At 33.7% G+C, this 71,831-nt stretch overlaps 5 protein-coding genes and 1 pseudogene across 11 annotated transcripts; 1 reads left to right on the top strand and 5 right to left on the bottom strand.

Moving 5' to 3' along the window:
* Nucleotides 1-4,030: 4,030 nt before the first annotated feature.
* Nucleotides 4,031-6,389, bottom strand: LOC114736847 (probable indole-3-acetic acid-amido synthetase GH3.1). The gene is made up of 3 exons (XM_028924732.1): nt 5,989-6,389; nt 5,793-5,894; nt 4,031-5,657 (listed from the first exon to the last, which is right to left on the bottom strand). Exons 1-3 carry the CDS (start codon nt 6,306-6,308, stop codon nt 4,301-4,303), a joined length of 1,779 nt encoding a protein of 592 aa, XP_028780565.1. The 5' UTR covers nt 6,309-6,389; the 3' UTR covers nt 4,031-4,300.
* A 14,659-nt stretch (nt 6,390-21,048) lies between these two features.
* On the top strand, nt 21,049-25,059 carry LOC114736840 (TIP41-like protein). 3 transcript variants are annotated; one of them, XM_028924722.1, is made up of 9 exons: nt 21,051-21,322; nt 21,728-21,913; nt 22,207-22,297; nt 22,611-22,718; nt 23,358-23,417; nt 23,520-23,561; nt 23,728-23,853; nt 24,265-24,372; nt 24,519-25,059. In XM_028924722.1, exons 1-8 carry the CDS (start codon nt 21,180-21,182, stop codon nt 24,367-24,369), a joined length of 861 nt encoding a protein of 286 aa, XP_028780555.1. In that variant the 5' UTR covers nt 21,051-21,179; the 3' UTR covers nt 24,370-24,372; nt 24,519-25,059. The 3 variants fall into 3 exon arrangements, with proteins under 3 accessions (XP_028780556.1, XP_028780555.1, XP_028780554.1); XM_028924721.1 differs by having other exon boundaries at nt 24,265-24,377; XM_028924723.1 differs by lacking the exon at nt 23,520-23,561 and having other exon boundaries at nt 21,049-21,322; nt 24,265-24,377.
* Nucleotides 25,060-25,946: 887 nt separating this feature from the next.
* Nucleotides 25,947-26,862, bottom strand: LOC114736843 (zinc finger protein 7-like; annotated as a pseudogene).
* Nucleotides 26,863-30,933: 4,071 nt separating this feature from the next.
* On the bottom strand, nt 30,934-33,824 carry LOC114736844 (uncharacterized). Of its 5 annotated transcripts, none has more exons than XM_028924725.1 (4): nt 33,612-33,824; nt 33,024-33,184; nt 31,807-31,824; nt 30,934-31,273 (listed from the first exon to the last, which is right to left on the bottom strand). In XM_028924725.1, exons 1-2 carry the CDS (start codon nt 33,764-33,766, stop codon nt 33,034-33,036), a joined length of 306 nt encoding a protein of 101 aa, XP_028780558.1. In that variant the 5' UTR covers nt 33,767-33,824; the 3' UTR covers nt 30,934-31,273; nt 31,807-31,824; nt 33,024-33,033. The 5 variants fall into 5 exon arrangements, with proteins under 5 accessions (XP_028780558.1, XP_028780562.1, XP_028780561.1 ...); XM_028924729.1 differs by having other exon boundaries at nt 30,934-31,294; nt 33,066-33,184; XM_028924728.1 differs by having other exon boundaries at nt 33,066-33,184.
* A 4,525-nt stretch (nt 33,825-38,349) lies between these two features.
* LOC114736842 (alpha-L-fucosidase 2-like) lies at nt 38,350-45,783 on the bottom strand. The gene is made up of 10 exons (XM_028924724.1): nt 45,535-45,783; nt 44,681-44,826; nt 42,806-43,692; nt 42,150-42,282; nt 41,704-41,862; nt 40,807-41,031; nt 40,620-40,721; nt 40,372-40,507; nt 39,265-39,460; nt 38,350-38,968 (listed from the first exon to the last, which is right to left on the bottom strand). Exons 1-10 carry the CDS (start codon nt 45,749-45,751, stop codon nt 38,650-38,652), a joined length of 2,520 nt encoding a protein of 839 aa, XP_028780557.1. The 5' UTR covers nt 45,752-45,783; the 3' UTR covers nt 38,350-38,649.
* A 6,387-nt stretch (nt 45,784-52,170) lies between these two features.
* LOC114736846 (uncharacterized) lies at nt 52,171-67,149 on the bottom strand. Its single transcript, XM_028924731.1, has 2 exons — nt 66,758-67,149; nt 52,171-52,406 (listed from the first exon to the last, which is right to left on the bottom strand). The coding sequence occupies exons 1-2, from the start codon at nt 66,904-66,906 to the stop codon at nt 52,253-52,255; spliced, it is 303 nt and encodes a 100-aa protein (XP_028780564.1). The 5' UTR covers nt 66,907-67,149; the 3' UTR covers nt 52,171-52,252.
* Between the last annotated feature and the right edge of the window lie 4,682 nt (nt 67,150-71,831).

Below are 71,831 nucleotides of genomic sequence, written 5' to 3'. Positions count from 1 at the left end.
AACTCCGCTTTATTTTTTTAAGCGAAAACTCCACTTCTTAATATAGGAGACAGATAATTAATTTTTAGAAATTAAGAAAAGTAATAAAATGAATCATAAATTTAATGTACAAGATAAATTAAATTCTTATATTTATGTTCAAACATTAAAGTAAACCTTCTAATTAGCTTTCATATTTAAGATCAAAAGAACGGTGTTTACATATTTATATTATATTAATTAATGAACCCAATTATGTGTGCTTAATGCTTTTTTCTTTTTGTTACTAGATTGCCACACGCAACAGAGTTGTTAGACATTCATATTGTCCTCAAATTGGGTTGATTAAGTTCCAAGCTTTCCACTTAATGGGGGGCATGAAAATGAATTTCAATATAAAATATTGTAATTAATTAAGAATATGTAATCTAACAATTTCATCGTTTCTTTTTGTACATATCATCTAGGTTTTAATTAGAGGCAATTTTATTTTAGATATTATCAGGCGCTAAATGTAGGCATATCTTTTAGTGAAGATTTGAATCTTGGTTCATCATATTTATTAAAAGTTGCTATTAATATGTTATACTTCTTTTCAAACTTTCTAATTTGCCCTTGATTTATTTTAGTAATTAATATTATTTAGACTTCTAAAGTTAATGAAGACAATAATATGATTAAGAAATAATAATTAATTATGTTCTGAAATTTTGAAATGACAGGTATATATAAAAGCAAAAAAAATTCTTTAAAAAATGATAGTTAAGAAGAATCGGATGGGTTGATATCTAAGCATGCAACCTCATTTTAAACAAAAATAGTTTGTGATTGATTTATAAAGACAAGTGATTATATATCCATCAACTTGGTTGGCATAAAGCATTTACTTTAATTTTAAGATTCATGTGTCTAAGAGGGCATTTAGTTGGTATATAATGAAAAAGGTTTTTTTAGTGTAAAAAGAAAAAAAAAATGTCTCTATTATCCTGTAATATTTAATAGTAATGATATCTTATCATTTCGGTATTAAAAATGTAAAAATAATATTTTGAATAATTAATGAAATTGTGTGGTTAGAATATAGAAGGGGGGGAAAAGGAGAGATGGCTAATTAAGGAACCGAGAAAGTTTCCTATTTTATACTACCTTTAGTTCTTAATATAAAACCTCGTTTAATTTTTATTTTGGTTTTAAATATAAAACTCCAATCTACTTTGTCTATTATATTTATTTATTTTTTTGAAGTAGTCCTTGTAATAATAGTAGTTTTAACTAATAAATTTGATTAATAAAGATATTTTAAGAAGGACAATACTTATTTACTCCTCCGATCCTTAATATAGGACCCAATTATTAAGTTGGTTTTGGTCCTAAATATAAGACCAATTTCTTATATTTATCAATTTTCTCTAAATTGCCCCTATGGATACTCCCTTAACCATAATCAAGTAGAAGAGGAAGAAGGGGTATTAACAAAGATGATTATGATATTTTAGGAAAACAATGTCACATTTATTATAATTAACTAACTTACCTAACTTTTTTAATCTAATCAAATTAGTTAAATGGGTCTTATATTAAGGACCGGATGAATATTATAAATAACTAACTTAATTTATTTTTTTAATCTACTCAAATTAGCCAACTATATCTTATATTTAAAACTAGAGTTAGTATATATATTAGACCACACTACTTTGTTTCAACTATGTAAATTGTAGTGTTTCTTATTTCATAAATATATTACTTCGTCATAGGTGATGACATATAGAGTACTTTTTTTGCTTTTGTGGTAATACGACATATGGAGTACTTTGTTTCAACTACGTAAATTATAGTGTCCATCTTAAGTGCTTTGATTTCTTCCACTTGTAGCAATATTCCCATAACATAAAGTTGACGCGCGCATTAATTATTTATCATCTTACCGGCTTTTTTTTTTTGGGACCATGATTACCGGCTTAATTATTGAATTCAAAATTTTCAACCCAAATTGGGGGGCATCAAAATTAATTTAAGTAGGGGGGGGTTAGAATCAAGTCTGAGCTAATTGAGTCAATGAAATAACAAGAGATAAGATCAGCCCAATTTTATATTTTATTTATTTACTGAGATGATAAATAAAAGCAATATAAACATAAAAATAAAAAATAAACGACAAGTTTCTTATCGTCAAATAACTCATTACCTGAAAGCCACATTATATTGGGTTAGACTAATTTGGATTAAGTGGAATAAAATCATAAGAGTGGCTAGGTTGCTATTGCTAATTCAACTAACACCATTTCATTAATTGAGCTACGCGTTTATTAATAATAATAACTGACCATTATAAGAGAATATAGGAAATATATTTAACTATTTTGATATTTTTAGTATATATTAGCTTTTAATTTAAAAAAATTGAAAAGGTCAAACATGATAGTTTTTTTTTTTTTTTGGTAGAGCGGTCAAACATGATAGTTGATACTTGATACTCCCTTCAATCCTTATTATAAGATCATCTCTCATTATCTTTTATAAAGACAATTTATTTAATTTTTTTTCCGAACTAACTAAACAACTACCTCTAACGTTTAACTAGCTAAACAACATCATTTTTAATTATTGAATTATTAATTAATTATAACTGAGTTTCCCAAATCCATGTGAAGCTGTTAATAAGTAGAAGGTATAGCACATGAGCAGGGATATTTTAGAATGCCAGCTCAGTCTTCTTCTTCTTTTTTTTAATGCGAATAGATAATTATTTCATTTCAAATAAAAAAACAGGAAGGGGTTTCCATTTCTATTCCCATATCAATCAAACAATACATCGATCAAGGTAATAAAGCTTGGGTTGAGGAATGGAAGTTGGATATATATAGCAATTTATTGGAATATAAGCAACTCTATATCTCTTGAAAAGGAGCGACTTCTGAATTACTCCAACCTATTGAATATAATTAGCAAGGTTGGCAAAGTGCGTGTGCGTGTGTAAAACTTTCTGCTGAATAGCAGCTTCAGAAACAAAAATTGGCAAATCATAGTTACCACTTACCACTCCAATCCTATATGTAAATTATTTTCAGCGTATTTCATGAAAATCATAAAAAAATCAAAAGCCATTAACTCTATCTGAAAATTTAGTAAGTTCCCAACTTCGCCCCTAATTAATTAAGCGTGCAAACTTTAAGAATTAAATAACATGCACCAATATTTAATGAGGGGTAAAAGAAAAAACTAATTAATGATAAAATTAGCAACATACTCCTCTGGTCCTATTTATAATGCAGAGAGAAAAGATATTTTTTGATCCTATTTATAACGTACTGAGAGAAATTTTTTGTATGACTATACAGTTTTTTACCCTCCATTTATTATTCTAATGACTTTATTTACAAGTACATGAGATATAGTGTATATCAAATATGGCTAAAATTGAAAAGTTGTTAAATTTTATATTAGAGTTAATGAAGTTTAAAGTTTTTTTTGTTCTATGAAACATGTTGGAAACGACTTACTACCTCCGGTCCTAATTATAAGACCCAGTTGACTTATTTGAGGAGATTAAGGAAGTACGTTATGTTAGTTATTTGTAATAAATAAGTGTTGTCATACCTAAAATATCCTTGCTAATTAAGTGTATTGGCAAGAACTATTATTATTAGAAGGACTATCTTGGAAAAAAATGCATAAATATAAGAGACAAAATGGATTGGGGTCTTATAATTAGGACCAAACAAAAGTCAAACGGGGTCTATATTAAGGACCAGAGGTAGTATAATAGAATGAGAAAAGTACTTTATTGTTAGTAACACTTTGTTCCAATTATAACCACCCATAGAAAAAAATTTTGTTCCTAAATATAAATTACTTGCATGGCAATTAATGTGTTTTTTGCTCAATTTACTCATGTTAACTTAATTAATAAATACAAAGAGAAATGATGAAGTAAATATGTGAGCATACTTTATAAAAGGAATCAGAGTAGTATTGATGGTTTGTTGTAAGCGTTGTAGTAATTAATAATAATAATAATGCATTGGATTCACTGAACTTGTTTGCCACGGGAAACTACTATTGAGTTCCATTACATTCCTTCATAATCATTACAGGGAGGGAACATTTCATACACTGAACAATTCCACTCTCTACTACACATAATTAGAAAAAGTCACAAGTTAATTGAACCCAACTTACATAACCCCATCATCTTGTACCTTTCCACAGGCCCTATTTTAAAATGGGGGAAAAAAATCTACCCTTGACTTTTATGATAAAAAAAAATTAAAATCGAATAAAACTGGGTCAGTGTTGTTCCTCATGCACTTCCCAAAAATCACCTTCTCCTTTCTGGAGTCCAACGTGGCAGGGAGGGGCTAAAATGCGCCGACACCACCCTCGAATCTAAGAGCTCCATGATTGGAGTGAAGTTCACACACCGTGGCACCTTATACTGGTTGATAGACGCTCCTCTTGAGATCGCGTAATCCATCAGTTCCTCAAACGTACCGTTTCGTACTACCCGAATTTCCAAAGGCCCGATTGAATTATCCGCCACCCGACCCTGTCTGTAAACCGAGTTCAGTGATTCCTCCATTTCCAAACAGCACCGGTTCAGAACCTCCTCGCTCGGCGGGTTCGACGGGTCCTTCATCAGGAGCTCCCAGTATATCACGTAGTGACCCGGTATCGTCTTCGTGTCGGCGTAGCTTGTGTATTCAACCACGCTGGTGTTGAACTCCGCCAGCAGCCTGGATGCGTTCTCGACGGCGTTCTGTAACTCCGCCTCATCGGTCTTGTCGGAGTCAATGCTGAGCAGCACGTTTTTCCTCCTTACGAAGTGGAATTGCGGGGCGGAGTTGTGGAACCCGGTGACCCGGAGAATGTCCCCCACCCGGTACCTGTATAGTCCGGCATAGGTTGTGATTACGAGTTCGTATTCTTTGCCAACTTCGACGTCCACAAGGTCAAGGAGTTTCGCAGGAGATTCTCCGGTTCCGTGCTCCATGAATTCGAAGTAGGCCATGTTTGGCATTATGGTGTAAGAGACCTCAGATGGCTTGCACATCGGGTTGAGATTGAGTCCGAAATAACACTCCGACGAAGCGTACATGGTGCAAGCAAGTGGTAAGCCGCCGCCGTAGTAATTGAGAGTGGGGATATACTGAGCCATCGCGCCAGTTACGATCACGTCTAGGTATTTCGTGTTTGGCCAAATCCTTGTGATGATCCCCTCCCAATTTTCCTTGCAACATTCCTGGGAAACAAAGCAGGCCAATTCCTGGTCGGGTTTGAGCACCGTGGCCATGTACTCTCTTATGGCCGGATCGGTGATTTTTGGGTTCAAAGTTCCCGTTCGGATGTCGTGGGAGAGTTGAGACCAATGAAGTTGCAGGAACCGAATTGCACGGAGGAGACCGGAGGCGAAGACGGCTCCAAGACGGAGGACTTGGTTGCGCTCTATGAGGCCACAGAGCATCTGGGTGTACATGCTCTGGAACGAATCGGGGCAAAGGATGGCTTCATTGGGGCTGGTGTAGACATTGTAGGGGTCGAAGGGTCGGGTCTTGAAATGGTCACTCTTGTAGTAGCTGGTGAGAACGGGTCGGGCGACGAGCCCACCGGGAGTCCTTGTTTCGGACTTGACGAACAAGAAGTATAATCCCTTGCCTTTGTCCAAACCCGGTACATAACTGTTCCATTGAGAAAAAACGCGTTTGGGTTAGTTAATGCCAATTTTAGTGCGAAAAGATAGAAGCACATGTGCTGTTGAATATATAATTTTCTTTTAGGATATTCAACTCTGAGTTCTTCGAGAAGCAACTCACAGGTTCATAACTGGCATGAGAAGGCTGTATAGAAGCTGCCGACGATCCTGCTCTTCCTTAATTGTAGGCATGAGTTTTCTTTCACCAGCCGAAGTTCCAGAGCTGAAATTTCCCAATAATTATAATTAAAAAAAAATCAGAATCACGGTTTTTCAAATTATGAAATTAGCGAATTCACGATTCGAATGGGACGAACCTTGTTAAGAACTCGGAGATTGGGTGAGCAGATAGGATAGCAGAGCGATCGCCATTGGCAATTCGCTGGATTTCAGGCTGGACGTCCTCGTAGGTGATGACGGGCAGCTTGGACTTGAAGGCGGTGCGATCGGTGGCGCCGCCGAGTTTGAAGCGTTTCAGGTACTCAGTGTTGGCGTTCCGAGTCAATATCTCGGCCAACACCTTCTCCTGGACGGCATCGGCGTTTCGAGTGGTTTCCTCGATGAATTGCAGCGCCTTAGCATCCTTCTCGCAAGCAGGTGGACCCAGCGGGGATGAGAGTGCAGAATCCACAGCCATGTTGTTTTTACAAGTAAGTATTGGAAATGGATGAAGTGAAGATTCAGAGAGAGAAACAGAGAAGAAGGAAAGGATTAGAGAGAGAGAGAGAGAGACGATGAAGATGAAAGGCAGGGGAGGAGAAAAGAGGCCGGGGGTAGCGAGGACGGAGGAGTGGGGTTAGAATTTATACAGAGGAGAGGAAGGGGGGAGTGCCACGTCAGTGGGGTGGGACCCAGGAGTGGGGGCCAAAACCTTGAGGAATGGGGTGGGGCAAGTCTGGGGAGGTTATAATAAATTTGCATTTATTTGGGGGGTGGAAATGAAAGAAAAGGGGAGAAAGGGGAGTGTAGGGGAAGGAGGGGACAGAGTGGGGGCCACAGCACGAAGAGGAAGGCAGAAAAGAGGGAGGCATGTGGGGTTAGGGGAGAAAGCCATGTCAGCAAGAGCACGTTTATTAATTTAGGTATTAGAGGGTAACAGTAATACGCGTAGCCCAACCACACGGCCCGTTTCTGGTAAAATTGTTGGACTTGGATAGTGATGTCTTGCAGCCGTACCGGCCATTTCCCTCCTCATGTAATACTTCGGTCTTATATAGATGTTTGCCGTTCTAAATATAAAATTTTTTTTATAATATAAATTATATTATAAAAGAGATTTTATACTTAGAATCAGAAGAGTATAAAATTTTGTTTGTAATGCAAATTGTATTATAAATTAAACTAGATTTTATATTTAATATTGCAGGTAATATATAAATTTTATGTGCACGGAGTGTGAAAATAATTTTTCATAATATAAATTAAAAGCCTTATAAAATATTAGTGTATTTATCCCATATTTTAGTGATATTATATTACCGTCATGTATTTTTATGTTTGATAAAAAAAATTTACAAAATTTTAAAAGCGTGAGTTTGAAAATTTTTGTGTGTGCTTGTCATATTTCATTTTGGGTATTTAATCTATTTCTTTCTTAGTTAATGCCATGGATTAGTTAGAATATGTATATACTACCTCCAGTTCTAATTATAAGATCTCGTTTATAGTTTACAAACGAGATCTTATAATTAGGAAAAAGGTAATATATAATTACAAAGTGATGTACTTTTATTTAAGGAGGAAAATGTTAGTGCATTCTTCATCACCACAAAAATCAAGCTTTGCTCCTGGAGAGTGTTAGTGCGTTACTCCTCCGTTTTCTAGTGTTGATATACCAATATTCGATAATGTGTAACTGCCCACACTCATTAAACTAATTTCAAATCTTCCTTTTAAATATGTAATGTAAAATAAAAAATAAATAGAAATAAATCATATATTTTGTTTCATTATGACTTTTTTAGGATTTTTATTTGAAATTTAGAAAATAGATGGGATCTTATAATAACTGTGAAGAGAAAAATTAGGGAATTATCCATATGAAATGTGTTTATTTGGCTTGTTAAAAAATAAAGGTAAAATAAATTACATGGAAATTATATGCATAAGGAAGCTATGATGCTATGATCGCCCGATAATAGTTGCCAGAAATATTGGGGGAGATATCAGGTTTATCGGGAAGTTATAAGGAGACTAAATACTTCTCCGGTTATAAATATAAACCTACTTTGTAATATAAACTACATTACAAATTACAAATTGAGTTTTATATTTAGTTCCCGAGTAATATTTATTTTAACTAAGAGTGTTGAGTGTTGCTACGTGTCAGATTGGAAGGGTTACCGCATGGCTATACTCAACTTTAACCTAATAATGTTGCACATTAAATAAATGTATTAAAAATGAGTATTCATGTGGTCGTTATTTTGTTTATGTGTGTATATATACACACCTTTCTGGTTTTTAATATAAAATTTACTTTGTAATGCAATTTATATAAATACTATATATATATTAAGGACCAGAGGAGTTTTGTGTGTGTGTGTATATATATATATATATATATAATTTATGAGTACGTTCAAAATACTGTATGGGAGGAGTATATATATAATTTGTGACTGTAAGGGATATTTCAACTTTGCTCTTTTCAAATAATTAAGCTTTCATAAATTTAATTCATCTCTAGACATTTTGATCGATGGCTAAAGAGGTGTAATTGCACATCTTAAACAATTAGATTTGATAAAATTTGAATTTTGACCAAACAACAACTTTATACTAAACTTCCTTAATATATTTTCTGTTATAAACTGAATAATTAGAAAATTTGAACTCGGCAGTTTCCTTGCTGGCTAGCCCTTCATGATCTCATATTTCTTACCTAAGCATGTGATTCAAGAATTGATTTTTGGGCATATGCATATGTTCATGGAAAAAGTTGTGGCGTGACATGGATGCCTATCTTAATTTAATTAAAAAAATATTAAATTATAAACTTTATCTTATATTAGTTTTATTGTAGCAGCCGTTATAAAAAATTCCTATCATTTTCCCGTTTCTCTTGTCCTCTTTCTTGTTATCTTCTTTAGTTTTGTTGCGACTTGTGTGTTATAACAAAAGGTACATATACACCTTCTCCCCACGCTGCGGATCACGATAAAAGTGGATTTTGTTTGTATTCCAACAGATATGTATACGTGTGGGAATATATATTTTCATGTTTTCTTAATTTTGTACTGTTTAATAAATTAACAATTAATTTGTAATAAATAATTAATACTACTTTTTAAAAGAATAGGTGTCTCACAAATGCAGTCTGCATATAAGTGTTAAAGGGGGAAAAAAAAAAAAGGTCACTGTTGGTTAAGATTTAGCAGTTATGTGATGGATTAATAATATTGCGTGAGAAAACTAAGAAAAATCAAAAGTAAGGTTCTTTAATTTGTTCATAACAATTATTATATATGAGTATTGATTATTATAGTCGGTTTGTTCCACGTTGGAAAAGAAAAATCTTAGCTTTGTGACTTTCAAAAGACACATAGACCTGGTTGATGAGTGCTTTATCGATATACATTTGTGTATTTTATTTTATGACTTGATTTTATTATCGTATATAACATTAAGGAATGAATTGTAGAATAATTCGTTTGTTTGTATTTTATTTTATGACTTGATTTTATTATCGTATATAACATTAAGGAATGAATTGTAGAATAATTCGTTTGTTCATTCTAGAAAATATTGATGTATCCCTTGTTACTTAATAAAAAAATGTAACATCATCTGTACGAGTAGCAGAAAGCAAAATTAGGAAAAAAGAAAAGACCAAGGAGTAACGGCTACACAGTACATACAACATCTAAACTATAAAATAATTTACAAAAAACAAGGATATCCTATACAATTATAAACAAATATATCTATCAATTACGTTTATTAATTAGCTGATGATTAATTGCATTATACTCCTCCAGTTCTAAATATAAGACATGTTTTGTAGTGTGTAAATTATATTACAAAATGGATCTTCTTATATTTAGGATCAGAGGAGTAATTTGTAATGACATTGTCAAGAGGCAAGAGCTCTCATCACTCAACCTAATTTATTAAAAGGTTTCATTCTTTCAAAGTTTGATTTAGTTAATACTACCTCCTGTCCTTAATATAAGAGTTGGTTTTACTTTTAATTTGATCAGATTGGGTCCTAGAATTTTGAAATGACAAAAAAGGTCAGTGACCCAATGTGTCATTTGTAAAATTAAGAAGAATTGACAACTTTGCCCTCATTTGTATTCATTCACTACAATGATTTAATGAATCACTATAAGGGTTTAGGCGTTACCTAGATTCGTATAGCGAATAACTATTCACTTTTCATAATCAGGTGTCTTGTTATTAACTACAACTAATTTTGTAATTACTAAAACAGTGTAAGCATTACCTAGATTCATGTAGAGAATAACTACTCACTTTTCCATAGTCAAGTACCTTATTATTAATTACAACTAATCATGTAATAATTAGAACAGTGTAAGCGTTACCTAGATTTGTTTAGAGACTAACTACTCACTTTTGCTTAGTCAGGGGCAAAACTGTCAATTTGTCTTAATTTCACAAATGACAGATTGAGTCAATGACCATTTCTGTTATTTTCGAAATTTCAGGATCAAATCTAGAATTTCCTATATTCCAAGAGCTTTTTCTAGAATTTTCCCAAAATATAATTTAATTTATTTATTTTTAATGTTCGTGTGCTAGTGTTCTTGTTTCTTCAGAAAAAAAAAAGAAGAAGAAATCTTAAGCTATGATTGATGAATTATTTTTTATTTGTTCTGATCATACAAAGACACATATATAGTCTCTTGGTTGGTTGGTTTTAAAAAAAAAAATCAGAAACGATTTCAAAAACTATAAAGAGTTTGAAAAATAAATTATATCATTAATTAGTTATGAATAATGTGACTTGTTATAATTTATTTATATATTAAATTCTGATTATTTTTTTTAAAAAATAACTGTTTCCATCGATATTTTCCTAAATAAAAAGATTTATAAAGACCCTGTGAAATTAATAATTATTTGCATTTTGTTTATAAATTTTTTAATAATTATTCAAATGGCAACATCTTAATTAGAAGTTAAAACATCGTTTATCTGATCCCTTTTAATATATATATATATATATATATATATATGTATATATTTATATTATAACAACTGACAAAACAGTGATGTCAGTTATTTAAAAAAGAAAACAAATAGAATATACAAAGTGTCATATGGCGAGGCCGGTGAATTTGTTTAATAGGGTACACTGACATAATTAATTACCAAATTAATTAAACAAGGACATTATTGAATAACTCTGTGATTAATTAAGTAATTAGGAAGAGAAGAAGACGGCTAATTAGTAAGCATCACAATCATGGAAGGTAAGCTCTAATTAATTAAGTTTTGGAATCTAAGTTATAATAACATGCCTCAACCGACATTTCGTTATCCCTGTTACTTGTTAGTCTTCCTCATATTCAAAATCAAAATCCCCCTATTTATTTTCCTTTCTAATTATGATATTTTAATTTGCCAAAAAAAAAAATTATAGTCCACCTTCTCTTCTCTTATTATATTGTTCTCATGTTTTGCATATATTGTTATATTTATTTCCAAATTTTGGTTCAGTCAAGACATGACTAATTCATCATTGCTAAACACGCCTCTTTTTAAATAGTCATGCACAAATGAAGAATTGGACAATTAAATTAATTCGCACTTGAGATATCTAAAAGACTAAAACACCCCAAAGTTTTTTTTTGGGGATATTTTTCAAGTACTTTAAAGTGGTATTTATAACTAATATAGGCGTGGAGACAATTTTTTATGAATGCAGTACTTTTGTTCTTATGAAAATTGTATCCGTTAGAAATTTTAAACAATAATTCATGTATTTAAATAATAAATTTGTTCAATATTTGGAAGAATATATATCATAAATATTTATTATTGAATCTATAATTCCAATCTAACTCACGGTCCAAATGTAACTTAATTAAATGTACATGTTATTTCATATTAATTATTAATTTAAATAGAATCCCTTTAGACTTTTCTTTTATTTGGATGCAATTTTTAAACCCTTTAATAGGATAAAAGAATTTAATATGCGCCTACGCCTTCAAACAATTACAGCCTAATTAAGTTTGCAAACCTGTCAGACCTCAAAGCTATGGACTAACTTCATATCAAAGACATTGATTGGAACATAATCAAAGAATTCGATTTAGATTAAGAAAAACTGCTTTCTTTCTTCTTTTTTTTGTTTTTAAATCTTTCTTTTTGTTATTGCCAGACACAAATTGTTTTCAATTTAACTATAAATAAAAACATAAGTTGACGAACAATTAAAGAAAACATCCATCCAACTAACTAAATAATATTTAAACCTTAAACTTGAGTTATGAAAATTAAATGGCGGTGCAGCCCCATATGAAACTTTTATTCTTCTTGCCGAGGCTGCGGTGTGTTTGTCCCATCTTGGTTTTCTCGTCAACTTCATCCAAAATTTTCTAGCCTCCTTTTGCTTTTTCTTAATTTTATTCCATCAATAATAATGAAGATAGATGAAGACTCATGAATCTTGATTTGAATATAACAATTGTCTTTGGTCAAAAAAAGGAGCAAAAAAAAATAATATATAGCAACCGTCGATTCTATAGTTCTTTTTTTGCTTCTTCTAGGGTTTGGTTTTAATGGACATTCTTAACTTTTGGAAACGCCGACTTGAGCTGTCGACAACTTTATATATAGTCTACCATATGAGCTCAAAAGCCACGGTTTTATTTTATATTTTAAATTATATAACTTCTTCGAAGCTTTTTTTTTTTGGTGAAGAACTTCTTCGAAGCTTTTAGAATACGAGAACAATATATATAAATATATATTTGGTACGCTCTGTTCAATTATCATCCATCTTGGGTTCTTCAACTGGTAGAAAAAAACGAGGAAAAATTTTAAAACACGTCTTTGATGATGATGAGTGTACTTAGGAATTTGTTTGACTAAATAAGCGGTCGATGACGTATATTATATTATATATTGAACTTCCATAACAGATAATTGTATATAGAGAAGGAAAATGAGGAAGCATGTTCTTGAAGTACAGAATTAATATTAGTTTTTCTAATGCAATTTGGACGACAAACTGCCAAACTACAGCATTAAACATGTAACGAGTCTCTAGGGTTTATATTATTATTGCTAATGTTAATTAATTAAGGTAAGCTGTGGGCTAGTTTTTGTTAATTTTGGGAACAATCGTCTTGAAGCTTGATAACCTTGTGCTTAGCCCTAAATGTCTTCCGGGAAAAGTAACAATTCCCGGATTAGCAACAACATTATCGGTAATTAAAACATAGATCCTTTCATTACTACTCTTTTTGATCTCAACTACTATCCCTCCCATCCATAATATAAGTCACTTTAATTAATTTAGTAAAACTAAAAAATGGTAAATATAGTTAACTCAGTAAATCTGTCTCAAATTGAAACTTCAGTTTTATCCATATTAAATGAGGTAGTGCTCTCCTTGATCTCAATTATATGAGTGAACAAAAACTGTATCACAGTTCTTAAAAAATAGTCACTACTTCTTAATTATTTTTAAATCAATCTTCTTTCCTCATATGCCCATACTGATAATGAATTTAGTACAACAATTCCAATTAATCACCTCTTACTAACTTTGAACCAAGGCACCATAGAAAATATCTATTAATTGCAACTAAAATTGAGGAATTTTTTTTAGTTATAATTAGAGCAAAAAAATTGGATATTTGCCCCCCCAATAATAGAGACAGGAAACAGTATATATTAATATATATTAGGAATATTATCAGGCTAATTAATGTACGGGTTCGATTAATACTGCCTTTGCCTTGATATATATTCACAATTGGAAGAAAGTAATTGTTATTTTGATTTTCAAGAAATATTGTTATATCAAGATTTTAATCTTTAAAATTTTTCAAAACATATCAGTGAGTCAAAAAAGTACCAATACCGCTTGTTTAGATTTCAATACATACATCATGAGAATTAATGAATATGAGAATACAAATATGTGCGTGTGTTATGGGTTCAACTTGGTATCACAGTACAGTTTATAAGGATAGATATAATTACATACAATATAATCATTAACTAAATTATCATGCCAATAAAATTTATATTCCTCTATGTTCTTAATATAAGATTTAGTCTGTTGTTCAAATCGAATTATGAATTGAATCTTATATTAAGGTCATGAAATTTGAGTGAATACTATTGTTATTTGTATTCTTCCCATAAATTTTTTGGTTTAAAAAATGAGGTCATGAAATAGCCATTGCTTATTTCCGCCATATTTTAACTTGATGAAACTTTTGAGGGGCAAAACACCATATTAGGAGATCTGAATCTTAAAAAAAGCTCTTCAGGCCAAAAAGAATCTTAAATAAAGCTCCACTTAACGAGGGACATTTTAATTAAAGAAGGAAAAGACATAAATATATTTAAGTTCATTTATAATATAATCTTAACATCGTACGTACTAATTTGTAGTACCCTGCAATAAAATCTCTATCTCTCTCTTATCGTCCAAGCAACAGAATCATGAAAACTAATTGTTGTGGGAAGCAATTAGAATCTAATAGCTGGCCGTATATGTCCGTAGTACTTCTCTCCTATCTTCCTTAATCACTTTCCCTCCATCCTCACTTGTCACTTGCACTTCTTTAATCGTGTTTCTATGTCGCATCTGACTTAAATCATATAAAATTAATCTACGTATATGTATAGATTAATTAATAAAAATATATAGGTTAATGCAACCAAAATGTGTATGCGTATTTGTCCAAATTTAACACTGAACTCGTGATCGCAAGGTGCGTTTACAGTATACATATATTTAGATGAAATTAATGAATCTCAATTCTCACCCTCTCTTTAGTCTTATATATTGTGCGTATATTCTAGAAAGAAGTCACGGCCCTTAATAAAATATTTTTACATTTTGTGTTGTACATAGTATTTACCGATCGAGCAATTAAAAAAAAAATGCTCTATATATATATATTTCAATGTAAGATGAAAAATATTTAATGACGATGTCTGCAGGAAGAAAGTAGAAAGTGATGATTCAATTGTAGGATAAGCAAACTTTTGGAAGGGAGCGAAGGAATTATTTTTTTTCTCTTTTTATATTAAAGGGGAGAAGTGAGGATATGGCAGGGAACAGAAAAGGTGGAGGAAACATGGAGAAGAAAGGAGAAGGAAAGCGGAAAACCCTGGAATTATGTTTCCTCACGTGCTGCTTAATTAATTACTTTTAGTCAATGGTCAACTCACTCAATCATAGGCACGTGAATTCATTCAACAACACTCTTCTCTTCTGAACTCCCCAGTTAATTAAAACTGATCTCCTCTAGTCCAAAAGGTAAGTAATTTATAATATATTTGATGCTTATTTTTTAATTTTATTTTTGTTTAATTTTTATTAAAAAGAAAGAATGAAGATATACAAGAATGATTTATAAATGTAAAAAGAAAGAAAGAAATTTAATAAGGATAAAATTAAAAATTATTAATTTTACGTGAAAATATGTTGGGAGTGACATATATTAAGAACTAGAATAATAACATTCCCAGTCAACTTTCTCACACACCTCTTTTACTTAATCTCTTCTCCACACTGTATGCTTTCATATATAATACTCCTTTGGTCCCTAATATATATGGAAATTAGTTGAAATTAAATGTTAGTTTTGATCCTAAGATGTCAATATTTTTATATCCCCTATTTATTTATTTTTAAAATCAAACTGGGTTGCCTAACATACAAATTGGGAAAATTAGGGAGAAGGACCTAAAAAAATTAGTATTTATTAAGAGGGATCTTAAAAATTGTAATTTATTGAAAGACCAAAATTAAAATAAAATTTTACAATTACCAAATTATCCCTTATCAAATCCTTACATTATTTCCAACACTCTCCTATCTCAATTTGACGGTTTATCAATTGAACTTGATTTCTCTCTATCTCTGCGTATCTTTTTTTGATGTACCCAAAGTTTCTATCAATAGCAATTGTCTTCTTGTAAATCCAGAACAAAGAAGACAAATTAAAAGGAATCAACTAGCAGACTTTTATTGGATGGTACGTATATTCTGAATATTATTTTCTCTCCTTTAGTTTGTTTGTACCAAATGTTTTCTTATTTTCTCATGGCATCTATATAAAGACTTTTTGGATGATATAAAAGTATATATTTGTAAATTCATTCAATCCCAACTATACATACATATGAACACAATCACACTACCTATACAAAGCAGCTTAGTTGATATAAATATAGTTCTTTCTGTTAACCAAAATATGAAAATCAGATAAATACTACCGCTTCGTAACCTAAGCTTTACTAATAATTTTTCCAACCACATCGAAATAAGGGGCAAAATCACAGTCACGCAAGCTGGAAATTTTTCCAGCCATATCAGAATGAAAGGTTAGTAGATGCAGATATGAATGACTGAAAATAGGACTTTATATTTTTGTTAATTGCTGTATTTAGTTTTAATTTTAATGGGGGGCAATTTGGTAATTATAAATTTATATTTCAGTTGATAACTAACAGTCAAATTTTGAGATGGGCGTTGGAGATAATGTAGGGATTTGGCCAGGGATAATTTGTAATTGTAAATTCATATTTTAATTTTTGGTCCTTCAAACTAATTACAATTTTTAAGATCCTTCTTAATTACTAATTTTTTTAGGTCGTTCTTCTCAATTTTCCCTACAAAATATGTATAATATAATGTTACGCATGAATATTTTAAGGAGATCAGGTTATATTTATTGTAAACAATTAATTTATCTAATGTGTTAATCTAGCTAAATGAATTGAGTAGTTTTTATATTAAAGATAATTGAAGTGTATGGATATTGTTCCCTTATTGACCAGTGTGTTTTTTTAATACTACCTCTAAACTCCGATTCTTGATATAATATTCAGTTTATAGTGTTGCAGCATTAGGAAGACAAACGGAGAGGGAGGGTTTCATGGATATTTCGTATAGGATAAGTGGGAAGGGAATGGAGAACTGGAGTGAGTTGGGAAAACACGGAAACCAAGAAAAGGGAGGGAAAATGGGGGAAGAAGAAGAAGATGGAAGCAGTCAAACGACAGCAACAGTGGGAAGGTCGTTTTGTTTCGGATTTTGCGTGTGCCAACGAAGGTGGGCGAGACGGCGGGTCAATCGGCCACGTTTTGGGGTAAACGGCACAACCCCCAACTCACTCCCCAGCCGTACGTATAATCCCCCCAGCCACACACACAACACTTATTCCTAAGCTCTGCCTTTGCGCACCTCCCCAGAAGCTTCCCTCCCACACCACTCTCTCTCTCTCTCTCTTAATCTTGACCACTCTCTCTCCCCCACATTTCATTTTAACTCCCAAGTGGAGTTCCTAATTAATCATATCATTCACGACCATGTGAATAATATGAAAAACTGTTGCCTAATGGCTTCATTAGCAAACTAAAGTCAATTGATTAATAATTGTACTTGAAATCCTGTGGGTTATGGTGCAAAATATAATGCAATGTGTGAATTGGCTGAAGCAGTAATCATATTAACATACATGAGGTCGGCAGTCCAATAGATTAGCCTGGCGGGACATGTGAGACTCAAATTTTACAGTATTAAAAAGGTGGATGCACAACTACAATCTCATTTGAATAATAGGCTTCATGCTTGTTTGGAACGAAAGGTAGTTACTCAGATGATATGAGATATGAGAGAAGTTATATTTCGACTTACCTACAGGATTTAAAAATCTGAGGGGATTTTATAACTGAAGCAATGCTTAAATTAGCTGAAACAATAATCATATCTGATATAAAATCCCCTCAGATGATATAAAATCCTTTAAAAATAGCTTTAATATCATAATTTACAGAAAATGATATGAATATATGAAAAGAATGATATCTCGATTTACGTAAATATGTTTATAATCACTTGACATAAGCATCTCTAAACAAGCTCATCCATCCTTCTTTAATCAGATGGTCTTTTTTAAAATGTTGGAACAGAAGATCTGTACATACGTGTATGTGATATGCTGAGCTATTCTTTTGAGAAATTTACTGCTTTTGTCTGTACCAAACTCCAAGGAGGTGGAAAATAAAAAAGAGTACGAAGGCACAATTATCTTTTAACACAAATTTTGAAGTTTTTATACTCTTGAAGATATTTCCCATATATCACATTCTACATATTCCCATGGGCCCTTTGGAACTTTTCTTCTGACTTCCTCATTAAACAAAACCATAGTTTAGCTTGAAAAAAAGTGCGCGCGTGTGTGTGTGTGGTTTTTTTTTTTTTGTGCCCGGTAAGCCTTTAAACTAAAGTTGTTATTTTTGTTTGGACAAAATCTTGCGTAACGTTATTATAAGTTTATAACATCTTTTTTTGCCGAAATTATAACATTGAATATCGATGTCTCATCTCTCATGCATGGTTTCTCGCTCGGGAATGACATAATTTGTTTTTTGGGCAAAAGGAATGACACAATGAAACTTGAAAGCCACTAAAGAGAGAAAAGGAAAATGGGCCTCACTGGGGAAAGCCCAAAATATTGAGGGCCTCAAGGCCCGTAAGGTTCTGAAGCATCAGACAGTAGGACGCTTCGATCAATCCATCCTCTTCGTCTACCCATTGGGCCGCTGAGACAACTACTCATGCCCACATTAATTTTTGTAGGTTAAATGTTAAAAATTACAGTAAGGGCGAATCTTAAGTGAGGTTTGTTTTCATAAGAAGACATTTTTATTATTTAATTTCAATATCTTAACATCAGATATAAAATTTATAACAAATCACACAATTTATAGTTCATAAGGAATAAACAAAATTGTTTGTCCTCCAATTTTATGTGATGATTGGCAAAAAAAAAAAAAAACTGTCATGAGCCATAACATTATAATTTAAATTATGTTAAATTTACATTTTTCCCTTGACCAAAAATAAGGGTAATGTAATATCTAGCGTCATGAATTTATTTTTTTTAAGTATTTTTAGCACAAATCTTATAGTACACCAACATTTTGATGTTATTTTTCTAATATATATAGCACCTGATGCATTATGAATAAGATTAGAGTGTTAAGAATATAAAAAAGAATAAGATAAAATATTAGATTCTCTAAAAATATTGGATGTACTTGGTTGGTGCTAGATTCTACCTTTTTGTTTGGTATAAGGGAAATGGAGTGGAGGGAAGGGGAGGGAAAGGAAAAATTTAATGAGTTCTATTTAAAAAATTAGAGAAGTGGAGTTTTAAAATTTTAATTAAAAGAAGAAGTAATATAAAGAGAAAATTACACACAAATCCTAAGGAATATAATCTATTCATCTAAGATCCCTCAAAATTTCAGAATTAATAGCAGGTCTCAAGAGACTTTAGAGTATTATATTGTAATTGTAAAATAACATCACTATCTCTCAGGTTCCCAATTCATTATTTTCTTTGCCAATGCGATTGCAAACATCAACGGTGAGTATTAACAACATAAGGGAAAGCAGTTGACAATCTAGGTAGTGTCCACTAATAATTGACTTTATAGGATAACACAACCTTCACATAACACCAAATTATAACCAAATAGTATAATACAACAACTTTAACACTGAAGTGGGAAGCTTTTTGAAGGTATTAAGAACTTTAATTAAACCTAATAGAATTATAGCAGAATTTTAATACGGAGATTTATTGACAATCTCAACGATGAGTATTAACAATCTAAGGGGAGCTGTTGACAACCTAGACAGTATTTGTTGACAACTGATTTTATAGGATAATATAACCCCTATATAAGATCAAATTATAACTAAATAATATAACACAACAACTTTAACACTGAAATCATTTGTATGAAAACTTCATAGCAATACTGTACTTATATAGTGTTTGTCAAAGGGCCACCATATTGGCAAAAATTTATCTTTCTCCAATAACCAAATCCTTCAATTTTGTTGAATTCATTTTGAAAATGAATGTTGGCATCATTTGTGAACCACATGGCAATGATGGTGGGTCTTCACCCAACACATTGAGCGGAAACATGGACAATACATCTAAACTTTTAAATAAGTCTTGCATCCTGCATAATAAGACAAGTCATAGAGTTGTGAATGGCAACCTTCAACCGCTGAAATGACAACCTAAGCAGAACAATTGATAATAGACAATATTACTTTAAATTAAAATAACTAAATTTCACTTACACATGTTGTTCTTCTATTAGACCATCCCTTGTTGGCTGTGAATTTTCATCTATGATGTCTAAAAATATACACTCATCAAGATTGCTGTAATTTACTATAAAGTTAGTTATCAACAAATACTGTCTAGGTTGTTAACAGCTTCCCTTAGTTGTTAATACTTGCTGTTGAGGTTGTCAATGGATCTTTGCATTAAAATTTTGTTGTGATCCTATTGAGTTTAGTTAAAGTTATTAATGCCTTAAAAAAACTTTCCATTTTAGTGTTAAAGTTGTTGTATTATACTATTTGGTTATAATTTGGTGTTATGTAGAGGTTGTGTTATCTTATAAAGTCAATTACCAGTGGACACTGCCTAGTTGTCAACAATTTCCCTTTGAGTTGTTAATACTCACCGTTGATGTTGTTAATGAAGGTGCCGTTGAAGACCCAATGCTTTCTGCGCAATGACGCGGTTAGGGGCGGGGAGAGATTTTAGGCCAATTGAGTGACAATGCCACAGCATGATTAGGGTGAGGGAGATAGCAAGACGGCAATGCACAGTTTGGGATAGGAAGAGACGTCAAGAGGCCCATTGTGACAAGGGGAGATAGCAGATGGCGAACCTATTGCAAGAGGGGAAGACGATGCAACAAGGAAGCGATTGCACCATAGGAAGTGACTATGAAGGGAGAGACGACACCAGGGAGTAACTGCGACGAGTACGAGAGACGCAACTGGTGGGAGAGGGAGCAGTTCGAACACAGGTTGAGGAGAGAGAGATTGTGTTTCAGCTTTGAATTGGATACTGCCTGGGTTGTTAACAGCTTCCCGCTGGGTTGTTTTAATAAAGCTTGAGTTAAAAAATTAAAAAATTTAGGTTAAGAGCTTTTAATTAATTTTTATTACTCTTTTGTATTAGGAAAAATTACACAGAAGTCTCAAGAAGTAGAATTTATTCATCTAAGATTCTACGAAATATCAGAATTAGCAACTGGTTCCAGATTTTCCCTCATACGAAACGGTCCCTTGTTACGAAAACAAATTAAAATTGCTCCTTTTACAAAGAGCCTGTGGGAGGTCTTCCGAGTCGTTTCACACGCGATCCCGTTCCGGCCCCAAATTTCGAATCAGTTGACCACAGAATCTCCATTCACTAGAGCGGCGCAGGGCGAAGTAATTCCGTGGTAAAACGAGGCCACGATGGAAGTGAAGGTCGAGGAGAATGACCTGAAAACCGCCGGTGCTGAGCTCCTAACTGGGGATGGTCGACGTGGTATTCGCATCCGCGGTTGGGAGATTGAGACTTTGAAACACTCTATACTCAAGTCCTCCACTGCTCAAGAGTACGCACTTTTGTTACTGTTAACCCTAGCTGACGTGCTTTCCAATTTTAGGAACTATTCCTTTTGCACCTGTGACTGAGTCATTGCATTCTGTTTTGTGCTTGCTTTGTGCTTTTCTTGTTTCTGGAGGCGTATTTCTTTTTTAATTTAGTATTTTAACTAGAAATTGCTGCTTTCTCTGAGAGACGTAGAGAGACCCGGGAGTGGGAGCTCAAGGGTAAAGATTTTTACTATGTATACTGATGTTTTGTCAGTATTAGAATAGAACCAATCATGTTCTTTATCTCGAACTTACTATAAATTTCCTGGAATTTCAAGTTTCAATACTCCCATATGTCAAAACACTTCACTTGCCTGATCTTTGATCCTATAGTTTTTAATGAATTAATTTGATGCATTGTACAGATGGGAACAGAAACTTCAGACATCTCACTTGCCAGAAATGGTTTTTGGGGAAAATTCCTTGATTCTAAAACACGTAAAGAGTGGCACTAAACTTTATTTTAATGCATTTGATGCTCTATGTGGCTGGAAACAGGAAGCCCTGCCCCCAGTGGAAGTGCCAGCAGCTGCGAAGTGGAAGTTTAGAAGGTAACGAGATAAGTTATTTTGACAAAATTACCAACTTTTTTTTTTTTGCTTTTCAAGTTTTCGAATATGTCCACTGCTAATTCCTTATATCGTTGAATTCTACAATCTTGTTACATTGGTTTCTTTCTTTCTCTGAGAGAATAAAAAGCTTATTAATTTTTTGATGCATTCACCACGTGAGGAACATAATATTGAGAAGTTTCTTTCAATTAAGTTGTTATCAATTTATCTCTGTTTACCAGCAAATAGTTCTTGCTCTTTGTCTCACACTCTTTGGGAAAAAAAAATTGCAGCAAACCCTCTCAGCAAGTAATACTAGATTATGACTATACATTTACAACTCCTTATTGTGGAAGTGGAACTATCGAGATTGATAAAGATAAGGTACGTGCTCCCTCTTTTTTCTTCATTTGTAGTGCAGGCAGCAGAATTGATTTTGGCTCTTGATAAATCTCGTCAGAAGGGACCAAGGAGTATACCAAACCTGCACTGAATCTGCCATACCAAACATCTAAGTTCTATTAAAGTTCTGTGTGCAAGTCATTACTCATTTGTAGAAGATGTTGTCTGTAGAATGAGTGTCTGCTAAATTGCTGCAGTTTGACCATAGTATTCAGGCACTTAATGCTGCTGTTAGAAATACTGTGAATAGTGGGCATCTGTTGATGATTTTAAGCCGTTTGAATTTTAATGGTAGGACGCAAGTGTTGCCGAGGAACAATGCAATCTCAAATGGGAAGACTGCGAGGAGAAGATTGATGTAGTTGCATTGGCATCAAAAGAACCTATACTATTTTATGATGAGGCGAGTAGTTATTTATTTAAATGACAATTGCACGGTGTGCACAAACCTATTCTATGCACAAATTAATTTGTGAACAAAGTGATTTTTTTTGGAGGTATTTAGGAAATTATGCTCCACTGGAAGAATGAAGAAGATCCATCTCCTTAGAAGGTTGATTATAGGGAACTGGAAGAGATTAGGAAAATATTATTATTTTTAAATTAGGAATTAAAATTAAATATTGGAAATAGTATATTGACTATGATTAGAAATTAGTATTTTAATTTACTTCTGTTTATAGAAATTATGTTTGTGAAGTTATTGGGGCTCCATATAAAGCCCTCGCCTATTTTATTAAGGTACTCTTGGGGTAAAGAGGTAAATGTTGTTTAGAATTCGTACTTCTCTTCTTTGTGCTCTTATTCCCCACCTTCTGGTCCTTTTCCCCTGTGATTTCACTCTGCTCCCCCTCCTTTTCCCTTCTTCTGTTCTTTTATCAATTGACAACTCTGTGAGTTTTCTGGAAGAGTGAATTTAGTTATTGAAGTCTGATTTATGTTAGCCTATTCAAGAATATATGGAAATGAATTCATTCTTATGCTTCCCATCTTCCCTGATGGCATTTGCTTCCCATCACAAATTGATCCTCATTATGAACAGGTGATCCTATATGAGGATGAGCTAGCTGATAACGGAGTATCTCTTCTTACTGTAAAAGTGGTAATTATTCATCTATTTTCTTCTGTTGGATATGGAGTACGTTTATTTCTATTAAGAATATCATCGGCAATGACTGATGATATGACTTTTCGGTTTGTATAGAGAGTCATGCCAAGTTCTTGGTTTCTTCTCTTGCGATTCTGGGTGAGCTACTCCCCCCTCATACATTATCATACTGTTGACCATATTAAAACACAATTAACTGAAATTGCTCCACTATTCATGAGAAACTTGGTGATTTAATTAGAGATTTACTTACACCGTTTTCTTTAAAATTGTGATCCAATTGTTGATTTGTTCGTCTTAACAGCTAAGAGTTGATGGAGTGTTGATTAGACTGAGAGACACTCGCATGCATTGTATATTTGGTGGTGAAAATCCTGTTATACTTCGGGAGATGTGCTGGAGAGAATCTACGTTTGAAGCATTGTCTATGGTAAGTTTGTGCCATGCATTTACATGTCTTTCCGGAGTTTATTTACCACAAGGGTTTAACCTTAACACCTATGTGTAAAGATCATTTTGAAAACTGAAACTGCGGGTATTATATATTGTTTTTTAGGTGCATAACTGTATTGATCATGGATGCTAGTGCTATAGCAATTTTCTGGCTGAATCTACATTTACATGAATGGTTTTAATAACACTTGTCAACCTTACATAATTGGAATGGTTAAGATTCTTGATTATGCAGATATTATTGAATTTTGCTTGTTTCCTGCTATGAGAATTGAAAAACTGAAACTGATTGATTTCAGAGCTACGATTGAATTAGGTGCATATCCATGTAATTTATTGTCGAATTTGTGTCTAAGTGCGCATTAACCTCTCTGATTAATTGGTGCAGAATGGACACCCTGTTGATTCTTCTGTCTATAGCGATCCTAGCGCCATCAGCATGAAGCTCCCTGTGGTCATGCACAAGACCCAAAAGTTAACCATTTCCGCTTAATCTGTAAGGTCGTAGATTCTCATTATGCAAAAAAGATTCAGTCTTATTCCTATCTTGTTCGTATTACAATTTATCTCCCCGGAGGAAAATGACAGGAGGGAACAAAAAGGGGGGGTTCGTTTCTGACTCTAGCTTTTTGTGAGGAACAGAATAACATTTTGCAATGGCTGTTGAATCCATCAATTGCTTCGAAGAGCGGACAGGATGCGGGTTATGATATGGCGGGGACTCTTGGGCGTACCAGCTAAGGAAATAGCAGATAGCATGCTAATCTTGAAGCTTTTCGGATACTTGTAATTTTTAAAGTTATTCTGAGGTCGTGACGTTAACAAATGGTTTTATTTGGAGAAAGGTACTGGAACTGAAAGTGATGACAATAATTGAACACTAATTGTTTTGTACCGTTTAAAGAGGAAAAAAAGTACAGCTTGAAGCGAGCAGGTCTATACTCCTTTGATTCTTCAGGATGAATTTTTAAGAGCTTCTTTGTCTGAAACTGTAAAGCTTCACATGTAATTGTGTAAATTTACGTCATCAGATAGAATGCATCATTTTCTCTCCCTCTCGCCGGTTTCGAACATGGAACCTCAAGTCAACAACCTGTGACTTACCATGAGGCCCAATGTGCCGGCAGAATGTATCATTTTCTACAGACAGCAGATAGCGCAATTATGTCGTTATTTTATTGAGCAGCTGGACCAACGAGCCTAATGTCTGTTTGAAATCATGTTTGCAAGTATTTATAAATGAGTTTGTAAATTGGGACAAAAGTTTTTTTACATACTTATCTCGTGTAAAAATCACGATATTGTGGGAATGGAATGGTTTTGAGTACTTTTTTTTTTTCATTGTTATTTTTTTTGGGCAACTTAATTCGGGAAACAATCTCGCTGCTCATGGAGGTAAGGTGCAGGTAAGATCGCATGTGTCTGTCCCTTGCCTATCAAGAGCCTCATGCGTTGCCCCCCCCCCCCTCTCAATTGTTACACGGTTTTAGTATGTTTTTTTTTTTCCTGAATGTTTTTTGACACGACTCATTCGCTGAATTCATTTAATTTTAATTAAGCTCACGGCGAGGGATGTCGTTTTATTTATGACGTACTCAATAATTATCAATAAAACTACTATTTTTATTGAAGCATAGAATATAATCAAGAAAATTGAGATACGATGACTTGGAAATAAACCAGACTTCCTATGTGCACTGAACATCAATAATAATTATGTCATTATCAATCACAAATGAACTAAGTCCTGTTTAGTACGGAGTATTGAAAATGAGAGTAAGAAATAAGATTGAGATTGAAAAAATATGTTTAAAGAGTGTCTAGCATAAGTGATTGCTTATTACTTGGGATTAGACAAATTTATATATGTGAGATTAGAAAATACTATGGGGATGTGGTATTTCTCAATCCCACTTACATGGGATTGCTTAATCACATGTAACAAGAAAATTATTCATACTAAACACTCTTTAATGGTTTTTCTTAATCTCGATTCCAATCTTTATTTTTTATTTTTAATATTTCGTACCAAACATAACCTAAAACTAATGCCCCTCGTTTTCCCCCCCCCCGGGGTGCTACAACCACAATAAACATCTCAGGTAATTTCAAAAAAAGCTATATAAACATTCGAAACTCTAATTCTTGTAGCATGAATTTGCGGGCGAACCATCCTTTAAGATATTGGCTCTTCGAGTTCAAGCATCCTACCTCTGGGCTGCATGCTTAAAAAACGATGAATCTCAGAAGAAACATGAACTTCCATGACCAGTCCAATAATAATTAGTCTTCGTACTTCAGAGTCGCAGGTCCAAATCCAGCTTCATTGACTCTTTAGGTGGGTCGGCTTTTTGTTGGGGATCCAACCGAAAGCTTCCAGGCCAGACCAATTCCACTTGATCCTCATCGGCCGCGAAACAATTCTTCAATCCCATTCTATTTCCTCCTAAATGGTGAGCTTCTTCATGGAAGCTCGTGGTACTATTCTTGTTCCTCCTCCTCCTCTGCGGTAAGGCTTGTGCACTAGTGAATGGGGCTGAACTCCAAGTGATCGAAAGGAAAAACCCATCATCGTCATCATCTTCTGTGTCTGGCTATATCTTCTAGCAACTCCTCTCTCCCTCTTGTGTGCGTTCTGGTGTCCCCCCAAGGCCTGTGAACTATAGAACTTCCTCATGCAGAAGTTGCACGAGAAGATTTTCGCATTTGATGGAGATCTTGATCGTGATTCTGACAATTCTGATGTTGTTGAGAACTGTGTTCCCCCTAAACGCAGGTTCAACCATTCTCCTGCTTCTGGATTTTCATCTTCGCTTGCTTCAATATTGTTCATTACTTCTCTTTCTAGTTCTACTTCCTTGTTGCCTCTTAAATCACCATCATCATCTTCCTGGATGAATATCATTCCCTTCCTCTCTTAGACTTCAGATGTTGAATAGAGAGATTGAATGGCTTGTGGGAATCTCGCTAGCAAGATATTGGATACATAGAAAACTAAGTGGAGGTGGTGTGATAGTGGGAGAAGTAAGAGTGGATTTTATTTCTTTTTTTGTGTGAATTTTTTTAAAAATATTTTATGTCTATCTAATCTAAATCAGTGAGAGTGACCCCACTTGAAGTTGCTTGGTGCTTGAGAGAACAATGCTTATGTCATCTTCACAGTTGCTCTTGTCAAACTTAGGATTCCCCACTTCTGTATTTCTGATTTCTTTCCTTTTTCTCTCACTGCAAAACTCCAACCTTTAGTTAACTATCTTCCTAGTAAACTATAGGAACAGGAATGCTAGGTTCACCTGCCAGCCCTGTGTCCTACTCTCTGCCTATCATGCAACAAAATATCTTTCCTTCCTTGGGTAGGTTATAAACCTATCATGTTATGTATATGCATGTCAATTTTAATTATACTCTAAGTAATAGCCCTGTATGTTGATATTGACTTCTCCAACTTCAATTTGTACTAGTAAGTTGGAATAAAAGTCACTTTTACAGATATTAATTCAATCTTTTGCATATTGTAAAATAAATAAATATATAAATGCCTCTGAATGCAGGAGATAAACTTTTTTTGTATGGCGAATATGTTACATTTTGGTGAGCGGTAGGTTCACTGAATGATTTTAAATTATTTGTCAACTTGTTATTCCAAAACTGTGTATGAAAGTGGCTCCGTCTGGCTTCTGGGCCTTTGCTTTCCTTTCAATAAAAGGTGCCATTGTAAAGTTAGGCACTTGCAGATGCATATGTCGGCAAAATGACACAGTGCTTTGTTCAACTCTGAAAATAATAATAATAATAGTAATAATAATGCTAAGAAGAGAATATATAATACACAGTAAGTTGCATGATGATCGATCTGCTTTTGGAAAATCTGTGTTGGGAGGTTCAAGAAGTGGTTCATAAGCTTCAAGATGTGGACACAAATGAGTTGTTTCTGAACTGTGTAATGTGATTGATTGGTTTGGCTTTTCATTGCTTTTTGGGAATGGGACCATGAATAGATTTTTTTCCTATAATGGTGATGCAAAGTAGAGGGGTTTTTGGTGCCATTTAAAAAAAAAGTAGGGTTTTCTTTCCAGACAGTAAGTATCAATGGAGGTGTCTTCTTCCTGGGGCTTCTTCAACTTTTTTCAAACTGATAAAGCCCACTATATGTGTAATAATTCTAAAGACAAAAGTACATTCAACATTCAACATTCTAATAATATTTTTTAAATGTATTCAGTATCATTATTTTATTTTTATAGTACATCTAGAACTTTTATCTTATTTATAGTGCATTCAACATCCTAATTATTATGGTACTGAATGTAACTAAAAAGATATCATCTGTTTACTGGATACACATATAAAATAATATTTAATTGCTAAATGCACAGATACCCTAATTCCATAAACTTGAATTCAAAAGAATAAAATTACTCATAGTCATACATTTTTGCATTAAAAAAGATTGGAGATTCAATTTTGTTTTTTTATATATATCTCGCATTTTATGCATTCAATTTGTGGTTGGAGAGATTTTAAATAATTAAAGTTTCTAAAATCAGATAGAGAACGAAACCATGTTGATGATTTAATTTTTTTTATTCTTTAGTTTTTAAATTACATTATACACAATTAAATTCTTTTTAATTAGAAGTACGAGTAGAATCATACTTAAAACCTCTCATGTATAATGAAGTTCAAATGTTATTAAATCACAAAGTCGTGCATGCAAGTAATCTGTAATTTTAAAAGTTACATTTCTCACCATATTTCCACAAACTTTGAATAATTTTGTGATTTAAAAATTAAAACCTTTGTCCTTCATTTGATAATATATATAATTAGCTAATTAATTTTAATTAAAAATACAAAACTGGACTCCAAATGCAAACTGGAAAGTGAAACACACTGTCAGTAGTACAATGGCATATTGTTGTTGTTGGTTCATGTCGTTGTCGATTGCCAGCATTTATCCATTGATTAGTTGCAATCTAATCACGCAAGTTAGCCCAATAATACTTTCTGTGATCCATAGCTGAGGTTTAAGTGGTCGTCAATTTTCTTTCATTAATTTAGGACCGACCCCTATTCATTCGAACGGAATAATTAGAAAGGAAAAGAGTTTGTGTCTTTTAAGATTTGAAAATACTTCAAAAATATTTCGCATCTCAGCTGAGGTCTGCCACATCAATAGTTTGTTCCATTACACCTAACTTAGCGTGGCACGTTGCACAATTCAGACCACTAATTAGGTTACATTTTCTTTGTGGTCATCAGCAAAATATGCTCATCGCCATAATATTACACAAACACTTGACAATATCAAAAACAAGATGGATAACCAGCAGCTGGTTTTTGGTTTCAGCAGAGAGGGCCAAGCGTCCTTATGATGCCTGATACTTCTTCCGATCCTTAATATAAGAGTAAGTTAACTAATTTAAATAGATTAACAAAGTTTGTTAAACTAGTTATTTGTAATAAATATGTATTGTCTTTTCTAGTATAATCTTACTAATCATGTATATTAGCTATAACTGTTATTTAATAAAATCTTTAACATGTGTAACTACTACAAGGATTACTTTGAAAAAAAACAGATAAATTATGAGAGACAGAGTGGATTGTGGTTTTATATTTAGGACTAAATTAAAAGTCAAACTAATTCTTATATTAAAGATAGGAGGTAGTATCTCAATCATCTATAAACATTTGGGGAAAAAAAGAAAAGAAAAAGAATTCAATACCTATATAGATATTCAGCCATAAAATGCAGTTTCCAACCTTGGTTTCCTGCTACTACATTGAATCTGAAATCTAGTTTTATTTACATTACGAACAATGCAGTTTCCTCTGTTGGATCCTGTTCAACAATGCACTGAACCCATAATCTAGTATAGGAGGATATGCTATGATTATCAAACCTTGTATATCTTCTCATACTCGGAATCCGATATTTAAAGCCAGTGGTTTTGTAGCTTGGTGTAGTGAGAATATTTCCCTTCAAGTGAGAGATTAGGGGTTCAATTATGCTTATAACCTCAAGTCATGTCATTATTATCTGTGCTTCTAATTTAGAAGGAAAAATGAATAACACATGTAAAGCTTGGTACAATTACTGAAAAATGTGGGATGGAAGGTGGGGAAGGAAGGGATTTTCTTTCGTTTTCACAAATGAACCTCCCTCCTTATGCCATACACTTCTTCATGCCAGAGTTCTTGACTTTAGATCTCTAATTGGTTGTTGGAACATTTGCAAGATGTCTCGCTACCTCCTCACAAGACGCTGTTAAGCATATCGTCTATGATTCAACCACTCGGTCCAAATAGGGAAGTTGATGCTTCATGTTTCTAACGATGGAATTCTCTTATCAAATCTGCCCATAAGACGATTGGAGATCAGCAAGGGGTGAAAGGATCTTAATATAACTTTATTTCTCCTCCTTCGAGGTCCATTTGACCTCAGCAAGGAAAATGCTAATTCTTAGATCTGGACAAAAATTAGGATGTAAGGATCTTAACTTAATATAACTTCATTCCCCCTCCTTCAAGGTCCATTTGGTACGAAGAAAATTTTTTAAGAAAATTTTTCAATTTAAAAAAAATTAAAAAAAAAAGATTAAAAGCCTTTAATTAGTTTCTATTTTTCTTTTTTACACTTTTTTCTTGTTAAAATATTAAGATCTCACTTCTTTAATTTTTTTAAAATTGAGCTCATTAAAATTTTACCTGGACAGGACGCAGGAATCTTTTTAAGTTCACTTAATATCATCCTTTCTGGCACGGCTTTGGCGGTAAAGTTCTTTATTCTAGGGGAAAAAATATAGTTCATTTACGTTAAATATCTGTTGTAGGACAAAAATAAACGTTACGTACGGTTGTTGGTCCAGTAAAACCTGACGCGAAACAGCTTCACACCAGTTCAACTCTTGAAGCATTTTCTCAGTGTTAAAAGGCAGGGATTGATCTCAATCATCCTGATGCTAAATTCCGATTCTATTAAATTCATTTTTGTTGGCGCTTATCGATGCCCTCAAGGAAGGGCTTGAATGTTAAACCTACAAATCTCAGAAATGGTCAGCTAACACCACTCTGAATTCTGTCGATCCCCATTTCATGCCCAAGAGCTTTTACAACGTACAAGTTCCTAGAGAGCAAGCGATGACGGATTAAATTTATTTCTAATAATATAATGAAACAAAAATACAGCAGTTACCCAAAACCATACAAAAATATAATGCATAGATTAATCCGCTTGAAAACTATTGAAATTTGGAAGGAAATCCACCCTCCCCCGAGTCAGTAATAGCGTAACAGATGAGTGTCTTTGCACAGATTCTTCAATACTACCCTCTTTAACAACCCTTGATCTGCTTGAATGCAGCTTATGCCAATCTAACAGCACTCTCAGGTAACTGCAGAAACAAAGCAAAAATTTGGGATGAAGTGAACAAGAAGGGTCAATTAAGAAGAATCAGATTGTCAGGAAATGCCATTACACCAAGCATCAGATTCAGATAAATTGTCTCCAGCATCTTAAAAGAAAATTTTCACAAATCATGACACTTAGCTGACGCGAGGCATTTATTACAGTGAAATCACTGTGATCAGGAATTTTTTGAATAACATTGTCAAGAACAAAACAATCACATCCAGCCAAGCACTTTAACTGGGGAGGAATGTATTGATTGAACGTGGAAGAAAGCAGCTTTCTTATAAGAGTTGGCATCTAGATTAGTTGAGAAAGAATATTTTAAAATCATTCATTCAAATGAAAAGGACTGGAGCATTTGACAGCCATTCCCTAGCTACATGAAGCTTCCAAATTTGACTTCTTAGTAAGACTTTCATGCATACGGTTAGCACAAAAATTCACATGTTTGAAGCTGGATGAAGGGGGCCATTTAAGAGTTTAACCATAGGAATCTGAGGGGATTTAGAACTTCACCTCAGGAATCAGGATCACCTGTGAAAGGAATTGAGTTAACCCATTATCAGTAGAAGTAGAATCGAAGGGTCATGCCAATCTCAAGGACGACTCTTAACAAACATTTCATTTTTTGTCAAAGTAGCAAATTTATTCATACAAAAGATTGGCAGTAAATTCTTAATCCAATATAAAACCACTTAGGAAAAAAAAAAAAAAAAAAAACTAGACCTTTTTATTCACGGTAGGGAGGCTCAAAATTTTGTTTCAAGAAACAAACTTCTTTTCTGGTTCTAAAAATCCAAAATTGTGAAAGAACTTACACAAAACATTCAAGTGAAACAGAGATGAACGAAAAAAGTAAAAGAAAAAGCAAAGGTTAGCCATATATACGAGCCTGCCTAAATGCCATTTATAGTTTTCGTTGAGTTTGGAGATTAAATCAATTAGGTGTTAACAAGTGTTTGAACTTTAGATTTTTTTCCAGTACTTTGTCCAAAGTCTAAAATGAGCCACATTATTAATGCCTTACGAATAATGTATAGCTTTTACAAAATATATCGAACACAGAAACAGAGAGATATATGGATTTAAGGATATTAACAGGAGAAGAAACAAAGTACCGCCTGCAATAAGTTGTTAGCCAACGTGTCTTAGGGAAGTAAAATTGATTTTAAAAAATATCAAGCAATCACTTGTATAGTATTAATATAAAAATATTAGAGAATTGAAGGTTTTGAACTTAGGAAATAGAAGGGAGATTACAATTAAGCATTGTCCTTGTGTTGTGCATCACCCATCTTTTCCGCACCTACCAATAAATCTGTGTCTTAATAGCTTCTTATCAACAAAGTTCAAGAGACTTAGCAAGTTCCGTCCAACTTACTGCTCACCCAAGCTGGAAGGTAAGGATTCAGGAAGATCTAAGGTCTTTATAACTAATGTTCTCAAGTCATAGAGGTATGGTTAAGTCCACTTGGCCATCGAGGTTGATGAGCCCGGAGGCTTGATCCGTAATTTTTAGATTGTAGTCTCTATTTCTATGTATTTGTTCTATTAAACAAATATATACAACTGCTTACCATGAGCAACACAGCACTTAATAATCATTAACATTTTTAGGCCAACAACTTGCGATAATGAGCATTTTGGAGGGAGTTTTGAAAAAACACACTGCCAATAAACCACAATATGTCTTCATTTCTTTTGGTGTCCTTAGTTAAAACAGCAAGACTCACAAAGAGACTACTAGCGATCTTGACAAGAACGACGGAAGGTACCATTGGACAACTCGCAACAAGCACGAGCGCTGACAGCGAAGTGTGATGAGATACAGGTTGCAGACATCGAATTATGTAGCGGGATGAGAGATTGTGTGCATCCCAATTCTCCCAAATTCCTAGGCAGAAAAAACAAGGCATATTAGCACACCAGTACAAACCCCTAAAGACTATTAAGAGAAAAGATAGGAAGAAACACGAATCAATTTCAGATGTTACAAGAATATAAGACAATAATTCAACAGAGCATGCTGTTATCGGGTTAATTGCACTTTTAGTCCCTCTAGTTTACTCGTGAAGCAGTTCAATCATCTACTTCCAGGTTGAGAAACGGTGTCATTATGAAGTGCTTATCAGAGAAGTTTAGTTGTCGACACATCGTACGTTTCAATCTCAAAATAGTAAATCAGATCAAAGTCCTGAGCTCCCAATCTAAAATCGACCATAACCATGCCTAATTACGACTACGCGTGAAGCATCTACAACCTCTATGATTTATGGAAGGCCATGGCAGCGAAAATGCAAAACGAGAAAAAAGGACCGCACCTGGAAGCGGATAAGGAAAACCGGCGGGCCTGGAGGCGAGGGGCGGCCAAAGGCTGCGGGCAACGGCGGGGAAGAGACGATGGAGCAGCAGGGCGAAGCGAAGCCCTAGCTGTGGACATCAACGAGCGGCAAAGAGATCCAGAGCGCCATGCCATTTTTGCGGGAAAGTGAGCGAGGTTGTACGTGATCCGGCCGATGAAGAAACAACGGGGAGGGCTTTGTGAGGGTTTAGCGGTGCTGTATGGGCTACTGGGCTATGTATCTATTGCAGAAAACGGTGTCGTTAATCTCAAAGTAAAACAGCCTATTATACCCAAAAACAACCCATTTGGGCCTTTCCATTTATTAAATGACCGCATCATTTCACCTTAGAGTCTATTTGGTTTGAGGGGAGGGTAGGAAAAGGAGGGGAGGGGAGATTTTATCCTCACCTGTTTGGTTTGATTAAAATGGAAGGGAGGAAAGGATATTTAATGATCCTTTTTTTGGTTCAAGGAGGGGAGGGGAGATATAGTAATAATCAATTTACCATTTTACCCTTACATATTAGTTTATGTTTTTTTATTGATATATTATATAAATTAATTTACATCTTAATTTAAATTATATAATTTAATAAAAATTCAGTCTTATCATATTAATATGTGTATTAAAAAATTGGTACAGTAATTTTTTATTCTAATTAATATAATAATATATTTAAAATAATCAAATTAACAAATTTTATATGCTCTAAGAAAAATGAAATTTTATTCTCTTTAGGCTATCTTTTTTTCCATCTTTAAAATATATTTATAAAAAAATTAATTTTATAATATTATAATTTTTTATTTAAATAATTTTTTATAATATATTTTTAATTATAATAATGTATTTTCATTTTTTACTTAGGATAATATATTTTTTATTTGAAATAAATATTATAATAATATATTTTATGGGTAGAAGTAGAATATTAAAAAATCTATAAGGGTATAATGGTCCAAAAATTTGGCTCCCCTCTAAAAACTTCCAATTTGGAGGGGAGCTAAAATAAGGGGAGGGGACATTTTAGCTCCCCTCCCCTCCAAAATTTTTAACCAAATGAGGGGAGGGGCTGATTTTCCCTCCACTCCCCTCCAACCAAACATACCCTTAGAGACTGCTGAACACTAAATGAGGATATTTTTCTTCATGAGAATTTCAACCTTACATAACTGCATTTTTTGCATTCAAGAGGTAAATAATATTTTTTTCAGTTTTAAATGTAAAATCTATTTTGTAGAATAAATTATACAATAAAATGAATCTTACATTTAGGATGTGTTTGGTATGAGGGATTTGGGAGGGAGGGGAAGGAAGGGAAGGGATTTTAATCATTTCCTCTTGTTTGGCAACACACAAATTTTAGGAGGGGAGGGAAAATTTTTTAAAATTTCCCCTCCCCTCCCCTCCCTAACCTCCCCTCCAAAATTGGGAGGATTTGGAGGGAAAGGGCAATATTTTGTCATATTATGACTATTATGCCGATATTTTGTCATGTTGTGACCATTATATCTATATTTTGTCATGTTGTGACCATTATGCCCACGTCTTAAATAAAATAAGAGCAAAATTATCCATATTAAAATGTTTTTCCCTCCCCTCCCCTCTTTTTTTATAAATCCAAACAAGATAATATTAAAATCCTTCCACTCCCTTCCCCTCCCCTTCCCTCCATTAAAATCCCTCCCCTCCCTTTCCTCTCATTGAGCCAAACATACCCTTAGGAATAGTAAAATAATGGATAAAAATACATATTTAATTATTGAATTTGATATAAAAGTTTAACCTAATCTCTTAATTTTATATATTCGCTCTTCAGTTTTCTAAGACTTAGTTTTAAGGTTGATTTTTTGAGCAAATTATTGTTATTTTATTAAATTAAACATACGTCGGCATATTTTATAAACATGTAAAATTATAATATCGGCATTTTTTTGTCAATGCAATTAATAGTGTTACTATTAAAATAAAATAAAATAACACTTTACAAATCTAAGGGATAAAAGACCAAAATTACATTTTTATCATAATAATTTTATTCCTTGACTAATTTTTCCAAACAATATTAACATTTGTATATTATATCATATATGTTTATATTTAATATGAAAAAGTACAACTTTTAGTCCCCAAATTTTTTTCAAATTATTAAAAAATTGCAATATCCTGTTCCTAGATTCTTTAAAGGGGTTGTAAAATAGGCCGCGTCGAGTAGCAAGTTAGCAGATGCATGTTGGCATTTTATCAAGGGAAAATCACAAATAAAGACCCTCGAATTAGCAAAATCACTCTATGGTCACCTGAATATGCTAAATTACTATGAGGGACCCGGTCTCAAATTGTAATTATGAAATCATGGCTAAATTACCAAAATACCCCTCTTTAATTTTTTTTTAAAAAGAAAGCCATTGTCTCACCGGAATCCGGCCACCGGCGCCGGAGCTCCGGCGGCCGCTTCCGGCTGTCTTCCTTTTTTTTTTTTTGAAACTGTTTTTTTTTTTTAAAATTGGGGGGAAGTGAGGTTAGGGGGATTTGATCCCCCAACCTAATGCTTCCCAAAATAAGGAATGACCATTGAGCCAACAAATTTTTGTTAACATTATGATGCAAAAAAAAAAATAAGTTAACTCATTTACTCTTGTTCCAGGTGATAACAACAATACATTTGGAAATAACAAGTTCTGATTGTAAAATAACACGTCTGGAATAAAAATTTAACAATATGTTTTTTTTATAACAATAAATTTTATTGCAGGTAATAACAACAATACATTTAAAAATAACAAGTTCTGATTATAAAATAACAAGTTTGGGATTAAAATTTAATAACACATTTTTTTTATAACAATACACTTTGTTTCAAGTGATAACAACAATACATTTAAAAATAACAAGTTCTGATTATAAGATAATAAGTCTAGGATTAAAATTTAATAACACGTTTTTTTATAACAATTAATTATTTTATAATTTTAAAAAATAAATTATTTATAACTTATAAAAAATATTTTTAATATATTTATTTCTCTAAAAAAATACTTTTTAATCTGTATATCTATACAACTCATTATAAATCAAACTACTTCTTATAAATTATAAAGTATTTATAATAAGGCATTTTTTATTTATTAATCATAGTATAAATTTTATATTATTTCATTCTTTAAATATTAAAAATAGTTTTTATATTTAAAGAATAAAATAGTATTTTTAATTATAAATTAGAGATAAATTTCATTTATAAATTTAAGCAGTCAAAAAGTATTTTTAATCCACAATAAATTGTACTATTTATAATTTATAAGAAGTAGTTTGATTTATAATAAGTTGTATAGATATATAGATTAAAAATTTTAAAAAGAAATTAAAAAAGTGTGTTGCCATTTTCCCTAAATTTTATTTATAAATTTGAACAATAAAAAAGTATTTTTAATCTATAAAAAATTATACTTCAAGTTCTTATTATAAATTGGAGATAAAAATTATTTTTTTAGCAAATTAAATAGATTATAAGTACTTTTTATAAGTTATAAATAATTTATTTTCCAAAAGTATAAAATAATTAATTGTTATAAAAAAAAGGTGTTGTTGAATTTTAATTCCAGACTTGTTATTTTATAATCAGAACTTGTTATTTCCAAATGTATTGTTGTTATCACTTAAAACAAAGTGTGTTGTTATAAAAAAAACATGTTAAATTTTAATCCCAGACTTATTATCTTATAATCAGAACTTGTTATTTTTAAATATATTGTTGTTATCACTTGAAATAAAGTGTGTTGTTATAAAAAAAAACGTGTTGTTAAATTTTAATCCCAAACTTGTTATTTTATAATCAGAACTTGTTATTTTTAAATGTATTGTTGTTATTGCCTGCAACAAAATTTATTGTTATAAAAAAAAACATATTGTTAAATTTTTATTCCAAACGTGTTATTTTACAATCAGAACTTGTTATTTTCAAATATATTGTTGTTATCACCTGGAACAAGAGTAAATGAGTTAACTTATTTTTTTTTTTGCATCATAATGTTAATAAAAATTTGTTAGCTCAATGGTCATTCCTTATTTTGGAAAGCATTAGGTTAGGGGATCAAATCCCCCCAACCTCACTTCCCCCCAATTAAAAAAAAAACAATTTCAAAAAAAAAAACAAAGGAAGACCGCCGGAAGCGCCGGTGGCCGGATTCCGGTGAGGCAGTGGCTTTCTTTTTTTTAAAAAAAAAAATTAAAGAGGGGTATTTTGGTAATTTGGCCATGATTTCATAATTACAATTTGAGACTGGGTTCCTCATAGTAATTTAGCATATTCAGGTGACTATAGAGTGATTTTGCTAATTCGAGGGTCTTTATTTGTGATTTCCCCTTTTATCAATTTAAGCCCGCTAAAGTAAAATGGCTTGTTAACCTATCAAATCACCTCTTCTCTTTAAGAAAAATATTTAGTTTTTAATTATTTTTAGATATTAAGTCCAAATTATTTTTATATTTTCATATAGTTAATTATTCTATTAATATAAAAACAATATAAATCTCCTAATAAAGATTCAAACCTTAATTTCTCGTATTGTTGAGAACTAGTCCTGTCTGTTAAACCCAATCTGTTAAACCCAATCTCCAGTTCAAGTTAAGTGCAAAACAATAAACTTGTTATCAAACGTAAAGAAAAGCAAGCCCAAAGATGTACTATGTGGGCGCGGGTTGGAATATGATCTCCGAAAGCCTAGACTCTTCAACGTCTCAGGTCAACGGTACCGAACATTCACAATACATTTAGCTACGCAACAATACCAAGGGATAATAATACGAAGGAAGCAATCCAACGGATCTCCCCTTATTCCATCCTAAATGACTCATGGGGAATAAAACAAAGCATCAAAAAGATAAATATCACATGATCACCAGTATCAAATCCCATAAGGTATATATAAATGAATACAACCTCCTTCATAGATTTTATTACGAGGGACGATGGAAAAAATTGCTCCTCCAAATAACGATATAACCACAAGAATCAAGGATTCACTTCAGCTATTGAGTATGTCCTCACACACTTCAGCTTGTTATTGAAAGAATAAACCTTTCCTGGTGACAAACTTGCCGAGACTTTTGCTCCCCTATAATGTAGTCTCACCTGGGAATTATGGTTTTCTGACCAAAGGCCAACTTCATGCATGTCTCCTTCTTTCCAGCAGATGTTGACTGTCACTCCGCCACGTGCTTTCAATCCTTTTACACAACCATTGGCCCATTTATCCCTAGGCAAAGCAGGAAGCAAGTAGAGATCCTTTACTGTGCTTTGTACAAGCATTTCCGCAATCGCTGCTGAAAACCTGACACCCAAAAAAACAAAAATGCAGAATAAGTTTGTTGCTGCAGATTACAGATACCTTAAAATATCACTCCATCTGAAATCAGATGAGAGAGGGACAGAAAATTCAGTCCATAAAATTAATCAGAAAATAGTTTTTTTGATGAGTAAAAAACTGTTTTATAAGGTCATAGCCCTGAACAACATGCGACAATTGAGTGTAACTAACTAGACCCTCATAATCTCTAATACGGCAGAACTGGATTTTTTTTTTGGGGGGGGGGGGGGGTTTACTGTACTTCACTTTAAAAAACTTACCCAAAGTTGGCATCAATCTGAAAAGGAGGATGTGCAGTAAACAGATTGCTGTAAAGTCCTCCTTCATAATTCGCTTCATGGTCAGGGTCCACTAAGTCAATCAAATGTTTTACCATGCGATATGCATGCTCACTGTTATGAAGACGAGCCCACAGTGCGGTTTTCCAAGTAGTTGACCACCCTGGACCTTCTTCACCTGTAGCATTGTGCAAGAACATCAACCAGTGATATTTTGCTAGATAACAGAACCAAGCTTCACACATATAAACATTTGAGCATAGATATAGTAGTTTTAGGGTGTGTTTGGATGAAACCAAACCGTGGTTTGGAAAAGTGATTCTGGAGAATAGATTCTGGGAAGAATAGATTCTGGAAAGAATAGATTTTATGAAAAAGTGATTTTGAGAAGTGAGAGTGTTTGGATAGTTGTTATCAGAAGCATTTTTTATATATACAAATTACTAAAAAAAAGAAATAAGTTAATATAATAATTACAGAAAAAATAGATTTTATGATATATTTTAATTTAGAGGAATAAAATTGTTAATAATATATTTTTTATTAATATAATTAATAATACATAAGATAATATAATTAATAAATAATTAATATGTATGTATATTTATAAAATATAAGATTAAATATGTTTATAAAAAAAATAACAAAATACATATCCTATAGGCTCTCACACTCTCTCTTTTTTCTCCAAAAGCAAAAAATTTTTGCTTTTTCCAAAACCATGGTTTTAGAGCCAAAATCATGGTTTGGCCCAAAACCATGGTTTTGGTTTTTGAGGGGGGTGTTTGGATAGCATTTTGTGCAAATCATGGTTTGGGCTTCCAAACCATGGTTTGCAAGTGCATCCAAATGGTGCCTTAATCTGATTGCGCCGTCTTTCAACTAGTGAACATTCAAATAATCTTCTAGATGAACAAAATAGAGACCTTATAGTGGCAGATGATCTAAATCCCATTGCATTTAATACCTTGGTCCAACATGACCTTAAATTCACAAGTTCTAAATCTTCCAAGGGATAGCTCATCAACAAAATAAATATAACAACTCAATGCACGAAAGAATTTGGCTTCTAAAGTTCTCATGGTAAACCTCGTTTATATAGACTATAATCCGCAGCTTTGCAGAGGTCTGGGTTTTTCTCAACAGTTATTGTGTGCCCTGGAAACAAGCCGAAGAGGTGTGAAACATGTCGATGATGTACATCTGGGTCCTGAAAATCTTCTCCCTGCCATATACACAAAATGATGTTTACCTTGAAAAGCGATTACTAACCTGCATTAGAACTATATACTGAAGAAGGAAAAAAAAAAAAAAAAAAGGATGCCCAGCTTCCTCACCCACTCCATGATGGAACCATCCCGAGCAATCTTGGTTGGTAAAAGCTTAGACTGAGCCTCCATTGCTCTCTTGATGATATCATCATCATCTCTTCCCAAAACCTGTTCATAAGAATCATTTACTGTCAACAATAAAATTAGGATAATTGTTAACTACAATTGGTCTGAGTACTAACATCATAATCACCTTAGCAGCAGAAACAATGTCAGAGAAAACTTCTCTAATGATTGACATGTCCATGGTAGATGAGTAGCTCACACTGGCCTGCTTTCCATCTGGGGCAATGAACATGTGCTCTGGGGAAGTTGATGGGTTGGTTTCTAAGAATCCACCCCGGCCTTCAATTAACCAATCCAACAAAAATAACGTACATCCTTCCATCAAAGGGTATGCTTCATTTTTAAGGAAATCCTAATGCAAAAGAAACACTAGACATCACTTGTGCAAATCTTGGTTTTCCGCACGTAATAACAACAGTGCAGCACAGAGCAAATATAATTCACAATATAGTAATATTTATAAATAAAAAGACAAAAATATATATGGACTATAAATAAAGAAATCGCATCCCTCACTATCTCAGAAGTCTACAGGACCATTAATTAAACAGCAGCAGATAAGTTGCATCTTTACCAACATGTTGCAATAAAATGAGACTCCAATCATGTCCCCACATACAGTTCTACTTTTAAAACATTTTTTTCAATGTGCCCCAGTGTCTTCCTAAAGCTGTTAGTAGACATAGCAAAACGGAGACGCTATTTAAAGCAGTGAAATTTACTGTGACAGTAAAACCCAATAAAAGAAAATGATTTTGCAGCTTTATCTTTTTGCCCTCTTACTTTCGAAGAGCCCTAATCTCAATATCAAATAAATCAAGCATGAGCTTAGTAAAGTAGTTTGGCATGCAAAGAACCCTCATCGCTAACAACTATCATAGTCCCTGACGTGAGCAAATTTGACAACTCGGAGAGAATTAATATGGACAACTCCCCCTACACTTCTCTTTACACAAGGTGACTTTTGTGTGAAGGATTTTAAGTCATAAATGCCTGGATAATATATTGAATACTCAGAACTTACTTTATCCATTGTATAGGTATAATGTTCCCACAGATGGGTACAAAGCCAAGCTCCACCCATTGGCCATAACGCCCAAACAGCTTCACCACGATCTGGAGATGTCTTAGCCCATATGTCAGACACTTGATGTGCAACCCAACCATTTGCTTCATAGTTCACCTGTACTGGGGATCAGAGGATTAATATTTTTGGGATAGAATATATAAACTTTTCCACATGGAAGCCAGCTGCTAAACAAAATGGCAATTTCTTAGTCTCTGCCCCTTTACAATAAAATTGTTCCCTGGCTAGGTATTGTGATGTCATTATTCAATAGTAATGGAAAACTGTTCTAGTCTAATGTTAAACTTCATAGAATAATACAAACTCATGGATAGGCAGTGAAGGATCTTTTCCTTGTACCAGTGAAGCAAGATATGAAATGGACAGCATAAAGAAGGAATTACCTTTGCAGTTTTACTTCCACTGACAGCCAAAGAGGAAATGAAGTCAAATAATGGCTCTTGGCACTCGTGTAGGTTGCAAGGAAGGGCTGGCCAATAATTCATTTGAAGATTGATGTTCAAGTGAGGTGCACCACTGAATCACATGCCAAAAGAGAGAGAATTCATATCATGTTTCAACTTTCATATCAGGTCCTGATGGAAATATTTTCTGGATATAAAATTGATATTCCGTATCCTTTTAACAACCTGCTGTAGAACCGGCTAGGGAAAAAGGGGGAGAGGAAGGAGAAAGAGCAGGAACAAAGAAGGAATGAGCAAAATCAAAGGAATAAACCAACAATCATGTTTATAACATTTCAAAAAACCATCACACAACTAGTGACAGGGCTATTTATTAGGAGCTCACAAAAAGAAAATAAAATAGATAAAAATAAAAAATAAAACAGAACGCATTATTAGGGGAAAACAGAAAAAAAGGCTTTTAAAGATTTCAAAAGTTCCAAGATGCAGTAAAAGGTCAGGAACTTCCCACACCTAAAGTAAGTTTCCACAATTATCCATCAAAACCTTAAGCCACCTTATCATTAAGCTGTACCATAAGCATATTATTAGTTTTTTCTTCTGGAGAAGAGTTAGGCAAAGAAGGGGAAACATACTCCCATGCAGGTTCAATGTCTTTGTTCCATATGCCCTGCAGATTTGCCGCCTGAGTTCCAGGACGTGAACAAGAAATTAGCAGATATCTACCATATTGAAACAAGAGCTCCACAAAAGAAGGGTCTTCATCAGTTTTAAAAGATTTGACCCTTGCTGCAGTTGGAACAGTATCACTGGCCCCCATTTGAGAACTGTTACCGAGAGAGGACTCTGATTTCCTCTTGTCCAAAACATTCCTGGAGCTCTTGGAGAGTTGCAACGAGACACGATGAAACAGATTCTGATAGTCATCCAAGTGATGCGCATAAAGATCACTATACGATAAATTTTGAATTGACTTCATTTTGCCTGTGGACTCAGAAGTAGGGTCCTTCTTAGAGTCTTTGGGCTTAGTAAAAGGGCCATCAAAAGAAGAAGCCGCTGTCAAAAGCAGGATAGCCCAATCTGAACCTTCGACTCTCAGCTTCTTATCCTCTAAAACATGTACAGTTCCTTTTCCGCTACTAATCTGCAAATTAAGAACTGCACAGAATTGAACTCCCTTTGGATTGTCATCAGAATTCAACTTTGGCGGTTTCCTCTTGCCAGGACAACTTCCCTCCATAATTATCTGATTTTGGCCTCTAACCTGCGAACTGTAAGGTAATTTGCTATCCAGAGACACTGTAAATGATAAGGACTCTGATTTGCTGGCAGAAATCCTTGTCATTATCACTTGATCTGGATTAGAAGCAAAATGTTCTCTGGTAAATTCTACATCACCAACAGAGTATTTTACTGTTGCCGTTGCATTATCCAAATCCAATTCCCTGTAATAAGTCTCTTTTGAATATGCAAGATGAGACTTATCAAATTCCAACTTGATATCACCAAGGAGTTGATAAACCTTCATAACAAGAAATTACGGTGAGGAATGAATCTAATGCATATAAAGCCTTCTTAATTCAAACTTCTACTGAAAATCAATTGGTAACTAACTGAACAAGCATGTGCAAAAACATCGGTAGCCCAAGAATGGGAACGATAGTTGTGTAGATGCGTGTTACTACTCTCCTTATCTTATGGTTATGTCACGAGCATACAACAGTGGCAAATTCAAGTAGAATATTTACCCCGAAGTTACAGCTATCACTATGTACAATAGATAAAGAGGTCTTGCTAAACTATCCATCTCTCAATGACCCCCACTCTTGCATGCACAAATAAAGAATTAATAAAAGACAGTGAAGATTAACAAACAAGTATTAGGCATTATTGTCCAATCCGTTACAAATCTAACTTTACAGACAGCAGCCATCTCTTATTTCTTTACTTTCACCCATTTTTCCTCTCTTCAGTTCTGGAAATCCAAGAGGATTGAAGAGTTATAGAAGACCCGCATTTGTTCTTTTTAACTATTTCAAGATAACAAAATCAATATAAAGTATATGCAATCGGTTTTAAGATGTATTTGTATTACTTCATGTCTGGACCAGGAGAAATGGTTTCAGAAATGTGATAATGTATATTGTTGGAATAGAGCAATAAAACAAGATATTTCACACTGTATTGTAAGTTTTGTATAGAGTCTGCTAGGAGGAAATAAAGTTTCTTCTGTGATAGGTTGTATAGGACAGGCTTTTCGTAAGCCATAATTACCTAGGTTCATATTCTGTGTATATATACCTTCTTTTCAGATGAAATAAACAAGCATTTGAATAATTTATCTTCAAATGTATCTACAGTTTCCATCCAATCATTTAGTTTTCCCTTTCCCCTCTCCCTATATAATATGCATCCCCCGAATTGGGAGTTGAAAAATAACATCAGTCCAATTTAGACAATCCTAAACTTTGATTAGGGGCAGATAATAATAGCAATAAGATTTTACATACTTCAGAAGGATCTCCCGACAACTTGACTGCTGCTGCTGTTGCTTCAGTGTATTTGCCATCGTCAACAAGTTTTCTGACTTCAACAAGTGCTGGTGGAGCATTTTTATTGGTGTAGTCACCAGGGTTTCCAGTCCAAAGTGTGTCCTCTATAAAAGAAAGCCACATCTTGAAGTAATTATGCTAAATACTCGAAGAAAGAGAGCAAAGAGATTTTAGTATCCAGAACACATGATCCCATTATCCTTAAAATCTTGATATAATGAATTTACAACTCAGAATGCCTATAGTATTTGCCATTTATGCAAAATACGGAAATTGCTGAGAAGATTATTCTTGCGGAATCCAACAAAAACACCAGATTCTCGCATTAAAGGATGTGGAGTCCAAAGAGTAAAGATATAACGCGGTCATCCAATTAGATCTTCTGTGCCCTTTAAAGTTACTGTTCCAAAAAAATTGAATAATCAGAACAACCAAGAAAAACCAAAACATAGAATCTACTATGTATTTTGCTTCCCGTGTTAAACAGCCTACGGGTCAACAACTTACAACGACCATCGACCGCAATGTATCAATTAACTGTTTCGAGAGACTAAGTTCCATAGGTCCATAAGGAAAGCGTAATTAAAGAATTCGTTGTGGTGAAGAGGCATGAGACCTTGGCATAGAAAGGAAGAAACACAGAAAGAAAAGCAAGATTCTTTGAATTAGCTTTTCAAGAGCAATTCCCTTTAGCAGCTATAATGAAGTCCCAGATATTCAAAAAGTCTCGTTCTCATTGTCAGTTGAACTAAAGAACTAACAAATCCAAAGCCCGCTGGGCTCAAAGCAAGAAGGTCGCGATGTTTAATTACCATTGAGCTGGAGAACCTCTGAAGCAACGCCACCCCAAACCATAGCACCAAGCCGGCCATTGCCGATAGGAATAGCATCAGTCCAATGCGAAGCGGGGCCAGAAAAAGTAAGCTTCAACGGCCTAGAAGGCTCATCCTGTGCATCACCCAAAGAAGTTGGGTTCCACCAGTCTTTTTGCGGGGGTCTTTGCACCAGAACCCACTCTGCATCCTCCATTAACAGGGGAAAAAATGGTATCAGCGAGTGTGAATGAGAGTGGGGGAGCAATGCAACTGGAAGTGGCACTGAGTCGGTGGTGGTGACTAGTGAGAGAAAGAAGCAGGTGGGGTAGCTTTGAAACGGAGCCCGTTTGCATTGAACGGAAGAAATGAAGAGGACCCCACTTGAGTCGTATTTTAATTTCATGTCGCCGGCTCGCTACTCCCTCCTAAAAATGGAGTAGCTAGATATGATGCTTTGGGTAGGATGGTATCGCTGCTTCAGGGTATCCTAGCACAATCGGTCAGACTAATCTCAAATGCATTTGCAGGTATCGAGCCCATAACATGGTAGGGAAGGCGCCTTGCGTTCCCGTTTGCGACCAGTCGGACCCGACCCTTACAGGCAGCTAGATACGATGCTTTACTTTAATAGATTACGTACTGGCCCCAAAAAAACTGTGATGGAGAATTATAATCAGGTTTTAATAATATGATTTAATTATTTTAAAATTTATTGATAAATAAAGAGTAGGTAATGACAGATTTTAAAATAAAAAAAACAACAAGTTCTTGATTGTTTGCTATTGAAATTTTTTAATTATTAAATTTTTTTCTTAAAATTTTTTGGTAATCACCATTTATATCTTTTATACTTTTTTCCACTCACTTTCCTCTCCTTTCAGGCATAGGATTAGTAATTAGAGTAGGATTTATTATGAACCTTTATTTTTTTGACTAATTTAAATTACTAGTTATTAATTATTCAACATAGCGTTTGAATTGAACCCATTTATGCCCAAAATATACGGGAAAATTAATATTACTATCAATCATAATAAAAATTGATATATTTTTATTATTTAAGGATATGGGTAACGTAAAAAAAATTCAGGCAAGAAGAAGGGAGTAAAGTCCGGGTAAAGCTAAGCTGGCAAAAGTCCCGGTAAGGTAAGGGTGTGCTCCGAAAACAAATAGTGGGCACCCTTCCGTGACGTGGCAATAGCAGCGGAATCATGAGTCACAAGCGAGACCCGAGATTGATTCTTTTTTTTTTTTGGCTGCAAGACCCGAGATTGATTCTCACTCTTCAAAAACATCACTTCCCTTTTGCCTTACGTCCCCCAATCAAGCCCAGCCCAAACCCAAAAAACGGTTGGACAAATTACTCTTCTGATTCTTAATACAAGATTTATTTAATTAATTTAATTAGATTAAAAAATTAGGTAAGTTAGTTAATTATAAAAAATATAACATGTTTTTTATAAAACATCATAATCATTTTCATTAATATTCTCCCTTCTTCTTCTATTTGATTATGGTTGAAAAAGTATCCATAGAGATAATTTAGGGAAAAAAATAAATATGAGAAATATGTGTCATATTTAGGATCAAAATTAATTTAATAATTAGATCTTATATTAAGGACTGAAGGAATATTATTTTCCATTCGATTATTCAGACAATATTGACTCCAATTGCTAATGGAATTATATCTAAGCAAAAAAAGTTAGTTCCTCAGCATGTGACAAAAAGTTCAAATTCTTGTTAAAAGGATTACTCAACAATACTTCAGATATAATTACAACAGAAAGATACTTGTAGTTAGCAAAGAAAATATTTGCTTTAGTTATTAAAGAGTTGGATATAAGATTACATTCTCATAACATGTCCAAGGAACATCTATATTTTTGTTTAGAGATATTCTTATATTTAGTGCTTAACAATCTCTCAAACAGGATTGCTTCCTATGGATGATAATTATGCCTTGAAAAATTATAAATATAAAATATAAAGTTGGTCGTGGTTGGCTCATATATTTATAAAAAAAGGAGCTATTAATATTTTTTTTAATCATCCTCCTTGGGGAAACCAGTGATGTCCAGAAAAATTAAAAATTCAGCATGTTCCTTAACGAAGAAGTTGATGTTCTAGTATTTGCTATAACTGGTAAATGTCGGTGTACGCAATGATATGATAAAATGTTAAAAATGCAAAGATTTTGGATAGACAAAGGCGGAGACATAGAAAGCCTCGTTTGCCAGTAATGTACGTATATGTTTTAGTTTGAAAATCATTTTATAGGACAGACTACAGAGCTATCGGCAGTTCTGCACAGATTATTATATTTAATTTCGATTTTAGCAAACGGAAGAATCACGATGAGACGTGCTCGTGGTCGGAGAGGCGATCTACACCGGTTACCCCTCCGAATAAAATGGCGCGTTTTCCAATTTATTCGTCCTGCGAATGTCATCGAATCACTCTAATTTATTTTTATCTCGACAAAATAATATTTCCCGTGTATCGACTATAAGATCTTCTTAATTACTACCTCCGGTTTTTAATATAACATCTTATTTGATTTTTATTTTATTTCTAAATATAAGATTCAAATCCACGTTGTCTCTAATATTTATATATTTTTAAAATAATTTTTCTAATAATAATAGTTCTAGCCAACATACTTGATTAACAATGATACTTTAGAAAAAAACACTTATTTATTACAAATAAGTGACTTAACTTATTTTATAATCTTCTTAAATTAGTCAACTAACTCTTATAATTAGAATCAGAGGTAGTATTTTGCTTTAGTTTATATATAATTTATTTATTTTGTCTTTAATTTGTCAAAAAGCACCTTAGTTAATGGTCAGTTTTTCGAATAAAAAGTCATCATTAATTAAAGTAGATCCTATTAAATATTAGGAATTTGTAGATGAGCAGCACAAATATTCGGTAAATGAATTACAAATAATTAATTTAATTAATTTTTTATTATTAACAAATTTATTTTTTTGAGCTGAATAATACTTCATTTATTTCAAAATCAAAGGGAAAACTACGATGACCAATAACCTGTAATAGCCAATATCAGCTGAAAAAATACAATCAGAACCAACTAATTAGCCGACGCCAGTCCTATTCCTGTTAGAGATTGCCAGACTTTGGAGATCTCTTTGCAAAACCAGCAACAAAGAAGATGTTGGTTGAGTTAGCCATCCTGACGGAACCATTCTTCTCAAAGCAACAGCTGCAAGATGATCAGCAGCTTCATTCCCTGCACATTTTCCTTTAAAAAGAACATCCTTAGTTGCGATAGCCCAACTGCAGCACGCCATAAAAAATGCATAACCTTTGGTGGCATCCTAATTTTCCAGATACAAGTCCACAAATACTTTGAAGGCACATATGAACCACCAGGATCCTTTCCACCTCCACCCTGCAACTTATTTATAGCTACTTTATAACTCATTTTTACTGAGTAATCACCATGCCTGCTGTGTAGCCACATCAATCTATCAACTGATTGAGGCACTGGCATTCTAATTATACCAATACAGCACTTCTCTTCCTGATTCAAGCACCCTTCCACCCTTTCAAAATTCCACACTCCATGTCTGATCAAATCTTTAACAACCAAATTAGCCATATCATCGGATCAAAACCCTACTTCTCAAACCATAACCTTCAATATAGGGAATCCACCTATCAGAGAAAACTTTAATATTTTCTCCCCCTCCTATCTTCCAACACAAGTCATCTCTAAGTAATTCCCTCCCTTCCAAAATACTTGACCCACCCCCACAGTGCTCTACTATATATCCTTCTTGGCCTGCATAAAGTCATTATTTGGAAAATACTTTCCTTTTAAAATCCTACACCACAGAGCTTCAGGATTTTGAAGTAATCGCCGAGCCGTTTTTGCCAATAGTGCTTTATTAAACATTTCTAGGTCTCTAAAACCCAAACCTCCTTCACTTTTGCTCTTGCTTAATGATTTCCCTGCCTTCCAGTGAATCCTGCCTTCCTGTCCTTTCTGACCCCACCAAGAATTAATTTGCCACCATACTATCCAAATCCATGCTTTTTTTGGGAACTTAAAGCATGTCATAGGACACATAGGAATTGCATTGGCCACTGCTTTGATTAATAACTCCCTCCCAGCAAATGTTAATAACTTTTGCCTCCAACCTTGAATTAAAATGTTTTAAGCATGAAGGAGATTGTTGTTGTTGTTATATAATTTTTATCTCTATATATTAATTTTTCTTAAACATTTTAGTAAATCTCATAGTTGTGGTGGGCTACACCAACCAACATGCTGGTGTAAGCAACATACAAATTACAAACCAAGCACTAGTGGATGCATGTGGATGATTAGAATGAGTTTCTTATCATTATTTTTTCATTGTGCATATTGATCCATTGATAATATTTTTTGGGACCAATTTTCTCTGAGTTAGTGTTGATACAAGACTAGAGAATATTACTTAATATTGAAAAATTGGGAAGAAGGCAAAGAATTAATTTTTAAAACATCCTACAAAATTTATTTTATATTTTATGAGACAAAATAAAACTCACCTTACGTGATTAGTTGATAGGGATGTCAGCTGTGCGCCTCTCAGCGGCTCCTCGTTTTTAGGGTTTTTCCCAATTTTTTTTATGTCTTTGCATCATTAGATTCTATATAAAATAAATAAAATTTTGATATCTTACGGACAAAAAATGGTTCAAGTTTCATTTTTTAATGATTTTTTAAAGATTTAATGTTTCAAGGGGTTCAGTTTTTTTAATTTGGAATGTTAAAATCTCTGAAAAATTATAAACATTGAAAACTAAACCATTTTTTGCTCATAAGATAATCAAAATTTTTACTCATTTAATGCAAAATCTAATAATGTAAAGACATGAAGGAAAAAAAACATTTGAGAATGGCCCCAAAAATGCAGTGCAGAACCTCTCCATTGCATGCTCTCTCGAATGCGCCTCCTTTTAACTGAAATGGCATCGTTTGCTTATTTACAAAAAAAAAATGGCAGCTTTTTTTCTAGCCCGTTCAGCATCCATTTCAAATTTGTTTCGGCCTCCCTTGTTTTGCAGCTGAGCAGGAAATTCTGGGTTTTGTCTCCAAAAAATTTTTGCAAGTTATATGTGAGAAGAAATCATCGGAGAAGTTGCTCACTGGTTCACCACTTGTATTTATTGGTTGCCTCTTCATCAGTTATACACCTCTGTGCTATGGTTTGTATGCAATCCTTTGAGTTTTTGGCAGGTTGTTTCCTATATATGATCGTTTAACCAAAAAAAAAAGAAGAAGAAAGTTCACTCAAAAAAAACCAAAACAAAAAAAGAAAAAAATCGCTTCATTTTATATTCTCTTGCTCGCCTCTTGCGTGCTTCATCACCTTTGTCTTGGGTGACTTTCAGATGATCACCTGATATCAGTTTGCCAAATTTGAGATGGACACAAAACAGGACTGGGAAAGATAGCTGCCAATTCTTTCTTTAAAATAAGCAAACGATGCTGTTTCAATTAAAACGGAGGCCAACAATGAGGGGCAGGTAAGAGGGCACAGCTAATGCTTTCAGATCCCATGTTTTTCTTATATGCCATAAAATCACTTAAAATAAACTAAACCAAATACTCAAGTTAAAAGAATTACCAAATCTTGGATGCATTATAGATCGGATATATGGGTGAATCAGTCAACCTTTATACATGGAGGCCTTATATGAGATGAGAATAATAACGGGAAGTACTGTGGCTTTATAAAGGAATTGTGATATTTCCCAATTCCCACTGCAGAAATGACAGGTATTACTATTAGAGAATGTGGGAAGCTTTTGCTGAAACCGAGGCAAGAGACCTAGTCATGTGTGAGATTAAGAGCTATATATATATATATATATAAAAGATATATATATATATATCTGTATGACTATATTGCCATACAACAAGTTATTGTGCGGATTGGTTCCCCAGAATGGCTCATAATATGAGTTCAGAGGAAATGATTGTAAAAGGGCTAGAATGGCTCATCTACCCATCCAAGACCCATCACTCTTGGATGAAATTCTGAGTTAGAATTCGATATTGATATGTTTAGGTGCGTGCGTCTAATTATATTATATAAAAAGTATTGTGAGGGTGCCTCTTCCTCCCTGCAAACGAAGGTGTGAGCATGCATTTCTCCTCCATTAAATCCCTTCTTATTATACCACTACCGCGGATAGAGAAATACTAATCAATATGAATTTTTGGACCGTTCATGACTACTTCGACAATCTTATTCTTACCACTCTTGCCTATATTGAGTTCGACATTTTCGAGGTTTCATTTCAAGAAAAATGGTATGCTGTCGATCTAATTAGAGGCTGCGGCTCGTTCGCTGTCATGCAACAAATGAAGTGTACAAAAAAGGAAAAAAAAATCAAGTTTAAAGACAAAACTACAAAATTTTAAATTAAAGGATCAAGTGATCTGATTAACTAACTGTATACTTTTATTATTCTCTTCGCATCATATATCTCCTATATATAGTTCGGAGGTATGAAATGAACCATATGAGTGCGTAGAGTACTACATATTTTATGCTTGAGATATTTACATAAATTCTTCACTTGTCCTTCTCCTTCATGCGATCATTTTGCCAGGAATAAGAGGCAAATCAACCTCGTCACACCGTTCCACATACCTCGCCTCAAAAAATGAAGTCCTTGCCTGATTTGGTCAGTAGCTTACCCAAAATTCCCCTCCTATCCTCCACTTCAACACACTCCCTTCCATCTCTTTGTTCAGCTTCCACCCTACTCCTTCTCCATACTCGTCCCCTGCCAGCACCACCGACCCGGTTTTCGTAAACGGTCTGTTCGCTCCCACGTACCTCCTCCTCAAGACCTCAACCCGTGAACCGGGCCGTCACGCATTTCCCCGCACGGCCTCCTCGTTGCCGTCTCCTGACTCGTTGCCTTGTCGTACAGAACGACGTCGAATATTGCGGCATTCCCCTCCGCTTCTTGGTCCAACCTCCAGTTCTTCCTCTTCGTCTTCGTAGATGTCCTCGCCACCGCTTTTCCCTTGGAAAGTTTCAGGTTCTGGAAATTTCCCTTCACGATTTTCTGTATCTCCACTTCTTTCTCCGCGTTCTCTGTTGATCGGCTCAAACTCAACCAGCCCACGTACGTCGCTCGGACTTCCGGGCCGACCCAGATTCTAACGCTGGACGGGAAGTGCTTCTCCTCGCCGTACTCCGCCTCCTCATTTTGGTTCTTGAACTCGAGCTTCACCACGTGCAGGCCTATGTTGTCGACGCGTGCACGAACCTGAATGAACCCATCTTTGAAAGCGACGGAGTATTCTAACTGGACAAGGGCCTCAAGTTGCTGGTGGGCAAGAGCGTACTTTAATACTGACTCCTTAGCATCAAGACGAGGAATTTGAGGCTTCACACCATTGGAACTCGCCACTTTCATCATAGTCATCATCGACGCATAGCCCTTCAGAGCCCAAACGCCGTGAGCCTCAGTGGAGTATGAAAATCCCGGGCTCCGACATGGCGTTTGAACTAACGCCTGTAATCCTACGCCTAGCTCTCTGAAAATGCACAATTTTGCCATTATGTACTCGAGGGCGCACATGAAGCATAACTCTGTGTCTACGCCGACGGTGATTAAGAAAGTTCGCAGAACCGGCGACGGGTTAGACGAGACAATTTCGAGCGCTGAAGGTAGTAATGATTGAAAATAGAGCCAGAAGAGGCGTAAGACGAAGAAGAGGTTGAAGAAGGTGGAGAAGGATTCAGCGGAGTGAGAGTCCATGACCCACGCGATAGGCTCGGGTTTGAGCTTCTGGAGCTGTGCCCTTGGGCACGTATTGTTTGGCGCGTTGGGGGAGAGTGCTATAATTTCCTGAACAAGCTGCACAATCAGTGATTCAGTGGAAGGAATGGGTTTCTCTAGAAAGGTGACATTTCTCAGAGACCCAGAGAGGTTTTTCAACGTTGAGCAGGGTAGAGCCGGTAATATGGGTTGGACCCGCGGGTCAAACCCGCCAACCCGCCAAAAGAGACGGGTTAGGGTTGGCCTTTGGCCAACCCACCACCACCTGAAAAATATGAGCCCGCACCGCCATAACCCTAACTCGCGGTGGGTTGGCCCGCCAACCCGCGGGTTAACCCACCTATTTTTTTTTAAAAAAAAATAGATAACAAAGACAAAAGTAAAACAAATTTTTACTTCGAACTTTATTGTCATTAGAAATAATTAGATAAATAAGGTTATTCAATATTGCTCATTGGTTTCATTGAAAAAAAAAAGTGTGAACTTGTGTATTATTATGTTGGAAAATTGGACAATCATATACTATTTGTATTTTATTGTGTTGTAATTTTTATTTGGATGTTTCTAATATTTTATATCATTTTTAGTATTTTTATTTTGTATTATATATAATTGCTAACATTTAAAAAAATAAGAAAATTTAAAAAAAAACAAAAAAAATAAAAATAAAAATTTTGGCGGGTTGGGCCAACCCACCTTGGCGGGTTAGGGTTGGCAAAATGCCAACCCGCCAGAAAACGGGCCTTTTGAGCCCGCACCGAACAACCCACAACCCGCCACGGGCCAACCCCTAACCCGCGGGTTGGCCCGTTTTACCAGCTCTAGAGCAGGGTAAACCCCTGCAAGCAAACAGTGAAAATCATGGCAGCTTCTGATTCCGACCCAGAAGTCCGGTCATCTCTTAAATGAACAGACCGAGTGGAACCGTCCTGATCAGCTTGGGCTGAACTGGCGAGTTCGAATGCAAGTGATTCGGACCAGTCGTCCAAGTTGGGGAGATCGCATATCCATGACCAAATGCCCATTATTGAGAGAAAGCTAGGTTTGATTTCTCTCTCTCGTGTAGGGGTGTTTGGGAGATGAACCATGAATGAGAAATTTATGGAAGGAATGAATGATGAAGGAGGGGACAACTTGGAAGCAGAGGAGTCCAGGGACGGATGAGGAACTGGTGGTGGAAAGAGGCTAATTGTGTCTTGTTTTGAGATTTTAGGTTGGACTCATTAATGAGGCCAGTTTTGTTTCGCTTTTTAACGCAGATTCTTCTACGCCCTCATCTTCGAAAGGCATGCAATTGTTAGCAATTGTTAGCAACTGCATATACGTTTGTAGTCCCAGTTTATAAGGTATTATATATGTGATGTCATCGAATGGTTTCTTGGTTTTCATCACTTTTTTTAATGTTTATTTTCTTTTAATTAGTCAAAATAAAAAGAATGGGCTGTTTTTATTTTTGACTAAATGATCGCCCTCGATCATATTTAATTTGCAAACCAGAGCGGGGGACCCAAAAGTTATACCTGACGATGCACTGATTAAAATTAATCAGGCTATTATTAATACTAAAAAATTAACGAGGCTATTAATTAATGGACTAAAGTTTTTAAGGCGAAATGGGGTGCGTATACGTACGTATGTGTAATACCAATACAAATATACGAGTTATATTTTCCATTTTAATTAAAAAAACAATGCAATTGTATGGAGGGAATCAGTGTAATTTTTTGCGCCTAATTATCTGCGTAACCTGTGTATGTCTATTATAATATTATATAGGGATAATTAATCTCCAGGTTCTTATAGTTTCATCTGATTTTTAATTAGGTCCTTATAAAATTTTTTCTTTTTATCAGATCCTTTTACTTTCGTGTGTTTTTAATTAGGTCCTTCTATTTTTTTTTCTTTTTATCAGGTCCTTATAGTTTCACTTATTTTTTAATTAGGTGCTTTGTAGTTTTTGAAAAATATTTATTAACTTTATTCTTTAAAATTAATTTCATTTTTAAATTAATAATTATATAATTGGACAAAATAATTAATATAATCATTTAGTAATTAATAAATAATCAGAATAATAATTATACTTAAATATAAATTATTTATAATCATATTTTAGTTTTAGATAAATTTATTATTATAATTTGAATTTTATAATTATAAAAATTTGAATTGAAAATAAATAATATATTTGTTTAACTAAAAATTTAAAAGAATATTAACATAAGATTGTTACAATAATTTATTATTTTTAAAATGTTATTATTTGTCAAATAAAGAATAAAAACTAGAAGGACCTAATTAAAAACAAGTAAAACAATAAGGACCTGATAAAAAGAAAAAAATTATAAGGACTTGATTAAAAATATATGAAAATATAAGGATCTGATAAAAAGAAAAAAAATTATAGGAACCTGATTAAAAACCGGTTGAAACTATAAGGACTTATATATTAATTATCCCTATTATATATGTATAAAATATCTTGATCTCACCAACATAACATTTTAAGGTTTTACGACCTATTAATTTGTAGAAAAATTTATAATATATCCTCAATTTATTTTATTGATTAATATTTTTTTAGACATTTGAAAAAAGACAAATAAATAAAGACAAAGTTCTTTTTCTTTTTTGAACAGGGCGGATGGCATGTGTTTGGTTGACAATTCTTGACAGTGGCTTTGATTTTGAAAACCACAGACAAATTATGCAAAATAGTCAGTGCTCAATCTGAAAATATAGATTTGTAGGAAAAAGGTGAGCACTTGGTAGTTCTATTATGGTAAACTGATATAAAAAATAATCCTAGCTATGTGTAACCTTTAATTAATATTCTTTTTGTTTCTTATTATAAGTTTCAAATAACTAATTCACGGATAATAAATAATTAGTTAAAATTAATAAATAGCTAGAAATAGACTTTTATCTTTAAATATACCCTTATAATAAATGGAAAAAAAGAATAAAAAAGAATGTATGGGAAAAAATATCATAAGAGAGAAATAATTAAGGTTAACATTGAAAAAAAGCAGACCACACCCCTTCCCAAATTTGAAACTTATAAACAGGACAAGAGAGAGTAATATCTAAAATAGAAAGGTTTAAACACAAGAAAACTGTGGATTGAAATTTAGAAATGCGTGATTGGTTAATTACGTGATATTTTAGAATGAATTAATTAAAAGGCTTTTTGAAAAATGGAGCTAGAAGTTGAGGATACAATTGAGAAAGAAAGTTCAATTACTTGGATTGAGAGAGAGAGAGAGAGAGATGATAGGTTTGAAGTTTGATTTCGGAGATGAATTAATTGCGTTGACATATTTAGATTTTGGTTTGATAATCCGAATGATAACTACATATGGTTTGATTTCGGAGATGAATTAACGCGTATTTGGGTAATGTAATTCCATTTCCAATTCATTGTTCTCTTCTGCCAGCCGCATATCTTGAACACGCGCCTCTCGTCTTAGCCTAATAAAATTCAAGAGAATTACATTAATAAAATTGTTAAAGAGGATTATTGAATGCAAAGAACGAGAAGTATGGAGAAAACGTATCCATTATTCATGGTGAGATAGTATTAATAAGCTCATCCAACAACTAACAATAAATTCATTTAGGGTGTAAAACTAATCAACCCTTTCTCATCAATGGTGAGAAGTTAAGGGAGTAATATTTTACAATAGTTTTTCTTTACATCTAATTCATAAAGTAAGCGGTTCTCCCTATCCAAATGAGCACTCTAAATTCATTAGATTTAGATTATCTAAATCTGATTTGAATGGTCCATATTTAATTTTTTTATTTGTATTTTTATAAATAAATGCACTATATATATATATATATATATGAATTCATTAGAAGCCGCACTAAGGGCGTTTTTTTTTAAAAAAAAGGTATTAAGTACCCAAAAGGGACTTGTATTTAAAACTATAATTTATTCAAAAATACATTGGTTTTTTGCGGACTTCATTTTTTTTTTTTTTGATACAAAGCAGGGAAAGCAATAAGAAACTATCCTTTGTCCATATGGACTATAATCTGTAGCTCAGGGGGAGCGTTCGTGACCAGATGAAAGCCAGGCAGGGCTCCAAGTCCTTCCTTAGCTAGGTAGTCAGCAGCCTTGTTAGCCGATCTAGGAATCTGTTTGAGTGACACCTCCCACTCGCTGTGCAGCCAGCGTCTTGCTTCAGCAATTAGTGAATAGTCAGCGTGTAACGCACTGGTCCCCTCCTGAAGAAGGCTCACGGCTTCGGACGAATCGGACTCCAGAATAATATGCCTGTACCCCAAGTCCCATGCAACCTTCAGTCCAAGAACACAACCCCATACTTCAGCGGAGAGGCTGTCTCCATCAGCTAGTCTGAATATGAATCCCTGAAGAAAGCCACCTTCCTCATTTCTTATGACTCCTCCACATGCACCCACGTTGGCCACGTGTGAGAAAGCCCCATCCACGTTGACTTTGACCCATCCATTGTTGGGTGGGGTCCACTTAGGTGCGTTCACTGTGTTGTGTTGATTGGCTGTCTTAGAACTCTTGGTGGGCTTTTTCTCCCTAATTAACCAATGCATAGCAGGCAAGTGGACATACTACTGTTCCTTTTTTCATGTCGTAAATTAAAATATTTTTTAACTTTAACTGATTAATTATTTTTATAGAAATATAAATATTTTAATTATAATAATTATATTAAACAATGCATAATAATTTTAATAAAATGAATCTGAGCATGCATGCTTCTATTTCCCGTTAACAACATATTTAAGGTGTTGTTTGATATTAGGGATATACAAGGAAGAAGAGGAAGGGAAAAATTTTAATGAGCTCTGTTTGAAAAATTGGAGAAAAGGGGTTTATAATTTTAATAAAGAGAAGAAATAATATAAAAGAGTAATAAAAATTAATTAAAAGCTTTTAATCTCACTTTTTTTAATTTTTTAAATTGAGGTCATTAAAATTTTTCCTCCCCTCCTTTCTTTTCCATTTTCATCGTACCAAATGGACCCTATAAGTTTTTTTTTTTAATCACACATTAAAAGTTGAAGGATTTGAGTAGCATGAAATTTGATAAAATAAAATAATTAACATTCAACGTCAAACTTTGTGGGAATCAAATCCCGCCTAGATCCCGTTTAAACAAAAGAAAGGAACAGACTTTGGGGTAACATCATATCAGAGGGGACCGCCAGTAATCAGAGAGATAACAAGGTCGTCTAATAATTGGACAGTAACTGTATCAGAGAGCTTCCTTCTTTATAAGCGATCAGAAGGATATAGACAAGACCCTCTCAGAGGACGGCGTTTAAGTCTACTTCAGACTGCACAGAGGGGTTCATGCTTGGCAGCTCCAGGCAGTGACTTGCTGCTGAGGAAAACCATGATGTCATACCAGAGAGAACCTTACGAAGCAATTGCACGACAACTGCGTACAAAGTGATTGCGGCTTTCAACACAAAAAGACCCCATATGATGGACGCGACTATGCCCACCCATGGAACTAGGATCATGAGAATCAGCACAGGGACCAGAAATCCAAACAGTGGGCCAAGGGTTTTGATGATGACGTGATGAAGCTGATGCTCTTCACTTGGCGCTGCATATTCTGCAATGAAACACACAACGTAGAGGCATAGGCTCACAAGAATGGTCACCATGATCGGGTCCCTATCGGGATCATCAAATGGAGATTTCTCTCTGGATTGGTACGCAACTCCAACATAACCACCACTCGTGGTGATCAGAAACATAATGGCAATATGGATATGCTTCCTGTATGAGCGCCTGTAATGCCAAAATATATATAAACAAATGAATAACTGATCTTTTCACCAAAAATAAACCGAAACTTTATATCAGAGTAATAATTTTCTTCATCCCTGGCCAAACCCTTCAAATCATCTGCCTCCAAAAGCTCTTTGTCATAGAAAACATTACACAGCCCCCCTTCCCAACATACCTTGCCAATGAGCTTTGAGTTCCAGGCATGTCGCCAGGGATCACCGGGAGGTGGGGCCTGTCGATCTGCTCCAGCTGCGCCAGCGAGACGGTGGTTCCTTGTTGATTGAAGGAGTCCCTCCTGCGGGGTTGGTGGACCGCAGGCCTGCTGGTGGCCGTCTGCTCGAACTCCGCCGCGTGGGTTGAAGGAGTGGTCATATATAGAGGAGTAATGAGCAAGCTAGGAGAGAGAATAATCCAAGCTCCTCTCATGGATACCCAAGGCTGTGTGTAAAGAACAAGGGAGGGAGAAAGGCAGTATTTATAGATGGGAAGTTCGTTTGTCAATGCGGCGAGGAAAATTTTTCCCCATCATCGCATGCCAGGAAGCTGGCTGGAATCTTACTATGCCAAGAACTACTCGTCGCTTGCAAGGAAAACTTTGATTTGAAGTGTACAAATTTAAAATTTTTAATTATTTATTTTTAAATATAAAAAACTTGTTTTTTGAAAAAGTGATAGTTAAGATATTATCTTTATTTTAGATTCCATACATATTAAAATAATTGTTTTGAACAAATAAACATAACAAAAAAATTAAATCTAAACCATCCAAACGAAATAAGAACAGTTCAGATCTGATGAGTTTACAATACTCATCAAAGCGATGAGCACTGAAACTAGTTCTACTTCTTACTCATGAAATCTCAATCGTAGGTTTGCATTTAATATGGATGATGAAGATTTAAATTTTTAAATTTTTGTTTTTTTAAAAAATATTTTTTTTAATAGTTACATAATCAAGAATAAATGTAATATCTTAATTGTAAATTTTCTAAAAACAATTTTTATTTAAAAATTATTAGTTAAAAATTTTAAATCTAAATTATTAAAAATGTATATAAATTTGTGTAGATTTCACCATGCCAATGAGCATCATGATAGTCATCACTGCAATCAGCACCACCAGTTCCGCAAAGCCACAAACCTTATACATAATAATAGTATGAAATTAATTGAGCTTTCACATTTTAATCTCTTTCTGGCTTGTACAATATAAAAGAAGCCTCACATCTAACAGGTGGTCTGGTTGTATTATAATCGAATGTAAAAGGAAAATTTTTATAATTCAACCAAACTAAAATATGTCAAAAGAAAAGGAGAAAAATTAAGGTTCCCAAGTATTTGGTGGATTATAATTTTGTTTTTTATAAATACAGAATAAACTTTTAGATTAAAATGGAGCTATTATGAAATTATTAGTATCTTCTCTCCATTTTGAACATCTATTATGCATACATCTTGTAAATAAAAAATATACATAAATACTTTACGATTATATGAAAAAAAAAATTGACAAATATTAAGCAATTACTTCAAACTCATATGAAAAATTTGGACCATCTAATTAATAGATTCTTATCATTACAAGACTCCCACCTAGCTATCACGTCCGTTTCCAACACCTATTATAGAACCAGTTTTAGTGCTCATTACAATGATGAGTATTATGATACTAATCAAATCTCAATCATTTAAATTTAATATGGATCGCCGAGATTTAATGTTTAATATTTTTGTTTTTTAAAAAATATTTTTAATAGGTATATAATCCCAAATAAATGTAATCTCTTAATTGTAAGTTTCTAAAAAATAAATTTTTTATTTAAAAATTACTAGTTAAAAATTTTATATCTAGACCATTAAAACTGATTTTGAATAGTTTAGATTTTATCATAACAATGAGTATCATGATGTTTATCATTGTGATGAGTACTGAAACTGATTCCTTCCCAACACTCCTTTTTTCGCGAAAAATTCATCTTTGTTTCTAGATTTGCATTCTCCTACAGGCCCAACACCCACAGAAGAAATTCTAATCCACTTCCTTCAGAAATAAATATAGGTCATATTCTCAAATAAGTTGCATTTTCATATATTAGCCGCGTTTGGAAGTTAATTTCTTTTTAACAGCCACTTTTATTCTAAGTTATTTTGATCAAAGGTATCAAACCCATTATTGCATGCAGGATAGTATCACAGAAAAGGCTCTCAAGATATGCCCATGCTCATCAAGTAAGGGATCCGTTTTTGTGTTGATATTGGAATATATATAACATAGCCACCTTACATAAGTAGTAATCACGGTGATAGAGATTCTGGTTGGTCCTGGTTCGAACCGTAATGGCAAGAAATAGATTTTAATTGCCAGGTACTTTTGGGGCACTTTGAGTCTGCCCTTAGAAAAAAAAAATTCCATGCGGTTGTTATTATAAATTTTAAATAATCAATTTAATATGTAGTTAAAATTAGTTTAAAACAGTAAATAAATTAGACATATTTTTATTTTTAGACATACCATTATAATAAATGAGAATAAGGATGAAAGTGAACGTATGGGAAAGTATGATAAGAGAGAAATAATTATGAGCGATATTAAAAAAATACATTAAACGTTAAGACAAATGTAAATTGAAATTTATAAAATGATTTTTTTTTAATTTAAAACTCATATATAAGACCAGAGGGAGTATTAAATAGCGGTCTTCAGATTTCTGGTGCGCCTCTCCCTCTGTCCCTCTATTTTAATTGGGTGAAACAACTGTGTAATTATTTTCTCTAACATTTTGCGCTTCCCGTTTTAATTTTAACAATACGGATTTTTTTTTTTGGCCAACTTAACAATACGGATTTGGTTTTACGCTATTCACTAGTCACTACTTTCTTCTTATTAATTTTAATTATTTTCTCTTTTTCCCCAAGGCTTTGTCTTCTTGTTCACATGTTTGAATAATTAACATGTTATCGATTTAATTAGAAGCTGCTCGTTAATTGTCATGCAACAAATGAAGTGTACACATAAAAGGGATCTCAATTTTCTCGCTGCTTCAAAATCAAAGGGGTGGGAAACGTGCTTGACTGGAAAAATGTAACATGGGAATGGAAACTCTAGCGGTCCTCGTTCCGTTATAAATAAACATCATGCCGGATTCCCATTGGACTCCCTCCACTTCTTCTCCCAAAATAAATGAATATTAAAAAAATTAGCCGGCTGTTATTCCATTTTAAATAGTACTCCTTTGATACTTAATTTAAGACATATTTAATTAATTTAATTTAATTTAAAATTTTGGATAAGTCAGTCAATTATAAAAAATATGATATGTTTTTTCTAAAATATCATAATTATCTTTCTTAATATCCTTCCTCCTCCTTCTGTTTGATTATGGATGAGAAAGTATTAATATGGGTAGTTTAGAAAAAATTGATAAATATGATAAATAAATCTTACATTTTGGACTAAGGTCAGCTCAATAATTATGTTCTATATTAAGAACCAAACAAGTAGTAGTTTCTTAGTTATTTCATTCTATGCTTAATATAAGAGTTAAATAATTATTATAAGTGTTACAAATTTTTTTAAATTAATTACTGATTAAAAAATGTGTGTTGATTTTTAAAAAATTCCTTTCGAAATATTTACATTTGAAGTATTTATTAATGGAATCCTTAGTATATACTCCTCTGGTCCTATTTATAATGCACTTCCAGCATGTTTCACACAGATCAAGAAAAACCTTAAATTTTATTAACTCTCATTTAAAATTCAATGACTTTCCAATTTTATACCTATTTAATATACATTATACTTCATATAAACAAAGTCAACATAATAATAAATGAGGGGTGAAATTATACATTTACACAAAAAATTCTCTCAGTACTCTATAAATAGGATAAAAAAATACCTTCTCTTTCTGCTTTATATATCAAAGTTGGCAGATATCTTCTACCATATTGAAACAAGAGCTCCACAAAAGAAGGGCCTCAGATTTGAACCTTGCCGCAGTTGGAACAGCATCGCGGGCCCCCATTTGACAACTGTTACCAAGAGAGGCCTCTGATTTCCTCTTGTCCAGAACCGTCCTGGAGCTCCAGGAGAGTTGCAGCGAGACACGATGAAATAGATTCTGATAGTCATCCAAGTGACGCGCATAAAGATTACTATACGATAGATTTTGAATTGACTTCATTTTGCTCGTGGGACTCAGGGGTCCTTCTTACATCACTGTACGATAAATTCTCACAACATTAAAAATAAAAATCAAATAAGCTCTCATATTAAAGATTAGAGATAGTATTAAGTATATGCCATTTATTTTTGATGAAATACTATAATCACCATTTATATCTCTTATACATTTTTCCACTCACTTTTGGCTCCTTCCAGGCACAGGATTAGAGCTTGTTTAGATTGACTTATAAATAGCTTTTTAAATGTGACTTACGAAATACAAAATAAGTATGTGAGAAGAGTTTTATCGTGAACTTACTTAAAAATCCGTTTTCAAGAGACCTCCAAACAAGCTTTTGGAGTAAAGTGGGGTAACGTAAAGCTGGCAAAGTCCAGGTAAGACAAGGGTGTGCTCCGAAAACAAATAATGGGCACCCTTATGTGACGTGGCAATAGCGGCGGAATCACGAGAGTCACGAGCGAGACCCAAACCCAAAAGGCGGTTGGGCAAATTATTATTTTCCATTCAATTATTCAGACAATATTGGCTCCAGTTACTAATGGAATCATATTTACCTGGTTAGTTTTTTACAGTGTGATAAATTAAAGTTTGAATTCTCATTAAAGAAGATGCTCACATTTAAATTTAACAGTATCTTAAGTATAATTACAGCAGAAAGATACTTATACCTAGAAAAAAAATATTTGCATTAGTTATCAATGAGTTGGATATAGGCTTACATTTCATAACATGTCCAACGAACATCTAAATTTTTGCTTAGAGAGATTCTTACATTTAAATGCCTGAAAGTCTCTTAAACAAGATTGCGTCTTATGAGATGATACTTATGCCTTGAAAAATTATAAATATAAAATATAAAGCTGTTTGTATTAAAAAAAAAAAAAAGAGGAGCTGGTAACCTTATTTTATCATCTTCCTTGGGGAAATGACTGATATCCAGAAAAATTAAAAATTCAGCATGTTCCTTAACGAAGAAGTTGACGTTCCAGCATTTGCTATAACTGGTAAATGTCGGTTTACGCAGTGATGTATTAAAATGTTAAAAATGCAAAGATTTTGGATAGACAAAAGTCAGGGACATAGAAAACCTCGTTTGTCACTAATGTATTTTAATTTGAAAATATTACCTCTGTACTTAATATAAGAATTAGTTAACTAATTTGAGTATATCAAAAAAATTAGTTAACTAGTTATTCGTAATAAATAGGTATTGTCCTTCTTAAAATATCCTTGTTAAACAACTGTATTGGCTAGCAGTACCATTGTTACAAGGATTATATTGGCACAAAAGAATAAATATGAGAGACAAAATGGACTAGGATCTTATATTTAAAACTAAAATAAAAATCAAATAAAATTTTGTATTCCTCCTATCCTTAATATAAGACTTATTTAATTAATTTAATTAGATTAAGGAAGTTAGGTAAGTTACTTAATGATAATAAATATGACATATTTTTCCTAAAACACCATAATCATTTTCTTTAATATTTTCTCTCCCTATATTAAGGATAAGAGGAGTATTAAGAGCCGGAGGTAGTAATTTTATAGGACAGACTACAGGGTTATCTGGTGAAGAAACAGAGACCAGATTATTATATTTAATTTCAATTTTATCAAACAGAAGAATCACGATGATACGTGCTCGGGGTGGACCCTCATTTATTTTTATGTCGACAAAATAATATTTCCCTTGTATAAGCTACAGGATCTTCTTAACTATTTTGCTTTAGTTTATGTGTATATTTAGTTATTTATTTTGTCTTTAATTTATCAAAAAGTACCTCAGTTAATGCTCAGTTTTTCTAATAAGAAGTCATCATTGATTAAAGTAGATCCTATTAAATATTAGGAATTTTTTTATGGTATTAAATACTAGGAATTTGTAGATGATCAGTAGCACAAATATTTGTTATATGAATTACAAATAATTAATTTACTTAATTTTTAATATTAACAAATTAATTAAAATGTGTTATAGAACGAAGGAGATTTTTGTTGTTGTTGTTATATAATTTTTATCCGTATATATTAATTTTTTAAATATTTTAGTAAATCTCATACTTGTGGTGGGCTACACCAACCAAAATGCTGGTGTAAACAGCATACAAATTACAAAACAAGCACTGGTGGATGCATGTGGATGATTAGAATGAGTTTCTTATCATTATTTTTTCATTGTGCATATTGATCCGTTGATTTTTTTTTTTTGTGGATATGTAGTTAGTGGTGATACAAGACTAGAGAATATTGCTTAATATTGAAAAATTGGGAAGAAAGAAAATAATTAATTTTTGAAACATCCTACAAAATTTATTTTATATTTTACGAGACAAAATAAAACTCAACTTACATGTCACCAGACATGGGTGTAGCTGTACCCCTCTCACTTGCCCCTCATTTTTGGGGGCCTTTCCAAATTTGGTTTCGTGTCTTTGCGTTATTAGATTTTACATAAAATAAATAAAATTTTGATATCTTATGGGTAAAAAATAATTCAATTTTCATGTTTTTATGATTTTTCAAAGATTCAATGCTTTAAGCTGCTCAGTTTTTTTTTTTCAATTTATGGTGTTAAATATTTAAAAAAAATCATTAAAAATTAAAAACTAAATCATTTTTAACTTATAAGATATTAAAATTTCACTCATTTAATGTAGAATCTAATAATATCAAGATATGGAAAAAATTTGGGAAGAGCCCAAAAATGAGGGGCAGCTGAGAGAGCACAGCGAACACTTTCGGATCTCATGTTTATCCCATACGCCATAAAATCACTTAAAATAAACTAAATACCCAAGTTAAAAGAATTACCAAATCTTGGATGGATTATGGATTGGACATATGGGTGAATCAGTCAACCTTTATATGGAGGCCTTATATGAGATGAGAATAATAACGGGAAATGTGGCTTTATAAAGGAATTGTGATATTTCCCAATTCCCACTGCAGAAATGACAGGTACTAGAGAATGTTTGAAGCTTTTATTAATCTCCTATATATAATTCGGAGATATGAAATGAACCATATATATGAGTGTGTAGATTACTACATAATTTATGCTTGAGATTTCAATCTAACCCACATCTCTAGCATCTCGAAGCTAATTAATTAATAATCTTACTGACTTCTTGAGATATGTACATAAATTCTTCACTTGTCCTTCTCCTTCATGCGATCATTTTGCCTGGAATAAGAGGCAAATCAACCTCGTCACACCATTCCACGTACCTCCTCTCAAAAAAAGATCTCTTTGTCTGCTTTGGCCAGTAACTTACCCCAAAATTCCCCTCCTATCCTCCACTTCAACACGCTCCTTTCCATGTCTTTGCGCAGCTTCCACCCTACTTCTTCTCCATACTCGCCCCTTGTGAGCACCACCGACCCAGTTTTCGTAAACGGTCTGTTCGCTCCCACGTACCTCCTCTTCAACCCGTGAACCGGATCGTCACACGTTTCCCCGTCCGGCTTCCCCTTTGCCACCTCCTGACCCGTCGCGTTGTCGTACAGAACGGCGTCGAATATTGCCGCCTTCTCCTCCGCTTCTTGGTCCATCCTCCAGTTCTTCATCTTCGTCTTCGTAGATGTCCTCGCCACTGCTTTTCCCTTGGAAAGTTTCAGGTTCTGGAAATTTCCCTTCACGATTTTCTGTATCTCCACTTCTTTCTCCGTGTCCTCTGTTGATCGGCTCAAACTCACCCCGCCCACGTATGTCGCTCCGACTTCCGGGCTGACCCAGATTCTAACTGGACAAGGGCCTCAAGTTGCTGGTGGGCAAGAGCGTACTTTAATACTGACTCCTTAGCATCAAGACGAGGAATTTGAATCAACGCGGATTGGGTCTAGCAGAAAGGGCTAATCTCTTATAATGTGGTGAACTAAGGTTTGAATTTTTATTAGAAGAGATACCTATATTTAGTACTCGACAGTGTCTCGAATAGAATTGCTTCTAATAGGAGGATACTGATACTTTAGCGGAAAAAAAAAAAAGACGAGGAATTTGGGGCTTCACACCATCGGAACTCGCCATTTTCATCATAGTCATCATCGACGCATAGCCCTTCAGAGCCCAAACACCGTGAGCCTCCGTGGAGTATGAAAATCCCGGGCTCCGACATGGTGGTGGAACTAACGCCCCTAATCCTACGCCTAGCTCTCTGAAAATGCACAATTTTGCCACTATGTACCCGAGGGTGCGCATGAAGCATAACTGTGCGTCTACGCCGACGGTGACTAAGAAAGTTCACAGAACCGGCAACGGGTTAGACGAGATGATTTCGAGTGCCAAAGGTAGTAATGATTGAAAATAGAGAGAGCCAGCGTCGTTAGGGGCGTCGCAGGCGCAGAGCCAGAAGAGGCGTAAGATGAAGACAAGGTTGACGAAGGTGGAGAAGGATTCGGGCGAGTGAGAGTTCATGACCCACGCGATAGGCTCGAGTTTGAGCTTCTGGAGCTGTGCCCTTGGGCAAGTATTGTTTGGCACGTTTGGGGAGAGTGCTATGATCTCCTGAACAAGCTGTACAATCAGAGGAAGGAACGGGTTTTCTCTGAAAAGGTGACATTTCTCTGAGACCCAGAGAGGTTTTTCAGCGTTGAGTGGGGAAAACCCTGCAAGCCAACAGTGAAAATCATGGCAGCTTCTGATTCCGAGCCAGTAGTTTGGTCAGCTCTTAAATGAACAAACCGAGTGGAACCGTCCTGATCAGCTTGGCCTGAACTGGCCTGGTGAGTTCAAATCCAGGTGATTCGGACTAGTCGTCCAAGTTGGGGAGCTCACATATCCATGACCAAATATCCATTATTGAGAGAAAGCTAGGTTTGATTTCTCTCTCTCGTGTGGGGGCGTTTGGGAGATGAACCATGAATGTGAAATTTATGGCAGGAATGAATGATGAAGGAAGGGACAACTTGGAAGCAGAGGAGCCCACGATGGATGAGGAACTGGGAGTGGAAAGAGGCCAATTGTGTCTTGTTTTGAGATTTTAGGTTGGATTCATTAATGAGGCTAGTTTTGTTTCGCTTTCTAACGCAGATTCTTCTAGCCCCTCATCTTCGAAAGGCATGCAATTGTTTGCAACTGTATACGTAGTCCCAGTTTATTTTGTCTCAGATTGCTCATGGGTCTGGGGACTGCCACGTGTAAGAGAAAAACTAGCTTCTTATATTTTATTTTATTTATTATTTGGCTATTTAGTACCCTGAACTGGATTATTTTTGTGATTAGTAGCAGTATTATAAAACATGGTAGTAAGACAAACTTGAGCTTTGTCTTTCATAGCTTGTTATCTCACGTCATGGCACGGGTTTATCTTTTATGCACGCAACAGATATTGAAAGCAAATCCACATCGATATATACTTGGCACTATGCCAGTACGTTTGATTTTTTAAACTGTTGTTTTTAGTTTTGATTCTTTATATGTTTACATATTTCGAGAATCTTCCTTTCAATAGAATTTTTGTTACAGAATTTATAGGTCTTTATATGAAAATAATCTCATTTTATTATATCATCGTAGTAAAAAAATTATTTGTTTTTTATATTACTTAATAATTTTAGACATAGGAAAAATGTAACGTAAATAACCTAATAATTATATTCCCTTTTATCTTAATTATAAGATATATTCTTAAAAGAAAATTTCTTAGTCTGTTATATGAGGTATTATGTGATGTTATCGAATGGTTTCTTGGTTAATTGGTTTTCATCACTTTTTTTTAAATGTTTATTTTCTTTTAATTAGTCAAAATAAAAAGAATGGGCCGTTTTTATTTTTGACTAATATGACCGCCCTCGATCATATTTAATTTGCAAACCAGAGCGGGGGACCCAAAAATTATACCTGACGATGCACTGATTAAAATTAATCAGGCTATTATTAATACTAAAATATCAATGAGGCTGTTAATTAATGGACTTTTAAGGCGTAATGGGGTGCTTATACGTTCGTATGTGTAATACCAATAGTAATATACGAGTTATATTTTTCATTTTAATTAAAAAAACAATGCAATTGTATGAAGGGAATCAGTGTAATTTTTTGCGCCTAATTATCTGCGTAACCTCTGTGTATGTCTATTATAATATTATATATGTATAAAATATCTTGATCCCAACAACGTAACATTTAAAGGTTTTACGACCTATTAATTTGTAGAAAAATTTATAATATATCCTTAATTTATTTTATTGATTAATATTTTTTAGACTTTTGAAAAAAAAAAGACAAATAAATGAAGACAAAGTTCTTTTCTTTTTTTCTTTTTTTTTTAACAGCGCGGGCGGCATGTATTTGGTTTACAATTTTTGACAGTGGCTTTGATTTTGAAAACCACAGACAAATTATACGTAATTGTCAGTGCTCAATCTGAAAATATAGATTTGTATGAAAAAGGTGAGTGCGTGGTAGTTCTATTCTGGTAAACTGATATCATGAATAATCCTAGCTATGTGTAACTTTAATTAATACTCCCTCCGGTCCTTATTATAAACTACAAATAACTGATATACAAATAACACACAATTAGTTAAAATTAGTTAAAAATAATAAATAGGTTATAAATAGATTTTTTTTTTCCAAATATGTCTTTATAATAAATGAAAAAAGGATGAAAGATAATATGTGAAAAAATGTGATAAAAAAGAAATAATTAAGGATAACAGTGAAAAAAGAAGCATATAATGTTAAGACAAATTCAAACTGAAGCTTATAAAATAGATCACATCCCTTCTCAAATTTGAAGCTTATAAATTGGACTAGATGGAGTAATATCTAAAATCAGAAAGGTTTAAACATAAGAAAACTGTGGATTGAAATTAAGAAATGCGTGATTGGGTAATTACGTGATATTTTAGAATGAATTAATAATTAAGAGTTTTTTTTTAGAAATGGGGAAGTTGAGGATATGATTAAGAAAGTTCAATTATTGGGACTGTGAGAGAGAGAGGATAGGTTTGAAGTTTGATTTTGAAGATGAATTGATGCGTTGACTCATATTCTCATGATAAATGCGGATAAAATGTTGTTGTTGTTGGAGGATTCTCGGAGACACAATCATAGAATATTGTATTTGGAACGCTCAAATACAATAACGCATATAAGAATTACATACCTTTTTTTTTTTTTTTTGCCTGGACACATAAGAATTACTACATACTTACTTAGGGTCTGGTTAGAAACGCGGATGAAACGGGTATTTGGGTAATGTAATTCCATTTCCATTTCCTTGTTCTCTCCTGCCAGCTGCATATCTTGACCACGCTCCTCTCTGGCCTAATAAAATTCAAGAGAATTACATTAATACAATTGTTAAGAGTATTATTGAATGCAAAGAATAACAAGTGTGGGGAACACGTATCCATTATTCATGATGAGATAGCATTGATGAGCTCATCCAACAACTAACAATAAATTCATTTAGGGTGTAAAACTAATCAACCCTTTCTCATCAATGGTGAGAAGTTGAGGGAGTAATATTTTACAATAGTTTTTCTTTACATCTAATTCATAAACTAAGTGGTTCTCCCTGTTCAGATGAGTACTTTAAACTCATCCGATTTAAATTATCTAAATCTGATTTGGTTGATCCGCATTTGATTTCTTTTTTTTTTATAAATAAATGAACTATATATATGAATTCATTAGAAGCGTACTAAGGGCATTTTTTTTTTAAAAAAAAAAATTAAGTACCCAAAAGGGACTTGTATTTGAAACTACAATTTATTAAAAAAAAATATTGGTTTTTTGTAGGCTGCATTTTAAACCTTGTCCCCTTGCTTAAAAGGTTGCTTTGTGCTGTGTTGTTTTTATTGGTTGTCTTAACTTTTTCGCCCTAATTAACCATTGCATAGCAGGAAAGTGGACTACTACTATTCCTCTTTTCATGTCGTAAATTAAAATATGTTTTTAAATTATAATAATTATATTAAACAATGCATAATAATTTTAACAAAATGAATTTGAGCATGCATGTTTCTATTTTCTGTTAACAACATATTTAAGGTGCTGTATGGTATGAGGAAAATAGAGGGAGGGAACAATTTTAATGAGCTCTATTTGAAAAATTGGAGAAAGGGGGTTTAAAATTTTAATAAAAAAAGAAATAATATAAAAGAGTAATAAAAATTAATTAAAAGCTTTTAATCTCATTTTTTTAATTTTTTAAATTGAACTCACTAAAATTTTTCCTTCCCTCTTTTCTTCTCTATTTTCATCGTAGAAAACGGACCCTATAAGTTTTTTTTTTAATCACACATTAAAAGTTAAAGGATTTGAGTAGCATGAAATTTGATAAAATAAAATAATTAACATTTAACGTCAACACAACAAGTAGGAATTTCAATGCTTTATTCAACAGACTTTGTGGGGATAAAATCCCATCTACCCCCTGTTTAAACGAAGCAAAGGAGCCGACTTCTGGGTAACACCAGAGGGAACCGCAAGTAGTCAGAGAGACAATCAGGTCGTCTAATAATTGGCTTCTACCCTCGGTCTC

Source organism: Neltuma alba, unplaced genomic scaffold, assembly GCF_004799145.2.
Source record: "Neltuma alba isolate B1F8T4 unplaced genomic scaffold, ASM479914v2 tig00013375_pilon, whole genome shotgun sequence".
Classification (NCBI taxonomy): Eukaryota; Viridiplantae; Streptophyta; class Magnoliopsida; order Fabales; family Fabaceae; genus Neltuma; species Neltuma alba.
The sequence above is the reverse complement of the archived record's forward strand: the minus strand, read 5'-3'. Positions and strand labels throughout refer to the sequence as shown.

Bases quoted from the DNA above. Each gene is read 5' to 3' on its own strand.
- LOC114736847 (XM_028924732.1), bottom strand. From the start codon at position 6,308: ATGGCTGTGGATTCTGCACTCTCATCCCCGCTGGGTCCACCTGCTTGC. The intron at 5,895-5,988 runs GTTCGTCCCATT...GGGAAATTTCAG, and splicing joins ATCTCCGAGTTCTTAACAAG to CTCTGGAACTTCGGCTGGTG. The intron at 5,658-5,792 runs GTGAGTTGCTTC...TCAATGGAACAG, and splicing joins CTCATGCCAGTTATGAACCT to TTATGTACCGGGTTTGGACA.
- LOC114736840 (XM_028924722.1), top strand. From the start codon at position 21,180: ATGGAAGTGAAGGTCGAGGAGAATGACCTGAAAACCGCCGGTGCTGAG. The intron at 21,323-21,727 runs GTACGCACTTTT...TGCATTGTACAG, and splicing joins AAGTCCTCCACTGCTCAAGA to ATGGGAACAGAAACTTCAGA. The intron at 22,298-22,610 runs GTACGTGCTCCC...TTTTAATGGTAG, and splicing joins TCGAGATTGATAAAGATAAG to GACGCAAGTGTTGCCGAGGA.
- LOC114736844 (XM_028924725.1), bottom strand. From the start codon at position 33,766: ATGGCATGGCGCTCTGGATCTCTTTGCCGCTCGTTGATGTCCACAGCT. The intron at 33,185-33,611 runs GTGCGGTCCTTT...TTTTCTGCCTAG, and splicing joins TTTTCCTTATCCGCTTCCAG to GAATTTGGGAGAATTGGGAT.
- LOC114736842 (XM_028924724.1), bottom strand. From the start codon at position 45,751: ATGGAGGATGCAGAGTGGGTTCTGGTGCAAAGACCCCCGCAAAAAGAC. The intron at 43,693-44,680 runs GTATGTAAAATC...CTTGTTATGAAG, and splicing joins TGTCGGGAGATCCTTCTGAA to GTTTATCAACTCCTTGGTGA. The intron at 39,461-40,371 runs GTTTACCATGAG...ACAATGCTACAG, and splicing joins TTATAGTCTATATAAACGAG to GTGAAGAAGGTCCAGGGTGG.
- LOC114736846 (XM_028924731.1), bottom strand. From the start codon at position 66,906: ATGAAGAACTGGAGGATGGACCAAGAAGCGGAGGAGAAGGCGGCAATA. The intron at 52,407-66,757 runs GTACGTGGGAGC...CTTGAGGAGGAG, and splicing joins GTTCACGGGTTGAAGAGGAG to GTACGTGGGAGCGAACAGAC.